Source organism: Corylus avellana, chromosome ca3 (genome assembly GCF_901000735.1).
Source record: "Corylus avellana chromosome ca3, CavTom2PMs-1.0".
Lineage (NCBI taxonomy): Eukaryota > Viridiplantae > Streptophyta > Magnoliopsida > Fagales > Betulaceae > Corylus > Corylus avellana.
In genome coordinates, this window is record NC_081543.1 from 20,782,594 (window position 1) to 20,854,682 (window position 72,089).

The following is a 72,089-nucleotide window of genomic DNA, read 5'->3' on the forward strand; positions in this document are numbered from 1 at the left end:
GTCCAGTTTTACGGCCACGATATCGCTCTCCGGCAGAATGTAGAAGTCCACTTGCACAAGTTAAAAAATAATATATATATATATACACACACACACACACACACACATATAGGGGGGTATATTTCATGCATTAGGGGCGTTTGACATAGTAAAATACACATCCTATCATATAACATCTAGTTTGAACATACTATCAAGGCATCCCATATTTCTTCCTTCGTACGCTGCAGTACTTTCGTCTAGTTGTCCCGTATTCTAACATAACTCCCGCTCCTTATAATCTTACTAGTCATCCGTCTAAATTTCAAACCAGCAAGTCCTACGGGCTGCGACGCATGATTTTACTCGCACACAACCTGTTTCCCGTCAGGGATCACCCACAACTTGTGCGAGTCTTTAATGGTCATTACTTCAAAACAGGTGCTTCCATCTGGATTGATACCTAACACATTAATAATTACTGATGTCAATAATTTGCAATTTGATACAATATATAAAACATGTATACGTATATATGTGTAATTTAGCGTATATACTTACTTATCGTCCAGACTTGGTCAAGGCCCAACACTTGTGGAGCAGGGTCCTCAGGCTGCGAGTCATGCGTGGCACCTATCCCACCAGGCAGGTCCTCTGAGGCCTGTGTCTCATTGTTGTCCATACCTGCGTTTTTGTGGGCGTAGAGCTGCTCCACATGGCCATGAGAATACAGCCCTAACTCACTCATTGCCAGAAGATGAGGTGGTATATGAAATGAAGCATCTATGTCATAATATTGATACCCCAGCTGGGTCAGGCCTGTCGGACCATATGGTTTAGGGACAGGGGTCTCCCTTTCCACATCATTTGGAAGTACTGGTCGACAACCTGGTTGCTGCCTCATAAGCATAGCAACGTCCTGTGTCTCACTGTCATCAGGCTCGTACGATGGACACCTATGCACTGTAGACTGTCGTACTGAAAATGTGGACCTCCATGCTCTTGTGTTCTCCCTAGTACTCATATCAACCTGCGAAAGACAGCACGCATCCAATTAATTGCTTATGGATGAAACATGCACCACCATATATAAATGACTCACATATTTAAAAATGAGCTATATACCATTTACCTAATGCACAAACTAATTAATTGTGTTGATGTAATAATTAGTGAATAATTATCAATCAATGTAGAAAGAAATAACAGGAAACTAGTCAATTAATGTGAACTATATATATTCAAATTTTATTGAATCTAAGTCAAGTCGGACGTATTCCAAGTTATCCTGCAGATTATGGTCATTATTACTGGTCAATAGGAGCGGCTCACACTCGTGGTAGTTGGCACATGCATCATGAAGCCCTTCACCCAGACCAACATCGTATACGTTTCTAGGTTTAGTCCTTACAGTGCAAGCCCAATCTGGATCCCTTTCATCTTCGACATAAAACACTTAGTCAACTTGTGAAGTTAGCACATACGGCTCATCAGTAATACGCTCTCCCCTACGGACAAGGTTTTTGAAGTTGACAAGCATTAGGCCATACTTGATGCGAACCTCAATCGACATGCTTTGAGACCCAACAACAATATTGGAATACTAACCCAAGAAAGCTAAAATTCAGATTTTTAGATAGAAAACCACGACCCAACGTTTATAAATTAAACGCGAACCAAAGGTATCAGGTAACAACCATCGACCCAACGCTTATAAATGAAACACGAACCGAAGGTATATAAATTTGAACGCCACAAGGAATAATCCTTGATAAGTTCACAAGTTCTTTGAAGAACCAATAGAAGACGCAAGCGTCACATTTTTTCTAATTTTCATTCATGATGTTCTCATTATAATGAGTGCATGCTATTTATAAAGCATGGCTGAAAATATGACTACCTGCTTGCTATGAAAATGAAATTAAATTGGTTCCAACATTGGAAAGTAAATAAGGTAAAAAAGGACTAACTAATAAAAGCCTAAAATTAAGCTTGATTTAAGTCAATCAACCAATTAATTGGCATGTAATTTGGCAAGTCAATCATCCAATTAATTGGTATGTAATTGGAAAGGCAATCAGCCATAATCAACCATTAATTCATGCCATTGCTAAGGAAATTATGCGCAATCAGCTCCATCAATAGCTTTGATCAAATTTATTACGCCTTCATCTCCCTTTGGGCCAAGCTTGGAATGCCCCATTTTAGAATCAGCCCAAATCTCTTGAATCAGCCCATTAAGTGCTTCTTTGACCTTCTTGGATCTTGCTCTAGTAATAGGCCCAACTGGAACATGCAATGGATCCTTTAATGGTGCTTGTTGCTTCTCATCACGTAGTCCCAGTACCAATCGCAGAACTACTCATAATGTTGGGTTTCCAACTGATCGTTCGCCCCCTATTGCATGATCACCTAAGCGTATCCATATGCATCTTACAATTCGAAATTAGTTTCATTACAATTCACAACTAAGGGTGCAGGATGATTCAAGATGCATATGCTAGTAACACGACTTACGTCAGCAGTTAAAGGAACTCACCCGAGTTAAACATAATATATCGGTGAATCTGTGTCAATATAATACGGTCGAGGATGACTCGTGTTCTCGCCCCCTTTGAACCATCCGGGTTTCTTTGGGTCTTATTGTGAAATGTTGGTGCATTATCTAAATACCTCGAGCAGAACGTCACCACCTCAGTTGCTATGTAGCCCTCCGCAATACAGCCCTCAGGAGTGCTTTATTGCACACATTAGATTTAAACGCCCCAAGGCTCCTACATATTAACATTAGTCAATCATTGTAGTTAGTCGTTATCTTTGAATGGATGAAAAATAAAATCATGAATAAACCTAAACAAATTTTACCTCTCTGCCAGATACATCCACCTATACTGTACCGGTCTACTGAGTCGGCATTCACGGACAAGATGCACGACCACGTGAACCATGCTGGTAAAAAAATTGGGGGGAAATACCTGCTCCATCTTGAACAAAGTGATACAGATGTCACCCTTTACTCAGTCCATATCCTCTTGTGTCAATGTTGCTAAACATAGGCCCTTGAAGAATGCAAACATCTCAACAAGAGGCCTAATCACGTTACCTAGAAGTGATCCACGCAATGCAATAGGGAGAAGCTGTTACATCAATACGTGACTATCATGACTGTTCAAACGTGACTATCATGACTGTTCAAACCCTATATCGTACGTTCCTTAAGTCGTACACATCATGAAATGTTCGAGGCATATCCGTTGGGCACTCTTACATTTCGAAACACTTTCAAAAATTGTGTTTTATCATTCTTAGACATCATGTGGGAAGCTGCAGGCATATAGGTTTTACCATCCTCGCCCGTGTACGGATGAAGTGTATGTCTCAAACCCATTTCTTCCAAGTCTATGCAGGCTTCGAGGTTGTCCTTCGTTTTTCCTTTGATGTCCAGTATTGTGCCAAGTATGTTGCCCATCACATTTTTCTCTATATGCATGACATCAAGGTGTGCCACAGTAAATTATCTTTCCAGTACAACAACCTAAAGAAAATACTTTTCTTCTTCCACACTACATTATCAATCGTTGGTTGTTGTTTCGTAGGAGTACTCTTCTTTTGCTTCTTTCCTTTTTTCTTACCACCGGGCTTTGCCTTACTAGCGTTCTAATCCCCAAATACCATCCCTTCTAATTGTCTCAGGATTTCATCTCCACTTGGCACATCCAGGACACATTCTAGATCTTGGCTCTGGTCAAATGTTCTTTCGTTCCACCTCCACGGATGATCCATGGCCAAGTATCGCCTTCGCTCCATAAAACACAATTTCTTGTCGTGTTTTAACCATCTAGACCTTGTCGAGTGCATACAGCAAGGACATACCTTCTCACCCCTGGTAGGCCATCCGGACAAAGCTGCGTATGCGGGAAAGTCAATAATTGTCCACATCAACTGCGCTCGCAGCACAAAATTATTTTTATTTAAGACATTAAATGTCCGTACCCCTACATTCCATAATTCCTGTAACTCCTCAATTAAGGGTTGAAGGTAGACATTTATATCCATTTCAGGTGAACATGGGCCCGAGATAATCAGGGATAGTATGAAAAACGTTTGTTTCATGCACATCCAAGGAGGCAAGTTGTACGGTACAAGCATTACAGGCCAAGTGCTATGGAATATGCTCATGTTCCCAAATGGATTAAATTCATCCGAGGTTAGTCCAAGCCTTCAGTTCTTACTGTCCACTGAAAATTCCGGATGTAAATTGTTAAATGACTTCCACGCTTCACTGTTGGTCGGATGCCTCAATACGCCATCCTCAGTGCGGCCATCTGCATGCCACCTCATATAGGGCACAATATGCTCTAACATAAACAACCTCTGTAGTCGTGGTATGAGTGGAAACTATCACAACACCTTCACTGGATGTTTCTTACTCGACGATAGGGGTTGACTATCCTCGTCTAAATGAATTGCATCCTTCCATTTAGATTCTTCATAGACGGTACATGAATCTAACTCCTTATTGCCCTTCCAAAATAGCATACAGTCACTACGACGCGCCAGAATCTTCTCAAACCCGACTCCCATGTCCCATAGAAACTTTTTCACCCCATATGTATTAACTGGCAAAGTTTCATCACTCGCTGGCAGCAACTGATTGATGAACTCAAGGAAAGACGAGAATATCGTGTTACTAAGTCCAGCAATGCACTTCAAGTTGTACAGATGTACAGTAGCACTCAGTTTGCTATGTTTGGTCCTATCATGAAGTGGCTTCTCTGCCTTTTTAAGCAAGACATAGCACTTTAGTACGTCACCTTCATCGGCTTCTTCATTCATAATTTCTTCACCCCCTTGCACCACGACCTGAGACTCACAATTGTCTTCCCTGACATCATGCATGCCGAATAAATCACACAACATGGAGTGCATGTCTCTACCCTGTTCTGTGCTTGTACCCGCAACCGCGGCCGGGCGATTCGAATTTGAGCTTGTAGTAGGACCCCGCACATGCCTCTCACCGTGATAGTGCCACTATTTGTATGTAGTCATTATTCCTTTACCCACTATCAAGTGGTCGAGTATGAAACCGGGTGGGTGGCGCTGGTTATTTTGACATAACTTATAGGGGCAATAGATGAATCCATCAATAGTTGAACAGTTACTAATTGTGAAGTCCACGAACAATCTACACCCGTCTCTGTATTCCCTTGTACCCCTAAACTTTTTCATCCAAGTCTTGTCCATTTTTCTCTACATACATTAGGAACAAATACATAATACTTTAAAATAATAAAAAAACCACATAATTTAGTCTAAATTCAAACCAATAAATATAGTCCAAATTGATCATATCCATTTGTTATATATGGGGACCCTAAATAAATGCTCACTACATATACGTTAGTTGTTTCAATAAATTTTTTTTTTCCTTTTTTTTGTTTACAACATTTACACAAATCTAAAGTTGCAAAACTTAAACCCTAATTAAAGTCCAAAATGGATATGCATTTGTTATATATGGGGACCCTAATCAAAATAAATATAGGTATGGTTCGTTCTTTGTTTTTTTTTTTTTTAACATTCGTTTTATTGTTTTTATAAGCTTTACATAATCTAGATTTTCAAAACCGTCACAAAATTAAGGTCTAACGTGGAAATGCCTCTTTGTTATATATAAGGACACTAAATTAAATAAATCTAGCTAGGTTAGTTATTGTTTTTTGGGTTCACCCTAAACAAATGCATATCCATGCATATCCATATATGGAGATGCATTTGTTATATATGGGGACCCTAAAAAAAAATACATTAACGTAGCTAGATTAATTGTAATTATAATTAAAATTAATCTAGTTAGGTTAGTTGTTTTTTTTTTCTATCGTTTCGTTGTTTTGATAACATTTGCATTAATCTACATTTGCAAAACCGTAACAAAATTAAGGTCCAAATTTTAGATGCATTTGTAATAAATGGGGACACTAAATTAAATAAATTTAGCTAGGTTAGTTGTTCTTTCCCTTTTTTTTTTCTTTTTTTCTTTTTTTTTTTTTTGTTTACATCTTTGCAATTAAAATAAATATAGCCAGGTTCGTTCTTTTCTTTCTTTTTTTTTTTCTTTTGTTTTATTGATTTGATAACATTTGCATTAATCTACATTTGCAAAACCGTAACAAAATTAAGGTCCAAATTTAAATGCTAAACAAAAAAAACCTTATTTTAATCGTATTACACAATTTTGCATGCATGTTCATATATAATAATCCAACCATACAAACAAATTCACAAATGCAAATCAAATATTTCAAACAAATAAATTTATTAGCTGAACATGTCAGATATATTTCCTAATAAATACACATATACATTGTAAATTTATATATACCTGATGAGGTACTGCCAGAGACGAAACTGGGGGAGAAATTAAGGTCAAAGTACCACCAGAGACGGAGAAGGCGACGGCGAACAGAGCTAGTGAGAGAGAGGAGAGCGAGTTGGTGAGAGAGAGAACGAGTGAGAGGGCAGGTGAGCGAGTAAGAGAGTGAGTGTAAGATCTGCAACGGCGACGACGATGGCTTCACCGGCCGGCGGTGAAAAAAACGGAGAGCAGGAGAGGGTTCTGTGCGCTAGACGAAGAAGAAAGAGAAGGAGGGAGGAAAGAAAAAAAGAAAAGAGAGGCCGCTGGGTCGCGCCTTCCCAAGGGGGTTTACTAACGTGTCTACTTGTGACATGTCAAGAATTTCTTGACGTGCCACATTTCACGCGTCAAGAATTTCTTGACGTGCCACATGTGACACATCAAGAAATTCTTGACATGTCATATGTGGCACGTCAAGAAATTATTGACGTGCCACATGTGACACGTCAATAAATAAATTTTTTTTGACGTTCTACATGTGACACGTCAAGACAAACAAATGTGAAAATCTCTTACGTAAGAGAAAAAAATGATATGTGCAAGAGCATGCAAGTGTTGTAATTGTTTGAACAACTAAGCTAAATTCCTATATGTACCCTACATGAAATTAGGTCTAATTAAATAAGTAGAATCTTGTTCAAGTGTTGTCTGTAGTTTTTTCAACGGTCTAAATTTGATTTTGATATATCACTCTTTTTTTCATAAGAAACTTGGTATTAAGTCTGAATCATTGGTATTGTAAAAAGTAAGGCACGTATTGTAATCTAAATAAATAAATAAATAAAATCATATTCATTTGTTGATAGTAAAAATTATCAATGCATGTCAAGTTTTCGTCAAGTAAAAATGCATGTCAAATTATCAATGCATGTCAAGTAAAAATTAAAGCACCTTATTATAATTATAAGCCTATACTTCAAACCCATTAAAATTTTATAAACGTCAATAATTATTGACGTGTTAAAATGCCATGTCAATAATTTTTTACGTGTCAAAATGCCACGTCGATAATTTTTGACGTGCCATTTTGACACGTCAATAATTATTGGCGTGTGATAATGTGCCACGTCACTAATGTATATAATTTAAATATATTTTTCAAAAATTAATTTGAATTTAAATTTAGCAACGTGGCAATCTTTGACACATTGCTATTTATTGACGTGTAGAATGTGCCACGTCAGTAATTAGTGACATGGCACATTCCATACATCAATAAAGTTTTTATCGACATGGCACTTTTTGCCACGTCACTAATTACTAACATGGCATACTATAGACACGGAAAAAAATCCCTCTTTTTTTTATTATTTTTTTTATATAGTGAAAGGAATAGCCTTTTGGACTTTACTTTTTTTTTTTTTTTTTTTTTTGGTTTTGCAAAATTAGTTTATGTAAATGTTAAAAAAAGAAAAGAAAAATATGAAAACAAAAGAGGAAAAAAAAAAAAACTAACTTAAATAGATTTCTTTTATTTAGGGTCCCTATATATAACAAATGCATATCTATTTGGACTTTAATATGTTTTTTGGTTTTGCAAGATTATATTATGTAAATGTTAATATATATATAAAAAAAAAAAAAAAAAACAAACAACTACCCTAGATAGATTTCTTTTATTTAGGGTCCCATATACAAATGCATATCCATTTGGACCTTAATTTAGATTATGTAGATGTTATAATAAAAAAAATAATAATAAAAAAAAATTAAAAAAAAAGAAAGAAAAGGAAACAACAAACCTAGTTTTCTTTTATTTAGGGTCCCCATACCAAATGTGTTAAAACTTGTAGTGATTTTAATTTGGTTTAGGTTTTGCAAATTTAGATTATGTAAATGTTAAAAAAAAAAAAAAAAAAAAAAAACCCTACAACTAATTAACCTAGATTCATTTTATTTACGGCCTCCATATATAACAAATGCATTTCAATTTATACTATATTTGTTGGTTTGTATTTACACTAAAGGTATGTATTTATTTTTTTTAAAAAAAAAGAAAAAAAAAACTACAACTAATTAACCTAGATTTATTTTATTTACGGTCCCATATATAACAAATGCATTTCAATTTGTACTATATTTATTAGTTTGTATTTACACTAAAGGTATGTATTTATTTGTTATTTTTAAGTATTATATATTTGTTCCAGAGAGTTGGATGACAACAATGGACAAAAGTTGGATGACAAAATCTAGGGGTACGAAGGAACACAGAGACGATTGTAGATCGTTTGTGGTCTTCGCAGTTAGGAACTGTACAACCCCTGATGGATTAATTTACTACCCGTGTAAGGCATGTCGCCTTAACCAGCGCCATCCACCGGGTATGGTACTCACCCACTTGACAGGGGGGAAATGAATAATTACTACATATAAAGATTGGATTTATCATGGTGAAAGGCCTGTACAGGGTCCTGTTGAAGACTCTAATTCGAATCGCTCGGCCCTAGATGCGGGTGCAAGCACAAGACAGAGTGGAAATATGCACGCCATGTTGCGTGATGTATTTGGCATGCATGATGTCAGGGAAGACAACTATGAGCCTTAGGTCGTGGTGCAGGGGGATGAAGAAGCGGATGAAGGTGATGTCCAAAATTACTACAACGTGCTTAAAAAGGTAGAGACGCCGCTTCATGATAGGACCAAACATAGCAAACTGAGTGCTACTATACATCTGTACAACTTGAAGTGTGTTGGTGGACTTAGTAACACGATATTCTCGTCTTTCCTTGAGTTCATCAATCAATTGTTGCTTGCAGACGATGGAGCTTTACCAGTTAATACATATGAGGCCAAAAAGTTTCTAAGGGACAAGGGACTCGAGTATGAGAGGATTTCGGCTTGTCGTAATGACTGTATGTTATTCTGGAAGGGCAATAAGGAGTTAGATTCAGGTACAGTTTGTGGAGAATCTAAGTATAAGGATGAAATTCATTTAGACGAGGATGGTCAACCCATATCGTCAAGTAAGAAACGTCTGGTGAAGGTGTTGCGGTGGATTTCACTCATACCACGACTACAGAGGCTGTTTATGTCGTAGCATACCGCACCTAATACGAGGTGGCATCTGACAGATGGTGAAGCATGGAAGTCATTTGATAATTTACATCCAGAATTTTCAGCGGACAGCAAGAACGTAAAACTTGGATTAACCTCAAATAGATTTAATTGTTTTGAGAACCTGAGCACATCCCACAACACTTGACCCATAATGCTTGTACCGTACAACTTGCCTCCTTAGATGTGCATAAAACAAATGTCTTTCATATTATTCCTGATTATCCTAAGCCCAAGTTCACCTGGAGTAGATATAGATGTCTAGCTTCAGCCCTTAATCAAGGAATTACAGGAACTATGGAATGTAGGGGTACGCACATTTGATGTCTCCACAAAAAAAATTTTATGTTGTGAGCGCAGTTGATGTGGACAATTGTTAAGTGCCAAAATATTCATATTTTAGCCCTTAACTTATATTTGTTAATTCCTTAGTTTTGTTAGTTTATGTTATTTTAGTTCTTTTATGTGTTTTATGTGTTTTTGTAGGCTTTTGGAAGAAAAGAAAGTATTTCTAGAAGTCTCGGACTTAAAAGACAAAACTGAAGAAAAGGTAGAAGATTTGAGTCAAGCAATAGGTTCTGATAGTGCGATCGATCGCAGGGTTACTGCGCTCGAGCGCACTACCAAAGAAGTCCAAGCCAAGACTAGCAAGGTGGCTCATGCGCACAAGAAGCAGCCTCGATCGCATTTGCGATCGAGCGCCGAACATAGGAGATCGATCGCTGTCCTGCGATCAATTGCACACGGGCTGCGATCGAGTGCATCCATGGGTGATGAGCAAGTCAGCAGTGCCCTATTCCAGAAAGTCCCCCTTTTCAACCCCTCAGAACCCTAGGCGAACTAGAATGCAAATGCTACGATTTTTTGGGTTTCTAGAGTGTTCCTAAGGCCTATAAATAGACCGTGAAGACTTTAGAATAGACACACAATTTCAAGGAGAAGAATTGGAGCTCTTCAAGTTCAAGTTTCGGGTTTATTCTTTTCCTTACTATTTTATTTTATGAAGATGTTTAACATCAAACTCATGGGTAACTAAACTACTTAGTAGGGCTAGATTGAAGCCCTAGTTATGTTTATTTAGTATTTCAATATTGACGCCTTTGTGATAATCATATTGTGATGCTTAACTTGATTAATTCCTGTTTTATTAAATTCCTCATATGTGTTTCTCTTATCAACATATGCATGTGGTATGGATTAGTTAATTAAATCAATTTGGATGACCGAGTCCTGGGTTTAATAAAAGTAACAAAAAAATTCCACACCGGGTTCTTGAGTTAATCAACATGGAAAACTGGGAGTATACACCTATGCCCTAGGTTCTATGTGTTTGTCGATTTTCATAGATTTATGCTTTCTTAAAGAACAACTTAGTATACACCCATGCTAAATCCTTTAAGAAAGAAAACAGTTAGAGTATACACCCATGCCTAACTCATTGCTAAGGAAAATCTATAACTTAAGGAGTATACATTCATGCCCTTAAGTTAGCAAACATTAGGTATTCATAATATGATTAAAGCATTGGCATATTGTTATATTATGTAAGCATGATTAGTGGTGGATATTGAAGCCCTACCTTTATCTTTATTAACTCAAAAATCAATCTTTGTTTTGTTTTACTTACGGAATTTATTTTAAGCAAAATTTAGCAATCCCCATATGAATGATCTCGTACTTGCGCCCTATACTACTATATTGATCTTGTGCACTTGCAAGTTAAACGTAAAATTATTTGCCTATTAATTTAGGTAGATATTTGCACAACAACAATTAATAACTTCCCGGGATACGCAGATTTGTCCGGATGGCCAACTAGTGATGTAAAGGCATGTCCTTTCTGTATGGATTCAACAAGGTCTAGATGGTTAAAACATGGCCGTAAATTTTGTTTTATGGGGCATAGGCGATACTTGCCCTTGGATCATCCTTGGAGGCGGAACAAAAGAACTTTTGACGGTAACTAGGAACTAGACTGTGCACCCGATGTGCCTAGTAGAGATGAAATCCTAAGACAATTAGAAGGGATGGTATTTGGGGATGAGAATGCCGGTAAGTCAAAGCCCGAAAGTAAGTCAAATTTGGCTGGTAAGAAAAAAGGAAAGAAGCGGAAGAAGAAGAGTATTTTCTTTAGGTTGCCATACTGGAAGGATAATTTATTGTGGCATAACCTTGATGTGATGCACATAGAGAAAAATGTGATGGACAACATACTTGGTGCAATACTTGACATTACAGCAAAAACAAAGGACAACCTCGAGGCCCATAAAGACTTGTGTGAGATGAGATTGAGACTTACACTTCATGCATTCACGGCCGAGAATGGGAAAATCTATATGCCCCCAGCCTGCCACACGATATCCAATGAGGATAAAACTAGTTTTTTTAAAGTGCTTCGAGATGTAAGAGTGCCCGAAGGATATGCCTCGAACATTTTGAGATGTGTAAGACTTAAGGAACGTATGATATCAGATTTGAAAAGTCATGATAGCAATGTACTACTGCAACAGCTTCTCCCTATTGCTTTACGTGGATCATTGCCAGGTAACGTGGTTAGACCTCTTGTTGAAATGTCTACATTCTTCCGGGGCATATGTTCAACTACATTAACACTAGATGATTTGAATCGACTTGAGGGTGACATCTATATCACTTTGTGCAAGATAGAACAGGTATTCCCCTTAGTTTTCTCACCAACATGGTTCACGTTGTTATGCATCTTATTCGTGAATGCCAACTGGGTGAACCAATATAGTATAGGTGGATGTATCCGGGGGAGAGGTAAAACTTTAGGTAAATCATTATTTTTTTCCCATCCATTGAAAGACAATGAATAACTGCAATGATTGACTAATTTTCATATGTAAGAGCCTAGGGTGGTTCAAATCTAATGTGCGCAATAAAGCGGCTCCTAAGGGATGCATTGCGAAGGGCTATATAGCAACTGAGTTGGCTACATTCTGCTTGATGTATTTAGATAACGAGCTGACATTTCACAATAGGCCCCAAAGAAACCCGGATGCGTCTAAGGGGGTGGGAACACGAGTCGTCCTCAATCGTATAACATTAGCATAGATTCATCGATATATTATGTTTAACTCGGATGAGTTCCTACAACTACGAGCGTGAGTCATGTTACTAGCATATGCATGTTCATTCATCGTACACCCTTTGTTGTGAATTATAATGAAACTAATTTCAAATTGTAGGATACACATCGATATGCTTAGGCAAGCATGCAATAGGGGGCGAACGACGGACAATCAGTTGAAAACCCGACATTTTGATCAATGTGTCGATTGGTACCGTGAGTTCGTAAGACTAATATCATTTTACCTATTAAAGTACGAGTATATCTACTTCTCATTCCTATTTCCTCACCAAAATAACTTTGCATCTTCCATTGTACATAATATTGTCGCAGGTCGATTGATTGGATGATCGACGCAGGAAGGTGACAAATTGGTAATGCATTGTAGAGGGCCTAGGGAGACAACAGTCAAGTATAACAGATATGTGGTTAACGGCAAGTTGTTTCGTACTCTTGCAATTGATGTCGAAAAGTGGACTCAAAACAGCGGCGTGTGCGTGCCGATTGTTGATGGCGAAACGTACTACGAGAAGTTAACCCAAATAATTGAGATAGAGTACTATGACAAGACTATGTTATGTTCAAGTGTGATTGGGCGGATAACACGAGGGACAGGGGATATAAGGTGAACACACGTATGATAACACTCGTCAATTTTAAAAACCTTATCTACATGGGAGAGCGGATTACGGATGAGCCGTATGTGCTAACTTCACAAGTTAACCAAGTATTTTACGTCAAAGATAAAATGAATCCCTATATATATATATATATATATTGACACTCACCCCTCCCCCTCCTTGGTATCAGAGCCGTGAGTGTTGTCGGTCTCTTTGCTGCCTTGATTATACATCTTCTCTCCTTCTCCCCCCCTGAGTGCATAGTCTTTGCCTCCTCCTTTTTATTTACCCCCTGTTAACCTTTCTCTGTGTCGAGATCCTAAGTGTTAGACGGTAGTCTGCCACCCCGTCACTTTTGTTGGAACGGTAGTCCACCACCCCGTCACCTCTGTTGTAAGGAACGGTAGTTCGCCACCCCGTCACTACAGTAGTCGAGGTATCTGTAAGTCCCGCTTGAGCCTGGAGTTGGCGTTAGGGCGTGAAGAAGAGCTGTGGGTTAGGCCAAGGGTATGTACGAATAGTTCTGGTTTCAGCTTAGGGCTAGGCCAATGGTATGTGTGGATAGTTTCACCAAAGGGCTAGGCCAAGGGTATGTGCAGATAGTCTAGTGTCTTTAGGAAGAAGCCTTTATTCAGAGACTGTTTACACAGTGAGTGAGTACCTAGGATGAGATCCTTTAAGACTTCACCCAGTGAGTGATTATGAGTTTAGTTTGTGTGTCATAATGTGGAGATCTACATCTTCTGTTAGCTCTAATTCCAGTTTGCCACAGGACGTGGTTAACTATGAAAATATTTTGGTTGATGGTGATAATGATTTCAAAAATTGGAACATTCCCAAGCTGGACGCTAGGGATGTCTACAATACTACTTGGTTTCAATCTTCTTTTAAGATTCAATATTCTGTCAAAACTGTTGAACAGACCTTTCCGGTCACTGGTAATAATCAGACTATTACCTTGTTCAGCAAGCGTTTTGTTAATGATGCTCTTGCAAAGAAATTCAGATTTTTGCATGTTGGTTCTGTCCAAGTTGCAGTCAAATCTTTGACTCGACTCGGTATTAATGCTTCTGTTTTGCTTTGTTTGCATGATGCTCGTTTTCTTGATTTTAAAACAAGCATTATTAGTTTAATTCAGTCTTCATTATTTGGTGGCCATGTCCACTTTGATGTTTTCCCAAACATGACTTTGAGTTTAACCGATGTTCATATTCTGAAAGCACTGACGCTGAATATTCTCACATCTGGTTATAATATGGAAGAAGGTAGCCATCCTGTTGCTATCATCTACCGTATTTATTACAAGTTGATGAAAACAAATCTTGATCCACGTGCTGTGATTAAGAAAACTGGCGAATCGACTCTGTTGATTCAGAGCTCTACTCAGAATGCTCATATTAAAACTCCAAAAATGATTCGGTGGGCTGAGATTGAACTCCCCAACGAGTGGCTTTTGGAAGGTGTTGCAAAACCTTCTCGAGTAGTTAACGATGCCTATAATCTTGATTACATCCAACAATACATGGATGGATCTGTTAAAATCAATTTTGCTGATTTGGGATATTCAAACAGAATTGAACGTCCCCTGTTGATTAACGAACGAAGGAATTCTTTTGCTGGTTCAACGACCTCAGAAGGACTCCGTCGTAGAGATAAAGATGTCGACGAATCCCTTAACGATTCTCCTCATCTTCATCCCACAGTTAATCCTGGTTTGAAACTCAAAAGAATTTCCACTGATTCCCAAGTTTCATCTGCTTTTTATTCTACGAAAAATCATCCATTGACGGATGACGATCGTGGATCTCTTTCTCCCTCTGCATCTGATTTTGTTGCTCCTATTCCTTCTGATTTTCCCCATCAGTGTAATGTTATCACTGCTCATATCAGAGATTTCTTCTCTGTCATTAATTGGTCTGCTTTGAACAAAGATTTTTCTTCAAAAGAAAATCGTGAGTTGCGGCATGCTTACCATGCCAAATATTCTTCAAAGGAACGAGATCGTATCAAGGTCCAATGGGCCGAAGCTATGATCGAGTCCCAGACTCACATTTTGTTTTTTGATTTTCTCCAAAAACATTTTCCGGACGAGAATGATTTAAACGTTGTCAAAAAGAAGTTTGTCAGAGAGGATAAATCTCTCATCAGATCTTCCCATCCTCCTACTAAAACCACTCTTCTTGATGTCAACAACATGATTGTCAAATGTTCCCCTTTCAAAACTCATGATAAGGACCCTATCACGAACGATAGGAGAATCATCGAACAATTTGAAAATCCTCTGATTTCTCTCCCAGATTTGTCAAAACTTTCTTATCAAAAGACTTCTCAAGAAAACCTTGAGAAAATTGACAAATTCCTTTCTGAGTTTTCTAATGCTAGTGCTAGTTCCTTTGAACAAAAGCTTGCCACCAAAAAGGTTTCTTTTCCCGATTTTAAAAAGACCCCTCAAGAACCAACTGATTCTAACATCAGAATTCTTGAGCAAAACTTTGGTAAGATTGAAATGGAATTTAACATCCAAAAGATCTTTAACGGATCTGTCAATCTTACGAAAGATTTTGGGTATGCTCTTCTTAATAAGATCAACTATAATTGTATTAGTACTTGTTCTGTTCTGACCAATCAAGAGAAACAAAGCAATACTAAAACATTTCCTGAGAAAACTTTGGAAAAATTTTTAAAACAAAAATCCAAAGCAGTTACAGTCTCAGACTTAAAATACGAGATTTGTAATATCAGGAATGAAATGGTTGATTTAAAAAAGAATAAGCAACTCCCCATCTCTGTTGCTGACAAAACCCATTTTGTCAATCTAATCAACAAAGTTGTTCCTCCCAAGTGGCATTCTAACGTGCATATCATTGTTTCTCCTGATTTTTCCCTTGATGTAGTTGCTTTGATTGATTCTGGTGCTGATTTAAATTGCATCCAAGAAGGTTTAATTCCCAGCAAATATTTTGAAAAATCCAAGGAACGGCTGCATTCAGCCAGTGGAGAAAAGTTAAACATCAAATATGAATTAAACAATGTTCATGTTTGTCAAAACAATGTTTGTTTTCATATCCCTGCTGTTTTGGTAAAAAACATGACTGATAAAGTCATTCTTGGTTTACCCTTTATTGCCATGCTTTACCCCATAACAATTGATGACAAAGGTGTCTCAACTGTTAAAATGGGATTTGAAGTTAAATTTCCTTTTGCTACTAAATCTGAAATTGATAACGGTTGTTTAAATTTAGTTTCTGCTAAGCATAAACAACTCAATTTCCTCAAACAAGAATTAAGGTATAAAAAGATTGCTGAACAGCTCTCGGACGAGCTTTTGCAAGCAAAAATCTCTGCTTTCAATACCTTGATTGTTGACTCTGTTTGTTCTGACCTTCCTAATGCTTTTTGGCATCGGAAGAAGCATATTGTTTCTTTACCTTATGTTAAAGATTTTTCTGAAAACAAAATTCCAACTAAAGCTAGGCCCATTCAAATGAATGCCGAAACTTTAGAATTTTGTCAAAAAGAAATTGCTGATTTGCTTGCTAAGGGCATTATTCGAAAGAGTAAGTCTCCTTGGTCCTGTGCTGCTTTCTATGTCATGAAAAATGCTGAATTAGAACGAGGTGCTCCAAGGTTAGTTATTAACTACAAGCCCCTCAATGATGTGTTAGAATGGATTAGATATCCTATCCCCAATAGGAAGGATTTAGTCAGTCGTCTGAACGACGCTGTTGTCTTCTCCAAGTTCGATTTAAAGTCAGGTTTTTGGCAAGTTCAGATTAAGGATAGTGACAGGTATAAGACGGCCTTTACTACCCCTTTTGGTCATTATGAGTGGAATGTTATGCCTTTTGGTTTGAAAAATGCCCCGAGTGAGTTCCAGAATATCATGAACGATATTTTCAACCCATTCAGCCATTTCACCATTGTTTACATTGATGATGTTCTTGTTTTCTCAAAGTCCATCGAAGAACACTGGAAACATTTGAAATCGTTTCTAGAGACTATTCGATATAACGGGCTTGTTGTTTCTGCCAAGAAGATCAAACTCTTCCAAGATAAAATCAGATTTCTTGGGTTTGATATTTCGAAAGGTCAGATTCGTCCTATTGACAGGGCGATTCAGTTTGCTGATAAATTCCCTGATGTCATCACTGAGAAATCACAGCTTCAAAGATTTCTTGGTTCTCTGAATTATATTGCTGATTTCTACAAGGATTTGCGAAAACATTGTAAACCTTTATTTGAAAGGTTGCAAGGCAATCCTCCCCCTTGGACTGATATCCATACTTCTCTTGTCAAAGAAATCAAACTTCATGTCAAGACTCTCCCTTGTCTTGGCATCCCTTCTGATAATTCTTTCAAGATTGTAGATACTGACGCCTCCGATATTGGCTTTGGAGGTATTCTGAAACAAGTTGTCTCATCAGAGTCTAACCCAGAAACTTCTGAACAAATTGTTCGATTCCATTCTGGATCTTGGAATTCTGCGCAGATTAATTATAGTACTATTAAGAAAGAAATACTTTCTGTTGTTTTGTGCATTACCAAATTTCAGTCTGATTTACTCAATCAAAAATTTCTTTTAAGGATTGATTGTAAGTCTGCTAAATATATTTTGAAAAAAGATGTTGAAAATATTGCATCAAAACAGATTTTTGCCAGATGGCAAGCTATTTTAAGTGTTTTTGATTTTGATATTGAATACATCAAAGGCTCAAACAATTCTATACCTGATTTTCTTACCCGTGAATTCTTGCAGTGCCACAATGGCCAGCAACAAGGGAAAGGAAAAGGTTAATTCTGTTTTAAGGCCTTGTCCATCCATCCCACTTGATCAGATTCCCCTTGACTTCATTGGCGAACCTGTAACCCATTCCTCAACAGTGGTTGGTAAATCCCCACTAATTGTTAAATCCGATTCTTCTGCTTTTTACAGCTATCTTCCTACTATTTCGGATTCCCAAACAGAATCCAATCCCCACTCTGGTTCTCGAACGGAACCGAATTCTAATCCTATTGTCTTGACTTTCCCCTGGGTCACCCTCCCTTTTTCCCAATATCTGTTTTCCTCTCAGGATCTTTCCAGAACTCCTGAACAGTTGGCCCATAGTTATTTTCCTGATAAATTTCATTGGATACCTGAACATCCTCTGAAAGATTTGTCATTTTTTATTGATATCTTGGTCAAAACCAAGTCTGTCAAATTTAGGTCAATTCCCAAAAAAGACAATCCTTTAACGAATGTCGGGACTATTGCCTATATTGTCAAATTCATCCCTGTGGAAGAATGGGGTTCCCACCCATCTCAGCTTCTCCCCTCTTCCAATTCTCCTATCTCCTTTTCATATTATGATTATGTTAATGCCTGGTTTCGCTTCATGCTATACCAGAACCCTGATTCCAAACATTGGTGGTTCATTACTTTCATTGAAGATTTCAATAGCCTACTTCCCCCTTGGTTCAAACATTGGTGGGATTATTTTGGCCTAACTATTGATGTTCTTCCTGATCCCCTTGTTTATGCTTTCCACCTTTTCTCCTCACATGTTGGCTGTAAAGGCTTTATTGCCCATTACAATCCCATTTTTTCTCCCATGCTTTATTTTGCCAGAGAATTCAGAATCCCTTGGTTTCTCAAATGGAAATATGCCAGAAATCAAGAGCAAATTGTAAGACTCTGGTCCCAATGCAAAACCTGGTCAATGTCACCAAAAATTGGTCCCATTGTTAAAAAGGTTGAACACATGACTCGCAGATATGATGCCCTAACGCCATATTCCGCACCTACTCCTCCTCCTGTTCCCAAATATTGTTCTAAAAAGAAGCAATGGATTCAGACTTATCTTGACTCTATTGGTCCTCTTGATAATGAAGAATAATTTGGGTTTCTCGAGACTGGCTCCATGACGGCCAGCATAGTTCAGTTCGACAGAATTCAGCCCCTGACGGCTGGTTTCAGATTATTGGGTTTTCCTTGATCTTAGACGGATCACTGTTCATTTATACTTGGAGTTACTGTGCAAAATCACTGTTCACTTTTACTGTTCATGTCCGGACGACACGCGCAGGATTACTGTTCAGATGCACTGTTCACTCACTGTTCAAGATTTGTCTGCCGACACTACAGTGCCGACAATCTACTGTTCCAGATTGATGCTTTCACTATTCAGACTGGCGCCAAACGTGCCTTTACTGTTTTCTTTTACTGTTTGCTTTTGACCGCATGGACGCGGCTCATGATTGTAATTTACTGTATTTACTTTTCTTAAGCCTATATAACGGGCTCCCCTCCCCCATTGTAAGGCAGAGGCATTTTGAGAGGTTCTTTGAAACACTCTATCCTCCAGCCATTTCCCCTTCAGATTCTTCTTCTTCTATCCTTACTTCAGTAAGTCCGAACGCTTACTCTAGCCAAGGTTTCTATCTGTATAATCTATAACGATTATCTGTTTTCTGATTTCATCTTATTCTGATTTCATCTTATCAACTGTTTTAATTTCAGTTGTTTATTTTGATTATCAATTGTCATACCGCCATATTGGACGGTTCTTATTTTCCTTCTGGGGGTTAATCTTATCAGAGATGACCTTGAAGAAAACAGAACCTGTTTGTTTCAGGATAGCAGAATAATAAGCCAAATTTTTCGAAGGATGCTCAGGGATCCAATGAAAGTTTGGAGGAAAATAGGAGACGGCAATATCTCCGGGGGTGAGAGAAGGGGAAACCCGATTTAACTCAACAAAAAATAGATTTTGGGAGTAGGGGAGGGTCATGTATTTTGACGACGTCCGGTCGTACTTGACAGAGGGTTTCTGGGAAGGATCCGCAAAGGGATCATAGGGAGTAGCAAGAGTGCTGGAGTAGGAAACCTGGGAACCAGGACAAAAAGGGGTGAATCTGTTGGTTAGGGCAACAGATGAAAATGGCAATGGGGAAGCAGTAGGAACAATGGAAGACTCTGACTTGATGGTCAGAGCCTTGGAAGTAACTTTCTCTTTATCTTTTTTGCTTGCCATGGTGGCACTGCAAAATTTCAAAAGGAAAGAAATCAGGAATAAAGATGCAGAAATCTTTAAAATATCGCAAAATAATTTAAAAATGATTTTGATGCAGAGTAAAACAGTTATAATAATATGCGCCATGTGCTGGGTGCAGGTATGAACAGTAGGTAAAACACGACCGTCAGGGGGAGTGTTTAGACAAGATAAACTCTTAATGGGAGTAGGGTACTCATTAGACTCAAATCCTGAAAACCTATTAATCAACCTATTAATATCAATCTCAAATTTGGAAACAAATTGGAACTGAATATTAGACCCAAACTTAACAGTTGAAACACCAATTTCGTCAACAGAAAGTGGATAAAGCAAAGAAAGAAACAGTTGCATTCAAGAATTACTTTTTCTTTCATGTTTTTAACAAGAACAGCAGAAGTATGAAAGCGAACATTATTTTGACAAATATGAATGTTACTGAGCTCATACTTGATATGCAACTTGTTTCCACTAGCAGAGTTTAATCTTTGAGTGGAAGGTTCAAAATATTTTTTGGGAACAAAATCTTCTTGAATGCAATTCAAGTCAGAACCAGAATCAATTAAAGCAATAGCATCAAAAACATATTCATCAGAAATACGGATATGAACTTTTGAATACCATTTGGGTGGAACAACTTTACTCAACATACTGACCACCTTAACCTCATCAGAGAGAGATTTATGGGTGGATTCAGCCTCATCATCATGCTCAGAAATTTTAGTGCCTTCGTTACTGGAAGCACTTTCAGGAAAACATTTGTTAAGATTTAACAGCAGAAGCTGTTGTTGTAAATCTTTGTTTTCAGTTTTCACAGCTTGCAGGTCAGTCTGCAATTTCACAATATCTTTCTTGATGTTACTGATCTCAAGCTGCAAATCTGAGACAGTAGGCACTTTGTTTTTCGGGTTTGAAAAACGTTTCAAAGTGTCTTCAAGAGAGATTTTGGAAGAAGCTGGTTTTTCAAAGTCTTTTAACATGAGTTTCTTAAGTTTTTTAAGATACTCTTCTTTTTACTCAGGATTATCAATTTTTGAAATCAAAGTTAAAAGCAAATCTTCTTGTTCTTCTGATTTGGACATCATTGAACAAGTTTTTGTGTTGCAGCAAGAACCGGCACAATTCTCAAATTTATAACAATTTTCATAAACAGAAGAATCAGAATCAGAATCCGAAGAGGATGGAAGATCATCATTAGAAGAATAATCAGAAAAACCATTGTTTTGGAAAATTCTGAATATCTTTTGCTTTTCATCGTCCTTGATGTTTAAAGCATTAATCTCTTGTTTAATCTTTTTGGGAGGTTTAGGGCACTTGTCAGCATAGTGTCCTGCTTCTCCACAGTTAAAACATTTATCTTTTGAAAAGTATTTTTCAAATTTAGAGCTTTTACTCCGTTTGGGAGGTTTAGAAAATTTAGGTTTGTTAAATTTTCTTGTCTTAGCTCTGTTGTAATATGGAGGGGAAGATTTCGCAAAATCTTTTCTGGTTTTCTTCTTATGCTTCTTTGAAGGAGCAATAGGAGGCAAACCAAATTGTTCGCAGAAATTTCCCATTTCATATTTAGCTTTCTTGGCGTTCTTAAGCTGCTGTCGGATCATTTTTTGATCGATGCACATCTTAATGCCAAGTTTTTTCACTGTGGAGAATAAATCTCCATAGGTTAATCTTTCAAAATCAATGATACCAGTGTCAGTACTGATCAATTCATCTTTAACCTTATGAGCAAATAACGAGGGCAATCCATCAATAAACTTTTCTTTCCAATAAGGCTTTTGGCTATCAGACCTCATCATAACACGGGAAAGAAAAACATCTTGATACCATCTATAATCAGACATAGTAGGGCATCGAAGATTGTTCAAATAATCAGAAATACGAGAAGTGATGTTGGAAGGGGTTCCAACAAAATTCTTGATAATTGTATAAATCAAGGTGTTAACACCATCAGGTTCACCCATGCCAACGTCTTCATTGAAAATGGGTATACCTTCTTCATCGCATTTTACTGCTTTCTTGATCTGGTTTCTTCTATCTTCAGTGAGATAATTATCCCACCAATTCCAAAGGGTACCAGAAAAACCAGTAGCAAGTAAATCCACAATATCAGTTTGACTTTTACTGTGGTTTGAGATGTAGGCATTAGCAACCATGGCCATATGATTCATCTTGTTGAGCAGTTCTTGCTCAGACAAGCCATCAATGTTCCATTCATACAACTTATCAGCAGAAACAGAAAACTGAGTTTGCAAAAACCTTTCCTCAAATTGTAAATCAGGAGGGGTAGGTTTTGGATAAAAGTTCTTTGTCTGATTGAAAGTTCTAGATCCGTCAAAGATCCTTTGGAGTTTAGGCTCCATTTCAATCTTGCCAAAGTTTTGTTCAAGAACTTTGATGTCAGAATCTGTGGAATCAGCAGAGGATTCAGAATCAGATGAAAAAGCTTTTTCCATGGCAAAATTCTGACCAGAGGTACTGGCACGAGTCGTCTTTAACTCGGTCAGTTCAGCAAGCAATTTGTTCACTTTCTCAGTGTTCTTCTGAGAAGTGGTTTTTAAACCAGGAGATTTCTTTAAATCAGGGAGAGAAATCAATGGTTTTTCAATCTTTGGGGGAACAGAGGAAGACTTTAAATCAGAGGAAGAAGAGGGAAGTTTTTCTTCAATCCGATCTAACTGTTGACCTATGATGTGAATGGATTCGGAAATAAAATTGTTTTGCTTGATGATTCTCCTATCGTTCGTGATAGGGTCCTTATCATGAGTTTTGAAAGGGGAACATTTGACAATCATGTTGTTGACATCAAGAAGAGTGGTTTTAGTAGGAGGATGGGAAGATCTGATGACAGATTTATCCTCTCTGACAAACTTCTTTTTGACAACGTTTAAATCATTCTCGTCCGGAAAATGTTTTTGGAGAAAATCAAAAAACAAAATGTGAGTCTGGGACTCGATCATAGCTTCGGCCCATTGGACCTTGATACGATCTCGTTCCTTTGAAGAATATTTGGCACGGTAAGCATGCCGCAACTCACGATTTTCTTTTGAAGAAAAATCCTTGTTCAAGGCTGACCAATCAATGACAGAGAAGAAATCTCTGATATGAGCAGTGATAACATTACACTGATGGGGAAAATCAGAAGGAATAGGAGCAACAAAATCAAAAGCAGAGGGAGAAAGAGATCCACGATCGTCATCCGTCAGTGGATGATTTTTCGTAGAATAAAAAGCAGATGAAACTTGGGAATCAGTGGAAATTCCTTTGAGTTTCAAACCGGGATTAACTGTGGGATGAAGATGAGGAGAATCGTTAAGTGATTCGTCGACATCTTTATCTCTACGACGGAGTCCTTCTGAGGTCGTTGAACCCGCAAAAGAATTCCTTCGTTCGTTAATCAACAGGGGACGTTCAATTCTGTTTGAATATCCCAAATCAGCAAAATTGATTTTAACAGATCCATCCATGTATTGTTGGATGTAATCAAGATTAGAGGCATCGTTAACTACTCGAGAAGGTTTTGCAACACCTTCCAAAAGCCACTCGTTGGGGAGTTCAATCTCAGCCCACCGAATCATTTTTGGAGTTTTAATATGAGCATTCTGAGTAGAGCTCTGAATCAACAGAGTCGATTCGCCAGTATTCTTAATCACAGCACGTGGATCAAGATTTGTTTTCATCAACTTGTAATAAATACGGTAGATGATAGCAACAGGATGGCTACCTTCTTCCATATTATAACCAGATGTGAGAATATTCAGCGTCAGTGCTTTCAGAATATGAACATCGGTTAAACTCAAAGTCATGTTTGGGAAAACATCAAAGTGGACAGGGCCACCAAATAATGAAGACTGAATTAAACTAATAATGCTTGTTTTAAAATCAAGAAAACGAGCATCACGCAAACAAAGCAAAACAGAAGCATTAATACCGAGTCGAGTCAAGGATTTGACTGCAACTTGGACAGAACCAACATGCAAAAATCTGAATTTCTTTGCAAGAGCATCATTAACAAAACGCTTGCTGAACAAGGTAATAGTCTGATTATTACCAGTGACCGGAAAGGTCTGTTCAACAGTTTTGACAGAATATTGAATCTTAAAAGAAGATTGAAACCAAGTAGTATTGTAGACATCCCTAGCGTCCAGCTTGGGAATGTTCCAATTTTTGAAATCATTATCACCATCAACCAAAATATTTTCATAGTTAACCACGTCCTGTGGCAAACTGGAATTAGAGCTAACAGAAGAAGTAGATCTCCACATTATGACGCACAAACTAAACTCATAATCACTCACTGGGTGAAGTCTTAAAGGATCTCATCCTAGGTACTCACTCACTGTGTAAACAGTCTCTGAATAAAGGCTTCTTCCTAAAGACACTAGACTATCTGCACATACCCTTGGCCTAGCCCTTTGGTGAAACTATCCACACATACCCTTGGCCTAGCCCTAAGCTGAAACCAGAACTATTCGCACATACCCTTGGCCTAACCCACAGCTCTTCTTCACGCCCTGACGCCAACGCCAGGCTTAAGCGGGACTTACAGATACCTCAACACTGTAGTGACGGGGTGGCGAACTACCGTTCCTTACAACAGAGGTGACGGGGTGGTGGACTACCGTTCCAACAAAAGTGACGGGGTGGCAGACTACCGTCTAACACTTAGGATCTCGACACAGAGAAAGGTTAACAGGGGGTAAATAAAAAGGAGGAGGCAAAGACTATGCACTCAGGGGGGGAGAAGGAGAGAAGATGTATAATCAAGGCAGCAAAGAGACCGACAACACTCACGGCTCTGATACATATATATATATATTGGTAATTGTTGTTTATTATAAACATGAAATTTATTTGTACATTGAGTAACTGGTATATGTTTAAAATTTTAAACATGTGATTCGTTTATGTATGTTTGTAAATATTTTGTTATTGTAAATATTAATTCTGTGAGTGATGTATTTCGTAGGTTGATATGAGTTACAGGGGGAAGCCAAGAGGATGGAGGCAACCCACTATGCAATTGAAATAGGGAGCATAGGCGTCGGGATCGTCCCACCCTGATGATCGTGAGACGCAGGACATTGAGGCATTACAGAGAAAGCAAGAAGAGTATCGACCAGTACTTCAACCTCCTGTGGAAGGGCAGATCTGTACAGGTCAGGACTTCGTATTCAATATTGAAGAAGTTCATGGGTATGTGGGTGAGCTTCATGGAGATTCTCAGCATACTCCGCAGGACGCAAGTGCATCCATTCCTTTTACGGTTGACTTCACGACGTTGAGCCAGCTAGGGATTGTTTCACACGGCCATTTTGATCGACACCACTACAGCAATCCGGCTATAGATGATAGTGAGACACAGCCCCTCGAGGACAATTTGAATGATGGGATTGGTGCCACACAGGACACGCAGCCCAATGACCCTGCTCGACAAGTGTTGGGCCTTGACCAGATCCGAACGATAAGTAAGTATATATGGTAAAAATACCAATATATACGTATATATGTTATGTAGTTAGTATTCAATTCTAACTAACATGTTTGAATCATTAATGTGTTAGGTATAAATGAAGATGGAACCACCTGTTTTCATGTGTTGACTCGCACAAGTTATGGGGGATCCCCGACGGGCAAAGGGTAGTGTCCGAGTATAACCCCGCGTCGTAGCCCGTAGGACAAAGTACATTGAAATTCAGACAGATGACCGAAAAGTTTGTTAGGAGCGGCAATTATGTTAGGATACACGACGAGTGCACGAACGTACCGTAGCGTACGAAGGAGGATATATGGGATGCCTTGATGGTATGTTTGAATTGCATGTTGTTCTATTTATGATAGTATGTGTATTTTATTTTGTCAAATATACGCCTTATTGTTAATATATATATATATATATATATATTATCTTTTGCAGAAGCACTTCTACATCCTGCCTAATTGCGATATCGTGGCCGTAAAACGCGACATGTTCAAAGATATGGGCACCAAGCTGAAGAGTTTGAGACACCAATTAAAACTTGAGCCTAACATTCAGCCAGGCGATACTCCTACGACCATGAGGGCGAGGGTCGGGGAACAAAAGCTCTCAAAGTACGACCCCATGGACTTGGAAATATTGTTGGAGAGACGGTGTGATGAAGAGAATCAAGTAGGTCACGAGTTATATTTATTTTTGTGTAGTTTTATTAATTGTAATTGTGTTAGGGCTCACATATGAAGAATGTTAATTGTGTAAGAGTATGCTGTGCATATGAAGCGATTACGATCATTAAACAAAACGCCTCACTGTACCGAGTCGAAAAGGTTTGCCAGGGTGACACATGAAGAAGTATGTGTGTCATTTACCCTATATATGTAGATGTAAACATTTTAATATATATCTAAACGTATGTTTTTTTATTTATTTTTTGTTTATGTAGACCTTTACTACGGGCACTCCTCCTACATGAGCACAATCTTATCAAGACACACAAAAAGAAGGATGATCAATATCCAAATGACGTATTCAAGGAGAGATGTGTATGCTACTAATTACTGATATATCTTGATTACTATGTGCTCGAGGGACTTATGTATTTATGATTAAGACTTATATCATTTTTGCAAATTTAATGTAACCTACAGGAGAGGATGACGGAGCTAATACCCACTGACCCTACTGCATTGTCGAGCATGACCGAGGTGACCGTAAGGTGGGCACCTAACGACGTGTACGCCTAGGTGCACGGCAATAAGCCTAAGTACGTTGGCAAGGTTTGTGAAGTTGGTCCAAATATTCTACCTGTGTGAGGCAGCATACAATCCTATTATAAACCATCCCAAGCACAGTCAAAGAATCCTGGGAACTCGACAGTCTCATATATGATAGAAGCTGCACTTCATACTGAAAAGGAGCAGCACATGGCACAGATGGATGCGCTATTGGCTGTGCAACGAGAGCAAATAGCTGCGCAGGTGGGAGAGTAGATTGCAGAGAAAGATGCTCAGATGGCAGCAAAGGATGCCATGTATGAGGCCCGTTTTTGCCAGCTTGAGGCCATGATGCAGTCGAGGTCCGCGTCTGAGTTGACTCAACATAAGGATGTGCTAGACACAGAGTCCCCATCCCGTTTGATGGTGAGATCATCGATAGGGAGTGGATCAGGTAATGCTATATTTTTGTTATTTTTGTTTTTCTTTTGTATTGATTATCATTGGAATTTGGAATGATATTGCAACTCTTGTTAAAATTGGTTATATCTTGGTTGGTTTGGTTGTGGCTGCGGGTTGGAGCTTTGCATATTTAATCTTTACAAAATTAATCTTAAAGCATCTCAAACAGCATAGCTAAAAGGGAGATATTAGCTACATTTAGCTGTTTTTGCCCTTTTCTTTTGCTCCAACAGAATAGCTTCATATTAACTAGTCTACCTTAACTGCTACAGTGAATAGCAATTTGTTGCTATTCACTGTAGCATACTAGATTGAATAAAATATCATTTTCAACTATTGCTTTTCATTGTTTAGTGTTTTGGGTATTCTCCTCCTTTTCACTCAAATCCATTTTATTTACTATTTTGTAGGAGCTGGATTATTGTTCACTGCACTAGCAATAATAGTTTCTATTTGTTTAAAGTAATGAATTATTGTTCTATCTTCTAGTAATAGATTATTACGTGAGTGGATGAAAAAATTGAATGTAGAAAAAATTGAATGCAATAGGAGCTGGAAACATCTATTTTTTATTAGCAGACTAGATGGCGTACTACATCTTTTTTCTGTATTGGCGTATTGCATCATTTTTCTTGAATGTAGCATGACTGGATGGAAAAATTGAACGCAGAAAAAATTTATTGATGTTAGATGAAAAAATTGAATGCATGGAAACATATAGATTAAAACAAATCAATTAATGTTTGCATCTATTTATTTTTGTTATTAATTTTAAGGATTAGTACATGAATGTGAGATGAATGTGCCTCATATGTGTTTATTTATTATTATTATTTTTTTTTTATGAATCATTTCTAAATATGTGTTTTTTTTTTCCCTTTCATTAAGTGTTGACAATAATATAATAAAAAAAGAATGAGAAATAATATTTTAAAGCAAGTAGAGAATGAATAGAGAATCTGTTGGAGTGTGTAGTTAAGAAGCAATAGGTAAAGTAAAGAGTTGTACTTTTACCATGTTTTTTGATGCTAGTTGGGTTGGAAATCATTTCGTTTATATATATATATATGTTGAAGTTGTTTAGGCGCTGTTTTTGGTGTTTGGCTTAGGATCTTGATAAGATTTTATCATATTGTACAATATGATAAGATGCAAACATGTTTGCTGATTGTTTATTTTACCATTTGCAGCTAGTGCAGAGAAGAGAAGTCGTTCAGTTAGGATGCTATTGATTTGGATTGAGCAAATGGTTGGCCCTTCGTAGTTGGTGAACTTATATATTTTGTTCTTGTTTTGTTGATGTATATAGTTAGATGTAATTATGTCTTTATTTGTGATAATAAAGATAGTTTGATTGTTTGTTGAAACTAGTTTTGTTGTCTTCGATATAGTAGATGGAACTTGTATATTTGTGATAGTTGATGGAACATTGTATGTTTGTGATTGATGTGGTAGTTCTTTTGATGGATATATATATAGTAGCTCTTTTGATGGATCGATGGATAGTTCTTTTGGTTTTGCTTTTTCGTCAACGTGGCTTGCGTGTTAGGGCCCCGGTCTCCGAGCCAGGGCTAGGTGAGCACGTTTCAGAAATCAAAATCCGTCATTTTGATCCCCAAGTACCTCATTATCATCCATGCTCCGTCAGAAAAAAAAAAAAAGTGTTTTTATAGAGTATTTCGTGCACGAATCTCACTAATTCTTAATCACTATGTTATATTAACTCAAACGCCAAACGAACTCCAGTGGACTATCATTTTGGCTGGGCCGGTGGGGCACGGGTACAAGTGCGAGCGCTGTATTCCATCACTATTAGGGTGATTTCACCTAGACGCGTGAGGCTTAATGTTTTTTGCGTAAGGATGCTAATGGGTGCAATCATACCAGCATTAATGCTTCGGATCCCATTAGAACTCCGCGACTAAGCATGCTTGGGCAAGAGTAGTACTAGGACCTGGGATGTCATCGTGTTGCACCCCCCATTTTGCTTTTTGGTTCATGCGGCTTGCTACTTAGGGCCCCGGTGACCTAGCCCACATCATGCTCCGTCAGAAAAAAGTGTTTTTATAGAGTATTTCGTGCACGAATCTCACTAATTCTTAATCACTATGTTATATTAACTCAAACGCCAAACGAACTCCAGTGGACTATCATTTTGGCTGGGCCGGTGGGGCACGGGTACAAGTGCAAGCGCTGTATTCCATCACTATTAGGGTGATTTCACCTAGACGCGTGAGGCTTAATGTTTTTTGCGTAAGGATGCTAATGGGTGCAATCATACCAGCATTAATGCTTCGGATCCCATTAGAACTCCGCGACTAAGCATGCTTGGGCAAGAGTAGTACTAGGATGGGTGACCTCCTGGGATGTCATCGTGTTGCACCCCCCATTTTGCTTTTTGGTTCATGCGGCTTGCGACTTAGGGCCCCGGTGACCTAGCCCCTAAGTACCTCATTTTCATTCGTGCTTCGTCGAAAAAAGTGTTTTTATGGAGTATTTCATGCACGAATCTCACTAATTCTTAGTCACTATGTTAGATTAACTCAAACGCCAAACGGACGCCGGTGGATTATCGTTTTGGTGAGGCCGGTGTGGGACGGGGATAAGTGGGAGCGCTGGATCCCATCACTATTAGGGTGAGTTTACCAAGACGCATGAAGCTTATATGTTTTTTGTGTAAGGATGCTAATGGGTGCGATCATACCAACACTAATGCTCCAGATCCTATTGTAACTACGCAGCTAAGCGTGCTTGGGTAGGAGTAATACTAGGATGGGTGACCTCCTGGAAAGTCCTCGTGTTTCACCCCCGCTTTGCTTTTTGGTCCGTGCAGCTAACGTGTTAGGGCGCTAGTCTCCGAGCCAGGGCTAGGTGTGCATATTCCGGAGTAGAAAATACATCATTTTGACCCCTAAGTACTTCATTTTCATCTGTGCTCCATCGGAAAATTTGTTTTAATGGAGTATTTCGTGCATGAATCTCACAACTTCTTAATCACTATGTCATATTAACTCAAATGCCAAACATACGCTAGTGGATTATCGTTTTGGCGGGGCCGATGCGGTAAGGGGACAAGTGCGAGCACCGGATCCCATCACTATTAGGGTGAGTTCACCTAGACACGTGAGGCTTAATGTTTTTTGCGTAAGGATGCTAATAGGTGTGATCATACCAACACTAATGCTTCGGATCCCATCAGAACTCCGCGGCTAAGCGGGCTTGGGTGAGAGTAGTACTAGGATCTGTGAGTTCCTGGGACGTCATCGTGTTTCACACCCTGTTTTGCTTTTTGGTTCGCGCGGCTTGCGAGTTAGGGCGCCGGTCACCTAGCCAGGGCTGCGTGAGCACATTTCGGAGCTCAAAATCCATCATTTTGACCCCCCAAGTACCTCATTTTCAGTCGTGCTCCGCCGGAAAAGTGTTTTTATGGAGTATTTCGTGCATGAATCTCACTAATTCTTAGTCACTATGTTAGATTAACTCAAACGCCAAACGGACGCTGGTGTATTATCATTTTGGCGGGGCCGATGCGGAACAGAGACAAGTGGGAACGCTGGATCCCATCACTACTAGGGTGAGTTTACCTAGACGCATGAAGCTTATATGTTTTTTGCATGAGGATAGTAATGGGTACGATTAATGGGTGCGATATACCAACACTAATGCTTCAGATCCCATCATAACTTTGCAGCTAAGCGTACTTGAGCGAGAGTAATACTAGGATGGGTAACCTCCTAGGAAGTCCTCGTGTTGCACCCCCCCATTTTGCCTTTTGGTCCGCGCGGCTAATGTGTTAGGGCCCTAGTCTCCGAGCCAGGGCTGGGTGTGCACATTTCAGAGCCGAAAATACATCATTTTGACCCCTAAGTACTTCAATTTCATCCTTGTTCAGTCGGAAAATTGTTTTTACAGAGTATTTCGAGCACGAATCTCCCTAATTCTTAATCACTACGTCATATTAACTCAAACGCCAAATGGACGCCAGTAGATTATCGATTTAGCGAGGCCGATGTGGTACGGGGGCAATTGCGAGCTCTAGATCCCATCACTATTTGGGTGAGTTCAGCTAGACACGTGAGGCTTAATGTTTTTTGCGTAAAGATGCTAATGGGTGCGATCATACCAACACTAATGCTTCGGATCCCATTAGAACTCCACAGCTAAGTGTGCTTGGGCGAGAGTAGTACTAGGATGGGTGAGCTCCTAGGACGTCATCGTGTTGCACACCCCGTTTTGCTTATTGGTTCGCGCGGCTTGCTAGTTAGGGCACTGGTCATCTAGCTAGGACTGCATGAGCACATTTCGAAGCTCAAAATCAATCATTTCGACCCCCAAGTACCTCATTTTTAGTCGTGCACTAATGCAAGAGGAATTTTAGAAAATTGTTATTTTAATTATGCATGTATGTTTTAGTTTTCCTTTTTCAATAAGGCTTGGGTTTTTTCTTTCCTATTAGGATTTGTTTCCCTTTTCCTATAAGGATTTGTTTTCCTTTTCCAATTAGGTTTGCTTTTCCTTTTCCTTGTTAATTTAGGAGGTGCCTAGCCTATATAAAGGCATCTAGTCTTTGTTATTTTTTAATTCAGTTTATACTATCAATTAAATTAAAGCCTTTTAGAGTTATTTCTTTGTTTGCTTATCTGGGGCACTTAGGGATTTTCTCTTCCCTATTTGTTATTTTCTCTTTTCCTGAATTCCCTTTCCTATCTTCAATTCTTAGTTTCTATTGCTATTATACACTGTCAGAACAATCCTAGCTTTGCCCGGCGTCAATTGGTATCAAAGCTTAGCGTCTTCTTGGGATGAATTTTTTCATTAGTTTTTCATGACTAGTGGTCGTGGTCGACGTGGACAGGTTCCGAATGAGGAAGTCCCTTGTTGTGCAAAAATCTACCTAAATTAATAGGTAAATAATTGTACGTTTTACCTGCAAGTGCACAAGGTCAACATACAAGGTGCAAGTACAGGATCATTCCCACGAGGATTGCTGAATTTATGTTTAAAAAATAAATTCCTTAAGCAAAAGCAAAATAAAGATTGATTGTTGATGTGATGATAACAAAGGGTAGGGCTTTGATATCCACCACTAATTATATTAAACTAGTATTTTAATATGCCAATGCTTTGATCAAGTTATGCATATTTAATGTTTGCCAACCTAAGGGTTAAACTCTAACTCTTTAAGCTATTGATTTCCCTAAGCAATGAGTTAGGCATGAGTACATACTCTAACTCTTTTCTTTCCTAAAGGATTTAGCATGGTATATACTAAGTTGTTCTTTAGAAAAACATGTGTTCTATGGAAATCGACAAACACATAGGGCCTAGGGCATGGGTATATACTCCTAGTTCCCTATGTTGATTAACCCAAGAATCACGGTGTGGATTCTTTTGTTACTTAAGTTAAACTCAGGACTCGGCCATCCAAATTGATCTAACTAACAAGTACATACCACATGCACATGTTGATCAGGCATACAGATATGAGGAATTCATCCAAGCAGGTATTAATCAAGTTAAATAGCACAACATGATCATCACAAGGCGCCAATATTGAAATATTAATTTAACATAACTAAGGCTTCAATCTAGCCCTACTAAGTAAATTAGCTACATATAGAGTTGATGTTAAACATCTTTATAAAATAAAATAAAAGAAAGGAAAGAATAAACCCGAGACTTGACTTGAGAGCTCCTATTCTTCTCCCTTCTCCAAGCCTACCTATTCTAAAGGCTTAGGAGTTTATTTATAGGCTTTAGAAGTCCTTGGAAAAGTAGTAAACCCTAGGGTTTTCGCAGGGTTTCAGTCCTATTACAATTTGGAGTTTGAAAAACCCTAATATGGAAATAGGGACATTGTAGCCGCCACTTGGAATACCTCCTGCGCACGGGTACGCTCGTTCGCAGCCCGTGTGAGCTCGATCGCATGTCTGCGATCGATCCTTCTTTTGTCTGTGCTCGATTGCTCCTGGCCTGGCTCGTGCAGCATCTTCTCTGGTATTGCGCTCGATCGTAGGTACCCTGCGATTGATCGCAGTACCAGGGAGCTCCAATTTTCCCATATTCTCTTTTTGAGCCTAAATCACCCAATTTTACTTTACTTTCTTTCAAAAGCCTGTAAAAACATCAAAAACACAAAAAATAAGTAAAATTGCCTAACTAACCAAAACCAAAGGATTAAAACATGTAAGATAAGGGCTGAAAATATGAATATTTTAGCGCTTATCATCCCTTACCATGAGCGTAGTATACAAGACGTGATGATTGAAGATTTGAAAAGGCAGGTTGCAGAGTTAACCCAGCATCTAGCGGCTCAAAACTTGGAGATGTATTGCGATATTGACGGTAGCAATTCAAAATCCAATTTCAAGAACCTGTATCACAAGCCTGTTCTGTTTTGGGAACAACGTGTTCGGGATGAATGACATGGAGACTTAGACTTCGGAGTTAAGTTTGTTGATGAAGAGTTTCAATATGAAGAAGATGTTGAAGATCCTTCTTAATGTTTCGCGGATTGGAATTCTCCACCAACTTATGACACATATGTCAATGATGAAGATCTTATAGAGGTGGAGGAAAATTTTATTTTCAATGAGGAAGAAATAGTTGATCCTTTTTGGGAGATTTATATGTCGCACAGATGAGAGAAGATAAATGAATACCGTGTGAAGATTAAAGTATCTCAATATGATATGAAGAGTTTTCAAACTCTTATTCCCAGTCATGTTGTGATGGGTTGTAAATTGTTTCTCTTCCGGTATCAAGTTGCATTGATGTTGAAAAGTACTAGATGGAAGGGATTAATTGGACATCCAAAAGATCGAGGAAAAGATAATTTGAACTCGAGAGCGAGTTCTTTCCAACCTAGAGAGACTGATGCAGGAGAAATTTTAGAAAATTGTTATTTTAATTATGCATGTATGTTTTAGTTTTCATTTTTCAATAAGGATTTGGTTTTTTCTTTCATATTAGGATTTGTTTTCCTTTTCCTATAAGGATTTCTTGTCCTTTTCCAATTAGGTTTGCTTTTCATTTTCCTTGTTAATTTAGGAGGTGCCTAGCCTATATAAAGACATCTAGTCTTTGTTGTTTTTCAATTCAGTTTATACTATCAATTAAATTTAAGTCTTTCAGAGTTATTTCTTTGTTTGCTTATTTAGGGCACTTAGGGATTTTCTCTTCCCTATTTGTTATTTTCTCTTTTCCTGAGTTCCCTTTTCTATCTTCAATTTTTAGTTTATGTTGCTATTATACGCTGTCAGAACAATCCTAGTTCTGCCCGGCCTCAGAGTTGAGTGGCAAGTGCCCTATCTAATCTTAGTTGATTATGCCACTCATCCCATCTACCTAGTCATTATTAAAAAGGAAAATTAAAACACACATGCATAATTAAAATAACAGTTTTGTGAATTTTCTCCCCCATCAGTACTGACGCGGGGCAGAACTAGAATTGTTCTAATAGCGTATAATAGCAGCAGAAAGTAAGAATTGAAGATATAAAAGAGAACTCAGGAAGAGAGAAAATGACAAATAGGGAAGAGAAAATCCCTAAGTGCCCCAAATAAGCAAAAAGATAAATAACTTTGAAAGATTTAAATTTAATTGATAATATAAATTGAATTGAAAAACAACAAAGACTAGATGCCTTTATATAGGCTAAGCACCTCCTAAATTAACAAGGAAAAGGAAAAGCAAACCTAATTGGAAAAGGAAAACAAATCCTTATAGAAAAAGGAAAACAAATCCTAATAGGAAAGAAAAAACCCAATTCTTATTGAAAAAGGAAAACTAAAGCACACATTCATAATTAAAATAATAATTTTCTAAAATTTCATGCTCCCTCGAAAAAAGTGTTTTTATGGAGTATTTCGTGCACAAATCTCACTAATTCTTAGTCACTATGTTAGATTAAACTTAAACGCCAAACGGACGCTGGTGTATTATCATTTGGCCCAAAAATTTACGAGTTTGTGCAGAACTTCGAGACAATCATGTCGTCGGGTGCCACAAAGATATTTAAGTTCATTTGCTCCCTGATATTGATGACTGAACGACAAATTTTTTTTGAAGGTCGGTAGCTTCAATCTCCCAACAAATGAACTCAAATCACTTCATGTTACTAGTCGACATAATCGCCTCGAAGTTTTACACATGCTTGGAAAGTTTAGAACTAATTGGATGAAGTGAAATTTTCACAACTACGAGAAAAACCCGTGGGCCAACTCAAATGCTCTGATAGCGATATGCATAACCCATAATCATTTGGCATGAAAATTTATGAGTTTGTATAGAACTTCGAGATAATTATGTTGACGTGTGCCATAAAATGATTTGAGTACGTTTGCCTCCAAATTTATTAACTGAACGACAGTATTTTTTGAAAGTTGGGTAGCTCCGATCCCTTAGCAATCGAACTCAAATCACAAGAGTGAGCAACCAGAATTGAGTAGGTGGGCCTTCGTTCCGACTGTAATAGCACATGCCAAAATGCCATCTTTTCCTGAATTAAGGAAATTTTCCGAGACACTGTACAGAGTATTATCATCAAAGAACAACAAGTGGCAGGACGTGTTCGCATCTCAACCAATCCTTGATTGCAAAATAAGTGGCCAAAAGGAAAGGACCCCCTCACGTCCACGTGCTACTTAATCCTAAACCTTTTGTCACCTCTTTTTTGCATCTTTTTCAAAATATAAGAAATTTGGCAATGGCACTCTTCTGCATCTCCCCATTATCCGTAAAAACCCTTAACATTTCTTCATCAATTTCAAAGGTTTCAAACCCCCACCAGTTTCTCTCAAAGCCTTTTGCCATAATTTGTCAGATTGACCCAAAGCAAAAATCTTTTCCCGGTGAGTACATTTATTCTCGGCTCTAGCATATAATTAACAACAATCAACAGATAGTCCATAGCTTACTGAATTTTGCTTGAAAAGGAAGATTATTCTAGGCACTCGTCAGAATCAAAGAAATGGAGGAAACTGGTTTCGACAGCGATGGCAGCTGCCATTATTACTTTCAGCTCCAACATGTCTGCTCTTGCTGATCTCAACAAGTTTGAGGCTGCTACTCGAGGTGAATTTGGGATTGGTTCAGCAGCCCAATTTGGTTCTGCAGACCTCAGGTACATTTCCCTGTTTGTTGTTAAAACTCTGTGTTTGTTCTTCTTAAAACTCTCTGTTTGTTGTTATGCAGAAAAGCAGTACATGTGAATGAAAATTTCAGGTGATTTTACATGTTTCTATATATTTTTTTAGATTATGATTTTAGAGCAAGTGAGAATTTAAGCAGAAGTTTTAAGTTGAAACTCTAAATCTAATTAACGTTTATCTTTATTTTAGACTTTTAGTTAAACAATACATTTGAATGACTTATCCAGAAGAGCCAATTTCACGGCCGCGGATATGAGGGAATCTGATTTTAGCGGTTCAACATTCAATGGTGCATACCTCGAGAAAGCAGTTGCATACAAGGCAAATTTTTCAGGTAATCTCGTTGTCATCTTAACAATTTGTGTTATCGATAGGGAAAAAGAAACTCTTGGACAAAATAAATACATTTAAGGAAATTAAGAGCCTGCAAGTTCCAACATCACAAATACTTGTTGTACATGAAAACTTTCGTTTGTTTCCTCTTACCTCTAGGCTCTAGTGTCCAAATTGTCAGCTTAAGAGCATCAATGGATTTCAACCAATTTTCTTTACTAATTAATTCTTGGACCTTTTGTTCTTCTCCATGCTGTGTATGGATTCAAACGATCTTCTTTTATGAATTATTAGAGCTTTTGTTCCCCAAAATGGGGGAACGCTTCGAGTTGGCGGATATGTATACAATTGACAAAGGGTCTTTCCCTCATCTTTCTTTAACAATTTAGTAGTTTGATGCGATTGGCAACCCAACTCGCATACGTTCCATTCCACATGTAGGGAAAACTCCAAAAAAGCCTACTGAAATAGATTACTTTAGTATTCCCTAAACCAAGGGTTAAGGGAACCAAAAATCCTACCTTAGATATAAGATATCACTTTTGCTTTCGTTATCATTTTTTTTATTAAAAAAGTGGCTTTCTCTTTCCGCTCTTTCTTGAATATTTAAATAGTATAGAAACAAGATAATGGAAGTTATTGTGGATTTTGTTTGAATAAGAAAGCAAAAACTGTCTTGATTCCCTAAATTTAAGAAAAATCTGAAGAAAGTTGGTGCTATGAGAATGATGCAGCGTGACTTAGTAGGCTGCAGTGAATAACAACATTAAGCAGCGGATATGTATTTATAGATCTAGATTCTTTCAATGATCTAAGGAAATCTTCTCTAAAACGCTAGATACTTTTTAGGCTTTTTTTTTAAAAAAAAAAGAAACTCAACTCTTAGTTATTCTTATTAAACAAACTCAATAATAATCAACAACTACGTTTCTAGAGCCTATAAGCATGTATTTATAGGCTCCGAGACCCTAAACCTAATTAAAATACGAAATAAACTCGGAATTGGACTTCTACGGAGCTTGTCCGAACGGCACTTAAGTCCGTCCGGACGGCCATGGACAAAAACCATGAAAACGAACTTCTACGGAGGGCTCGTCTGTCTCGTCCGGACGAGGTTGCAGACAAGCCGCTCTGGTTGCTCCTCGGCTGCAATCTCATCTGGACAAGATTGCACACGAACATTTCTGCCCAGCTTTCTAGTATTCTCTTTACAACCCGTTTTGACCTAGTAAACATCTGAATTAGCCAAATCTCGTGAAACATGACTTTATATATCTTTGAGTTATCTTTTCAATGCCGAAAAGCTTGCTCCAATTAGAGGTCAGAAATTCTAGATATGACCTTTTTAGCAAAAGTTGTCAGGTGCAAATTTAGTAAAACACGAAAATAACATAGGCGTCTGGATGTGTGTTAGACGAGGCTCTCGGGCTGATGACCGTATAGATGGGCTGTGGACGAGTTTGCAGACGATGCTCGTTACATCATTCTCTCCAGGTTGGAAAGAATTCGCCCTCAAATTCGGCCTGTCCTTGCCATGGTGAAAAATGCTTAACAGGTGTGTATCACACAACATGCAGAATTAATTGAAGGAATCTATAAACAGTCAATCACCAAAATAATCAAAATAGTAAATTAATCAGACACAATGATTTTGGTGACGAAGATGAAACTTTTTAGAAAACGATCTAAAAGTAAAACGTTTCCGGGGCAGCCAAACCTAGGAAATCTCTATTAAAAGATGTTCAGAGATTACAGATACTAGGGACACTTACAACTCGATGCAAGACCTTGATTCTGTAAGATCGACAAGCCTCGAACTCGTCTCTTCGCTCACAATCTTATTCAACGTGATTCTCCTTTACCGGATCCTTCCAATAGACTTCTCAATTGAAGTAAACAATCAAACTAACAAGATCTTCTAAGAGGAACAACTAGGCTCACAACAATTCTTCTCTCTAAGCAAAGCCTCTCATGAACTCTTTAGGGTGAAAATTTGTACCCCTCCCTTTCTATAGAGATGTATTTGAAATAGCCCCTTAATTCCTAGACCTAGGACGCAGTTTACATTCAATTCAAACTGTAACATGTACGCGACGTCCGGACGGGGACATGGGCCGTCCGGACGGGGACATGGGCCGTCCGGACGGAGCAAGTTGACACGGCCAAATGTGTATGTTTTAGTCATGGCTGTCCGGACGGGGAGAAGTCTCGTCCGGATGGAGCTAGGGCATATCTCGAGGAAACATCGCAAGATGGAACTTTTGGAGCGGCGCTTCCGGACGGGGTTCAGACGAGATTGCAGACGAAGCTCTCGGGTTTTCTTGTTTTTCTATCTCGTCTGGAAGGCTTGCAAATGAAGGTGCAGACGAGGCTCTCTAAAAAATTACTTTCTTCGAGCATCTGGACAGCCTTGCTTCCCATCCAGACGGCCTTGCATGGAGATGAAACTTTGTAGTCGAAGCATCCGTTTTGGTCAGCAATATTTGCCAACCAAGAAACCAACAAACTCTTCCTTTGGCAATTCGGTGACAAAACCAATAGGCTGAGACATCCCTTCATCTTCTCCTATTTACTCGCCCTTTTTGTCACAGATTGACAAAATTTCTCTTGTTTCCAAAAACGCTCAACAAAAACATTAAAACATATGTGGAACAAGAAAAACATAAACACAACTCATGATCATAGATAGGAAAATGTATGAAGTATAATTCAAGATCTTGAAGTCACAATATCAAAAACTCCCCTCAATGTATGGCTCATTTATCAACAAGAAACTGGAAAAGAAAAACCATGTTTCTTCCCTCAAAAGTCAAATGAGCACACATGATACACACATCAACGGCTCATGTATTTTAGCAATGAATATTCTACACATGCTCCAAATATGCAAAATATACGTAAGACTAAAAATAACAAGAAACTCATTGCTCAACCCAAGTAAAGAAAAATGTTTCATTCTGTAACATCTCGATCCCATATTGGGAAGTTGAGAAGAAGCCAATATAGAGTGGGTGGTTTATAAAGATAGTCATGGATGCTAAATTCCATATTGCATAGTTACTAGGTGAAACTATGCTTTATAATAAATTTTAGGGAAACTCCAAGTTTACTAGTTATTTTGGGGTGATAGCGCAAATGTGGCTAGCGCTTTTCTCTGAGTTGTTATAAGTAGTATTAAAACCACCTAGTAACGACAGGTCATGTGGTATTGGAGCACAACATGATGTGATCCTGACGAGAATGTTAGGAATTTAAGACAGGAAGTTTGTAACACCCCGGTCCAATTAATGGTTTGACCACCCTATAACTAATTAATGGGGTGGTTGGCCACCCCATAACAAGGTTAGATGTGGTGGTGGACAAGCAGCCAGAGCCACCCTTAAACCAAATTTTTTCTTTTTTCTTTTTTAACTAATTTTTTATTTATTTTAGAGTAATATTATAATTTCATAGGGGCTCTATAAAAAAAATCAAAATTTGTAAAGAGAAATCAGTTTGTTACAAAAACATAGCTGAAGGGTTTATAATTTCATTTTGAAAACACGTAAATTTACTTTTCTCAAGGTCAAACTACGGGAATCAAGTTGATAATTTTCCCTAAAAACAATTGGTATAATCTCAAACCCAATTGGATATACCCAAACGCCTTGAATCTCACGAAGGATATGAGCTAAAGGAATTAGGATGTCTCTCATTATATTTATTTTCAGTTTTGGAGTATAACCCAATACAAATATAAAACAATGAAAAAAAAAAAGGAAAGTGGTAATTCCTATCAAAGTCTCAAAGGCATAAATTCCTATCAGTGCAAAAGAAAATCCATAAGGCCAAAGCCAAAAAGTTACAATTGAGTAAAGAGTAGTATCAGCAAAATAAGCCACCGTTTTTCAATTAATAATGACATAAAAAAAAAAAAAAAAAAAAGAAATCGTACTGACCTGGTCGATTAGCCTGGATTCTGTTTTCTGGTTAGACTGGAAATTGTCTATTTTTATTTGTTTTTTCTAGGGTTTGAGTTGATCTGGAGTTAGGATTTAGGGTCCAAAAATGATATATTTATTTGGGAAATGCTAAACACGCCTACATTTTCAAATGCACGCTCCCTGACAAGTCATTAACAATTATTGTTAGGTTTAAAATATAATGATAATTTTCATTGCTACGACGAAAGTGTGAAAGTGAATGTGTAGCATTTTCTATTAGTTTATAGCTTTGGCATTCCAATTTTTAGGTCTAAGCTAGGGATGTCTATGGGCCACGACGGTCCAACATCATGGATTTTTTTGTTTAATAAATTGGTTTCTGGAGTAATTTTTTGTTTTCTTCTCGCATTTGGCTTAGGTGCGGATTTGAGCGACACGTTGATGGACCGCATGGTAAAGCATGAAAAATACCTGTCTTTTGCAAATTGAACTTAATGAGGGAGCAGGATCCTCTCGATTTCCTCTATTTCATATGATAGAATGGTCCCAAAAAATTTGAAATAACCATTCAACCTTTATGAATTAAGGGACCGGCTCCTCTCTCTATTGTTGATTAAAAATTATGAAGAATTATATGATACGCTGGCTTTTATCATTAGGTCTTGAATGAAGCCAATCTCACAAATGCCGTGCTCGCTAGAACAGTTCTCACTCGTAGTGACCTCGGGGGTGCCCTCATTGAAGGTGCTGACTTCAGTGATGCTGTTCTGGACCTTCCGCAGAAACAGGTATATAATTGTTGTATGATGCCATATCTTGGTGTGAGAATGCTTGCTTTCCCTCCTTCAACAGTACTGATCGGTCTCGTTTGGTAATTGTTTTTAAAATGCTTTTCTATTTCCAAAATAAAAAATACCTTTCAATCATGGATTACACTCAAAAAATACTTTTTACCTCTATATTATATCAAAACACTTTTTCAAATCAAAACTAAAAAAATACTTTTCAAAATCTAATCTCGTGATTAATTAGTATGGAATATTAATGCTCATGATTTCAAATTCATGGTACACAACCTTCTGCAAGTGCCTTAAGGGCTCTTCACTTGGAGCATTTTTTAGCTAAGTGAAGGGCAACTTGGACAACAATCAATAAGCCCCATAGATTTCGTTGTTAGAAAATAATTTTATAATTTCAAAGAAATAGAAAAGAGCAAAATAAAAATAAATCAATTACACAGAACACTAAGATTTATGTAGTTTAACATAACAAGCTTACATACACGTACAGGTAGAGATGACGTTGAGAAAATTCACTATCAAAAAATAAAGTACAAGGAATAGTAAAGGGAAAACTACTCAAAACTCAATGTTACAATGCACCAAAATCTCATTGTCACACAAAAAAGAAAAACTTGAAAAGAAAACACTCTTTTTTCTTGAAGTGTCGTTCGACACCACAAACATGAAAAACATTGGAACTAAACTTTACTCCTTTTATAAGCAGCAAGATTGGTAAAAATTGGACTCCATATTCGTCCAAAATAAGGATTCAAATTCAGTCTGAAAATGAACTCCAATTTCAAGTTGTAAAAAGGCATACCTTGTCGCAAAGGAAAACAAATCTAAAAATTACTCCTAGTAAATAACATTTTACAACCCTTACTTCAGCCTATCAAACCATTACTAAACTTTTATTGATCGAACATGTTAATTTACCCGTTCTTTGAAATGACATCAAACTAACTCATTACCATCATTGGGATATGGAATAAAAACATAAGATCAATATGGTCACAAACAATCAAATCTCAAAATGTGAGTCCTAATAACCAAAATTGACATAAGTAGAATAATCTATTCAATATTGGTAAATTACCAATTGTCCCAAAAGCTTAAGCTAATAGGAAGAGGTAAATTTAATTACTTATCCATTATTTTCAAACACACACACACATATATATATATATTGAAAAAAAAAAAAAAAAAAAAAAAAGGTCAGTACAACCAAAATATCAAATGTATACGGGTACATCCTAACATAAAGAAAACAAAGACAAAGGAGATGCCATCATGAATACATAGAGTTAAAACTATAAAACTGCAGTAGTGATAACTCCCCCTCAAATGAAGCACAACTCCCTAGCTAGCAAAGTCCCAAACTGTTGTTAACATTCTCCCCATTTTTGTCACAATGGACAAAGGGAAGAACTCAAACAATAGGTTCATGAGAAAAGCGAAAAATGCTAGAAAAGGAGCAGAGATTTGCCGAAATACCTTGATTTTAGCTTGCAAAGAGGTTGAACCCCGTGATTTGATCCAAAAATGCTCCAACAGAAACCAACAGGTGGAACTGTCATCACGCAGTTAAGACCTGTGCTGACGTCTACACAGACAAAACCCTTCAAAAGCTGAAAATCAGCACAAGAGAGAACTCTCTCAAAGGAGACCCATCACATGTGACAATCATACAATAGGAAAAACCCAAAATATCACAATGTGTACCATAATGTACAAAATTTATACAAATATGATGGTTTTTCACACACAAAGCACTTAAAAAAATTGGTTTTCTTAAAACCATGTCAAGTGTAGTGTGATAAAGCTCACAAGCGAGAGGTTAAAGACCATACATATGTGAGCAATTCAAGCTAGCTCACATGAGAACTAGGTTACCCTTGGGATCAAAAGTCCATCCCTATAGCTACCAGCGCTAAAACACACATATGCACTCATTCCTCTTTAATCAAAGCAATAATTAGAAGCACTTAAGTCCATCTGACATTTCACCTTTCTCTGCAATGAAAGAACACCAGCTTTTTCTATAATTATGGATTTCATGGGCATATTTATAAATGTTGTGTTCGCTTTTACTTTTGACATTTTTTTTTTTGTTTTAAACGCGTGATCTTTAATCACATTTTGCTTTATTATTGAAAGATGTGATATAATTGGTATTTCATCTCTAGTTTGATTGGCGTGTCGTCAATTTAGTCATAGTAATTACCAGTTCTACACACAAGGTTGCCTACCAAACCTCACACATGCTGCCAGACCTCAACCTTGTAAACAAAGTGTGCATGAAAATAATTCAGCATGGCTTAACCAAACCATTTAACAAGTGCACACATATAAAAGTCACCATCCATCATTTAAATCAATTTTCAAGCAAAAATGGTACATAGCATGACATAATGAGAAACATGTGGAAATTGAGATACTTAAGTAAAGTGCATATGACTAAGGTCTCTTTTCAACATTTTTTTTTTTGTAATCTTTTTTTTTGAAAGTGCAATGCGAACAACTAAGCAAAAAGGAAAAAGAAACAACAAAACAAATGAAGTGCACCATAATCCTATGAGTGTCCTAGGACACATGAAGAAATGCATGCACCATAATCCTAGCCATACTACAACCTACCTACACTAAGTAAGTCCCTTACCAACTTCAAGCTTATCCAATATAAGGACAGCGTTCTTCGTTGTGGGATGGTTGCTTTCCTAGAGGGGTGGTCACTTTTATATTGTTCCTAGACCTAAGAAGACGACACTGAGGTTGTATGTAACCAACTTTGCCACAGAGGTGGCAACTAGGGACATGGCTTGAAGAAGGTTGTATCCGACGAGGATTAAAACCCTTAACCTTGTACCTATTGTCCACCAACACTCGCTTCCCCTTATCAGCTACTTCCGAAACAATATCATCCATACAAGTGTTATTTTTTTCTTAGTGACAGGTGATTTTTGAAGAGGAAGTGTTTGGGCCAAAACCAAGTCTATACTTGTGACCATAAGACTTCTTAGAACTCAAAATATGGGTCAAGTGTAGTAGTGGAAGAGTCCATAAGATAATCAAACTTAGACGCTTCGTTGAAATTTACTCAAAAGTAAAGAGTTGTCAACTTTCAAGGAATCCAAAACAGCATTAACATCAAACAATTGAACACACAAGGATTCGTTCTCAGCCTCAACCTTATTAAATTTTTTAAGGAGTTTTTGTTCAATCTTTTCTATTTCACACATTCCTTAAAAAGTTTTTATAGGCCCCTTGATGACTGAGACCATTATCAGAGTCATCTTATGAGTCTTCACCACAAGAATCAGCAGTAAGGATCACCATACGTGGTGCCATCAATACTTTCTAAAGTGGTTGGAAAGGCCATGAAACGAAGATTCTTCTCCTTGGAGTCCTTGGAATCATCAAACTCAAACTCACTACTCATAGAGGCATTTATGGCTCGCCTCTTTGAATTCTTCAAACTATGACACTCGATCCTAATCATATATCATATATACATATATAAAAGCCGAATCACCTCCCAGAAAAGCCTTAAAATTGCGACATGTGGCATAAACTTTTTTTCTTTTAAATGTCAAAACCAGATTTTTAATACATTATTTTAAAAATAGAACCGGTTTAAAATTGAACCGGTTTAGTTTGACGCCGTCTCTTCCTTTTCTCTAACCACAATTATGTTTTCCTCACTTTCTTCTTTCTTCTCTGATTTCCTCTTCTTCCTCTAAGGCATGCTCTCTCTCTTTTTCTCCCGCTCTCTTTCCGTTTTTGTATTAAAGTATTGATTAAGTAATTAAATTTACCTCTTCCTATCAGCTTAAGCTTTTAAGACAACTGGTGATTTAACATGGTATCAAAGCCAAAGATCCTGGGATCGAACCTTGACTCCGTCGATTCACCCCATTTAAATTAAATATTTCACGTGGTTGGCCTCGTCTCGCCAATTAAAAGAAAGTTTGAGCCCACACGTGAGGGGGAGTATTAAAGTATTGATTAAGTGATTAAAAATTACCTCTTCCTATTAGCTTAAGCTTTTGAGACAACTGATAATTTAACATTTTGATCTCTAAGGCACTTTCTCTCTCGCTCTCTATCTCTCACTGATTTTCGATTTTCTATTTATTTGTTTCTTGAAATAAAAACAAATGCACGTTCTCTCTCTCTCTCGCTCTCTATCTCTCTTTGATTTTGGGTTTTTTATTTCTTTGTTTCTTGAAATAGAAACAAATAACGGAATTGGGTATCTCAGCAAAATTATGTTCTCCAAGTATGGGCTGCTTTTCGATGTATTTGCTGATCTTTGAATATTAAATTTGTGCACCAAAGAAGAAAAGAGCTTCAATGAAACGGTTCTCAAAAGCCATTAATTAAAAGCTGAAACTAAAGACATACTTATCTGATTGCCTAAATTCACAGCCAATATTCTTAAATCATGTGTTCTCTGTTTTTCTAATGATTAATGGGAATTGGGATGAGTATTAAATATGCTTGATTCTATATATGGGTTATGTAATTTTAGTTTATTTGGAAGCAACCATATATTCTTGATAGTGCTCAATAGGATCCTACTCATCGAGATATGTCGTCAAGGAAAAAATTACTTCACCGTTAGTCGTTGCCGTTGCTCTCTCTACCGTCCCAAGTGAACCCATTGTTTTCACATTCAACTTTTATTTCTATATTTCTTGACGGCAGCTATTGATTGGAGAGTTGCATGCATGATTGAAATCTGTTATTGTTTCTGATAGTATATTCTTTGGCTCATAATATAGAACTCAGATGAGAGAACTAAAAATTCCTTCTTTTTTGTGTTTTTGTTTGGTAAGTAGAAGTAAAAATATTAGTGATATTTAAGATCAGTAAGTTGTGGTCAATTCTACAAATTACCACATTTGTTGGTGTGTGTTGACTGTCAATAACATCAGATTGATTGAGGATGGATGTTCTTTGAGACGTTAGAACTGGGAATTGGGAATAAAAATGATATCTTATGGTTGCTATGTGCTTTTCATTTTTTAAACATGGGAATTTTTGTAGTGAAGTACATGCACTACTTCTATCATAGTTTGGTGTCCTAATTCAGAATATAGTTGCTATGTTCAAACCATTGTTCTTCTGTATTGGTAACTTTGGTTTTTGAATTTCTAATTGTAGAATGTGACACTTTCCATTGAGAATCATTTAAGTTAAAGAAAGCAATATCCATATTTGTGTGTTTTCCATATTAGGTTTGATTTATTTTCCATATTAAAATATGTGCATTTGGGGTTTGAGTTTTATTCACAATGACATGCTAATGTTTGCTAGCATAGAGAGTTTTGTCACCTGGACCGTCACCTTAACATGCTGACGATTGCTATCACAAAAAGTTCCATCACCTGGCCCTTTACATAGCCGTGTTGACACTGTTGGGTTTGTCAACAAAGTGAGCATTGAAATCCTAATGATTGTACTAATGGATTTGGATCATCCGTATGCCTCAAGAAAAACTGAGTAATGCTAGGGACCATCTTTTTATCCTCATTTTATCCTCCTAAAGCTGATGTGGCTTTTAAAATTACCATTAAATTTTATATGAATCATTCTTGAATTTTGATCCGATGGTGATTTTGAAAGCCACATCAACTTTAGGAGGATAAAAAGATGATAAAAAGATGTCCCTAACATTACTAAGAAAAATTGCTAGTAAAAATCCATTCTTTTTACACATTGATGGTGCCTTTTCCCTCTCCTATAAATAGAATAGGGTGTCTTCTTTGCGAGACGTGAAGCATAGACTATTTTTGAGTCTTAAAACCTCTTGTGAGGATTTGTTTAACATCACCATTGTTATCCCAAGAGAATTTTGTGTTAATCCTATATAGCTTTCCCTCTCTTGGAGTTGAGTTTATTCAAGCCATACCTTACACTTCCTTCAACCGTTTTGAAGTCTACTAACGGGTCGGTAAGGAGTTCACCTATAAGAAGATTGGCTAGCAAGGAACTGGAGCAAACGTAAGCGGGGAGCTGCTTGTTCATACAAAATCTTAACCTTACAAGAGTTGTAAGGGTTTGTGTCTATACTTTAACTTTTTAAAGTGAAGCGTTCTCTTGGGTTTGGTTGCTTTGAAGTGGTTTACTTTTGAGATGTCGAAGGGTTTTCACTTCATAACCAGAACCGGGTATCCCGATTATTGACTTTGGGAAACCGGAACCGGAAACTAGTTCCCTACCCCAATTAACCAGGGTACTCCGGTTTGTACCCGGTTATCCGGACCGGGTAACCGGGTTTTAAAAAAAAAAAAAATAGTCTTATTCAAGGTATTGGGCCCATTATTTTTGCACGTTTATTAGCCATTTAGCCTTTTTGTACAATTTGTTTTTTATTTCTTATTCATCTCTCTCTCTCTCTCTCTCCTTCGCCTCTCTCCATACCTGCAAAATTTCACAGCAACATATCAAAGATCTCTCTCTCAAAAACAAAGCCCCACAAATCAAAGATCTCTCTCTCACAGCAACAGATCAAAGATTTAACAGCAACATATCAGTATATCACCCAAGATCTCTCTCGTCTCTCTCCAACATCCCCTTCTCTCCAACAAAACAAAGCCCCATAAATAGAAAACAAAATGTCAAAAACAAATAGATCAGAACAGATCCAAACCAAAAAAATAGTAAACAAAAACACCCAACAAAAACGACCCATCAAATCAGACAGCCAACATCACCTTTACGCACTGAAAGCTCACGAAGGGACTACTTCCTTTCGATTTGAGGAGATATCAAAACAGGAAGTTGCTATTCCTATTTGAACTTGAAGCAATTGACCTCCTGGTCTCTATCCTTAAGGAAGTCATGCTTTTGCCCTTTTGAATGAGTCCTTTGGAGTGAGAGAGAGCGAGAGAGAGGCGGAAGTGATGAAGGGTGAAAACTGAAATGAGGTGGAAGGGTAAGTGTAAGTGTGTGAAGCTAAACCTAAAGTATATATATATATAATATTAAAAAAATATTATTATATATATATATGGACCTAGTTCCGGTTTTCCTGTTATAACCGGGTGCCAAGAACCGCGACCGGAACAGGGGTCCCCAGTTTTTGGTTTTTTCCAACGGATCCGGAACCGGTTTTCCAGTTTCCCTCTTTTCCGGTTCCGGTTTTGGTTTCCCGATATTTTTTGACACCCTTAGTTGTATCCGATCCTTTTACGTATCAAAACAGTTTTACTCATATTTAGACTCACATCCTGAGCATTTTTTATGATCTTGTTGTCATGGAACAAGCCTTTTCCTTGAACGTCCCTCCCTTCATGGAGGGGAGTAACTACGCCTATTGAAAAGTTCGTATAAGAGCTTTCCTTAAGTCACTAAATGAGAATTTTGGTTAATTATTCGACGGGTTGAAAACGTTTCGAGGAGGCGTATGAAGATTGGTCAGAGGAGGATCGTGTCACTTGTAATTGGAATAACAAGGGGCTTAACACTTCGGAAGACAACTATTTTCTTTAGCCGTAACACTTCGGAAGGAGTAAAGGAGCAAATTTTAGAAGTGGCAAGGATTTCGAGTTCCCAACGGTACGATACCTACTTGGGCCTTCCAGCTTTGGTGGGTAAGTCACGGACTAAAGAGTTCAAGGGGATCATAGATCGAGTGTAGAAGCGGCTTCAAGATTGGAAGCTCAAATTCCTTTCCCAAGCGGGGAAGGAAATTTTGCTAAAGGCAGTCATACAAGCAATCCCGACTTATTGTATGAGTGTCTTTAGGCTTCCAAAGGTTTTATGCTCAAATATCAACTCTCTTATGCAAAGGTTTTGGTGGGGAGTGTCTCATATTCCTTGGATGAGCTGGAGTAAATTGGGGGAGTCAAAGGAGAAAGGTGGTATGGGTTTCCGCGACTTAATGAGCTTTAATTCGGCTCTGTTGGCAAAGCAAGGGTGGCGCCTTTGGAGTACACCGGATAGTCTTGTCTCGAAAATTATGAAGGCGAAATATTTCCCCAATAATTCCTTTTTGGATGCTCCTTTGGGGCATAAGCCCTCATTCGAACGGCGAAGTATTTCGGGGGCACGGGAGTTGCTTGAGGAGGGGCTGTTTTGGCGGATTGGGAATGGGAAAACGACGCAGATTTGGGGTGATAAATGGGTGCCTTTACCTTCCACTTATGCTATACAATCCTATCCAAGGGTCTTGGCCTCGGATGCAAAAGTAAGTGATAGATAGCGATACAAAAGGGTGGAATAAGGCACTTATCGAAAAGATTTTTGGGCCCAATGAAGCATCAGCGATTTTATCTATTCCCCTTAGTTGCACAAATTGGGATGACCGGTTGACATGGAGGACCAATTCTAAAGGAACATTCACTGTTAGAAGTGCATATCATATTGCTAAGGAGAGACAAGCAAGACAGCACCCGGAGAGTTCGACTAGAGGGGAATTGGGGGAGATATGGCGGGCTTTGTGGAAACTGAGTGTGCCTAATGCTGAAAAAAATTTCCTGTAGAAAGCATGCCACGAAATTCTGCCTACTAGAACCAACTTATACAAACGTAAGATCATTACTGATCCTCTATGCCCTTTTTGTGGTTTAGTAGAGGAGACATGTTTCCACATTTTGTGGGAATGCCCCTCGGCCAAGTATGTGTGGGGTGGCTGTGGTAAAAAACTGCAGAAAAGTTCCTATGATGGTCCCATGTTTTGTCATCTAGTGAAGGCAATCATCGACTGTTGTGCAGAAGAGGGGATCAATCTGTTCGTGACTCTGGCAAGAAGGATTTGGTTTCGACCTAATTTTGTGCTTCATGGAGGTCTGTTTGATCACCCAAATGCTCTAGTTCTTCAAGCTGCCGTTGTGGTGGATGCTTATGCGTTAGCTCGTGAACGTCTAGTGGGTGGGGGGAACAAGTAATGGGGTTCAAGTTAGCTGGCAAGCCCCACCTTTTGGCTGGAATAAAATAAACTGGGATGCCGCGATCTGCAATCAGCAGGGCAAAACAGGAATGGGAGCTGTTATTCGAGATTCAGAAGGGAGGGTGATAGCTGTACGTTGCTTGGCGATGCATGGCTGTCTCAATCCTTTATCGGTGGAGGCATGGGCTGGCACTCAAGCTATCAGATTCTGTGCTGAACTGGGACACTCTAATCTCTATTTGGAGGGGGATGCGATGGGAGTGATAGAAGCTGTTAAAGCAGAAGGCACAAATTGGAGTAAGATCGGTCATTTAGTGGAGGACATGAAATTATTGCTCCAAGATTTATCACTATGGCAGATGCATGGAGTGTTTAGGTTGGCAAACTGTGCTGCTCATACTCTGGCTCATTGTGCTGTTAGGAGGGTCTTGCTATGACTTGGATGGGAGATTATCCAGAATGTATTCGGGATGTTATCCTACGGGAGCGTTGCTTTTCCTTGTAGTCTGATTGAGTGAATAATATATGCAGCAGTTTTTCTCAAAAAAAAAAAAAAAAAGGGGGCTTAACGCTATCTTTATGGTCGTTTCCCATGAAGTCCAATCGTTAGCATGTCTAGGTGACGCCATAGGTGACAGAACTGTCTGATTAATCTTCAAAGTTTTTATCACGATATCCGTAACCATGGCCTGATGACAAGCAAGTGACAGAATATTAAAAACAATGAGAGACTTAACTTTTTACCCCAAAAGACTTAGGTGTTGAAAACATTTTAGAACCCAAGTTTTGAGTAAGACTAATTTCTAAGACCTAATATATATAACCAATATGGGACTTCCAATCTTTGATAACCTTTGTTATGACTCATGGAAGCGCTAGTCACATTTGTGTTATACTTCAAAAGATTAGTCGAAATTATAATTCGAACTCCCCAGAGTTACTTATATAGCACAATCTTACCTGGTATATAACTAATGTTTAGCTACCTAGATATTCTTCCAAACAAGAGCTTCAACATGATTAGCAGTTTCAGTAACTCATTGTGGGTACCTTCTTTACCAAAGACGCTAGCAAAGCATATAGCCAAATTGTAGAATCTCTAACTACATTGATCATCATTTTCTGTGACAACGCTTCTTATTAGGCCCCCCCCCCCAAACGAATTTGCAATACTGAAAGTTACTTAAAAAATTAGCTATAGTCAAAGAATTCGGTTTGAAAGTATTCCTCTAAGCAGCCATTATGAATCTATATCCTGGATTGAATTTGTGTACAGGACCCTAAAACTTATTCGAGTTTTAGAGTATAATGATGGCTGAACGAATGAATCCAAAGTGTCTGTGTAGGAGTCTTTCAATTGACAAGCAATAATCATTAAACAGCTCATGGATTTTGGACTGCTATGGTTATGGTAGCGCGCGGTTCACCGAATGCAAAAAGATTCAACTTTTGAAACCCGGATATTGAAGCACTTTATCATCTTATTAAAAAGGTAAGAAAAGTAAAAGACTATAAAATCTCAGAAAAAGTGAGTCACATTCTTTTCTAGACGATTCTATTGCTATGTGAATTTGTGTACAAAATTTGAGGAACTTGATTACCCTTGCAAAATGTTTGTTTGCATCCCACTAATATCCAAGATATTGTATATTTGGCCCCTTCTGTTAATATTTTCCGTGCAATAACAGATATTTGTTTCCTTATTTGATTGACTCTATAATACACGCAATGATTACTCATTTCATTTAGCATTTCTAATGAATCTTTAGGTTTTTTTTATTTTTTTATTTTTTATTTATTTTTTATTTTTCTCGTGTAGGCTCTTTGCAAGTATGCAAGTGGTACCAATCCTACTACAGGTGTTAGCACCAGAGCAAGCTTAGGTTGTGGAAACAGTCGACGCAATGCCTATGGCACTCCATCTTCTCCATTGTTAAGCGCTCCACCACAGAAACTGCTTGATAGGGATGGTTTCTGTGACGAAGGCACTGGTCTTTGTGAGGCAAAATAGTATCAAGACTAGGTAATTACAGAAATGACATTCGTTTAGATGTATAAGCTTGCGGGATAAAAAAATCGGTGCAAAATGAAATTTCTGGTTTCTTTAACTATGGAGAACGTACGTTTGGTGAATTTATTTGTAAAATTTTTTGAACAAATAGGCATAATTCTGTATAACTTAACTTCTCTATAATCACCACAGTTTGTATGTGTCAATGCCATCTCTGTTCTGAAAGGTGAAGTAAAGAGAAACAATGTGGCAAATTGTAATGGACACTCCCCTTTGATAAATACCATAATTAGGTTTTACATGGCGCTACCACTATTACCTTTAATATTTTAGCACAAAATATGCTGTAAATGAATTTTTCTTTTCTTTTCTTTTCTTTTTTTTTTTTTTTAAAAAAAAAAAAATTAATAATTCACCAGATCATTAAGCACACATCACATCAGTTTTACTCTAATGCCAATTATCTATTCTAAAATATCTTCAAAGTACTCTGGTGTCTCTACCAATTTCTACAAGACTGTTGTTAGGATCATTTAAAACCTCATAGAATGCGAGTACTTAATCGTCTTGAGATAAATTGTGATGAGGGCATATGAGAAGTAGTTCATTAAAGTGCTCCCATGGCTCGAAGAAAGGGTATCCCTTTTTTTGTTGGAAAGTCAGAATTTTCCTTCTCAATTGCCTTGTCTTTTGGGCTGGGAAAAACTTCTTTAAGAGCTCTGTGACTATCTCATCCCAAGTATGAACAGAACCTGTGGCCAAAGAATTGTACCATATCTTAGCATTATCTTTTAAAGAAAAAGGAAGGATTAACCTGATTTCTTCAGGAGTTAAACCTGAACATTCTGAGTTCTGCAGAGATTAAAGAATTATCGAATATGCCAATATGGTGTAGGTGTGCCTTTATAGTGTGCACCCATATTGAGCAGCTGCGGAGATAAATTGTAGTTGCTCTGCACAATGGGCTGAAAATTAATGCATGATGGCTAGTTGAGGAATGGGGACTGAATGAACTTTTTATAGGTCTTCGCACCAGAGGTGTATTGTCTCTCAACATGACTAAAACAAAAAGAAAGTTAAATAACTAAAGAAAAATAAAAAATAAAATAAAATAAAAGAAATAAATCATATCTGTAATTAACACAATTTCAATGCTGCTGTCCGGATGTGCAATCGATCGCACCATGAAGCGCGCTCGATCGCACTGGTGCACTCGATTGCACTGGATTGGGTGCTAGAGCGCACCTCCGAAGAACAGAACAAAAATTGTAAAACTAGAGATTAAAACAAAAATAAAATTAACTAAACAAATTAATTCTAAACAAAATTAAACAATCCTCGGCAACGGCGCCAAAAACTTGTTGTGCCAAATACTACTTAAATTAATAGATAATAATGGGTATGTTTTACTTGCAAGTGCATGAGATCAAAACGATAGTATAGGGTGCAAGTACGAGATCATTCCCACGAGGATTGTTGATTTTGTTTAGAATAGTTTTTAAAATATCATAATTCTCACTAAATTGATATTATGAAAATAAATAAAGATAAATGAAAAGGTAGAGCTTTGATGTCTACCACTAATCATGCTTAATAATATAACAATATGCCAATGTTCCAATCATATTATGAATACTTAAAGTTTGCCAACCTAAGCATGGGTGTATACTCCTTAAGCTATGGATTTTCTTAAGTAACGAATTAGGCATGAGTGTATACTCTAACTCTTTTCTTTCTTAAAGGATTTACCATGGGTGTATACTAAGTTGTTCTTTAAGAAAGCATAAATCTATGGAAATCGGCAAACACATGGAGCCTAGGGCATGGGTGTATACTCTCGGTTTTCTATGTTGATTAACCCAAGAACCCGTGAGGAGATTCTTTTGTCACTCTATTAAGCCCAGGACTCGATCATCCAAATTGACTTAAATAACTAATCCATACAACATGCATATAATGACCAATCACACACATATGAGGAATTCGATAAAATAGGAATTAATCAAGTTAAGCATCACAATATGATTATCACAAAGGTTTCAATATTGAAATATTAAAGAAACATAATTAGGGCTTTAATCTAGCCCTACTAATGTAATTAGTTACACATAATTAAAATAAAGGGAAAAGAAAGAACCGAAAACCGCTCCTAGAAGTAGCCTCCAAATTCCGCTCTCCAAAGTTGTGTGGAATTGTGTCTCCTCAATTGTGTATTGTATTGTGAGGTTTAGAGGTTTATTTATAGGGCTTAGGAGAGTCCTAGAAGCCCTAGTAATCCTATAAAATTTGGAGGTTTATCTCCTAATCCAATTAGGATAGATAACCTAAGTCCAAATCGGAATAGGATTCGTCCAAATTTGCGTTCTTACCTTGCAGGACGATTTTGGCATAGCACACATCCGAATTAGGAAAATGATATTTGACAATAACTTCTATAATTTTGAGTTAGCTTTTCAATGCTACTAGAATCACCTCAGTCGGATATTTGAGCTAAAAGTTATGGTCCAAATACCGAGACGTATGTAGAATCTAAATTTGAATCCAATCCGATTTTGATTCTAATTTGAGAAATTCTGATTTAATCATTTCATTTATTTGATTAAACTTAACCACATCATATGGGTTATTTATTATGATTAGTTAAGCTTAACCATACCTTTTAGGTCTTCCCAATTTTTCCTTTAAGCTTGAAACTTTTCCGGAAACGCTTTCTTTTCTTCCATGACCTACAAAAACACAAAAAAACACAAAAATGAAATAAAATAGCACAACATAACCAGATTAAGAAATTAACAAGTGTAAATTAAGACCTAAAATATGAATATTTTGTCTCTTATCACTGGGTAAGATCTTTCCATGTTATACACACATTGGGGACAATGTGTAATTTAAGTTTGGGGGGAGGCACTTTACACACACTTTGTCCCATTTTTTTAAAAAAATTGCATGTTCATGTTTGTCTTAAAATTTTGGTTGATTTGAAAAAAATTGTGATTTGATTTTCATTAGTGAGCTTAAAATTTTGAACACATGATCCGATGATAGAGTTTTTTAGTTTGGTTACTTGCTTTAGGCATTTAAGAATTCACATGTTTGATCTGATCTGACACAACCACATTAGCACAAAATTTTTGGGTTATGACATGAAAGGCTGATGTGTGTGTTTCTATGTCTTGGGTGAAACTGGATGATTTATTAGATAGATATTTTGACATATAAATAAATAAATAAAAATGATCATTGATAAGCTTTTCACTAAGTAATTGGACCTCTTGCCTCATTAAGCATTGAGTGTTCACGTCAAAAGGTGAAAAATTTTGATTCGGTTAATGTCATAGTTAGTTTGGTTTCGTAGCCTTTTTGACTCGAGTTAGTAAGTCCTTAGAGGTGTCTTTACACCTAATGCCCTAAAATCACCTAGTTTATGAGTCATTGACTTAACACTCGTTACATGGGTCAATTAGAAAGCTTAACGGAACCAAACATTGCACAACCTGACCAAGAAGAAAAAGAAAAAAAGAAGAGAAAGAAAAAGAAAGTTATGCCATAATTATTCATTCTTATGGGAATTTCAATGAACTTTGAGATATTGAGACATTACATATTGAAAATAATTGGAAGCTTCATATTTATGTGCTAGTTCACTTTACACTATTTCGAACTTGTGATGCCTTAAGCTGCCTTTTGCAAGTGATTAGACTTTAAAATCCAATTCATTATGAAGATAGAGTTTATCTTTTTAAGCTTGCCAATGAATGAAAACCTTGGTTTTGAGTGATACTTGAGTTTTGGATAACATGAACTTGTGCATAATGTTTGTGGGTAATATTCCTGAAAAATCCTCATGAGACTTCATGCGACCTCTAGGGAATTCCTAGGTTTAAAAGGCTTGTTGCATATGTTAAATGCAATCGTACATCCCATGAAAGGAGGATTTATCGTTTTGTTTTTAGTTTCGTATTGCTAAGGAACTAGCAATATGTAAGTTTGGAGGTGTGTTAAGTGCCAAAATATTCATATTTTAGCCCTTAACTTATATTTGCTAATTCCTTAGTTTTGTTAGTTTGTGCCATTTTATTCCTTTTATGTGTTTTCTATGTTTTTGTAGGCTTTTGGAAGAAAAGCAAGCACTTCTGGAAAGTTCGAGCATTAAAGAGCAAATTTGGAAAGCTAGAGGTTCCGATAGTGCAATCGATCGTAGGGGATCTACGCTCGAGCGCACTACCAGAGAATGTCAAGAAGCGAACGCAGGCTTGCACTCATGTGCACAAGAAGAGACTCGATTGCAGACGTGTGATCAAGCACACATGGGCTGTGATCCAGCACACCCGTGCACTAGAGAAAAGACAGTTGCGGCCAGAATTCCCTTTCCTTCCATATTAGGGTTTTTCAAGTCCCACTTGTAATAGGACTAAACCCTACGAATTTTTTAGGTTTACTAGGGGTTCTAGGATTTCTGTAGGCCTATATATAGACCTTTAAGCCTCACAATACAATAGACAATTGAGGAGACACAATTCCATACAACTTTGGAAAGGGGAATTTGGAGACTACTTCTAGGAGCGGTTTTCAGTTCTTTCTTTTCCCTTTATTTTAATTACATGTAACTAATTACTTTAGTAGGGCTAGATTGAAGCCCTAATTATGTTTCTTTAATATTTCAATATTGGCAACTGTATGATAATCATATTGTGATGCTTAACTTAGTTAATTCCTGTTTTATCGAAATCCTCATATGTGTGTGATTGACCATTATATGCATGTGGTATGGATTAGTTCTTTAAGTCAAATAGGATGAACGAGTCCTGGGCCTAATAGAGTGACAAAAGAATTTTCTCACGGGTTCTTGAGTTAATCAACATGGGGAACCGGGAGTAGACACCCATGCCCTAGGCCTCATGTGTTTGTCAATTTCCCTAGCTTTATGCTTTCTTAAAGAACAACTTAATAGACAATCATGCGAAATCCTTTAAGAAATAAAAGAATTAGAGTAGATACCCATGCGCCTAATTCGTTGCTTAGGGAGATCAATACCTTAAGGAGTAGACACTCATACCGTTAGGTTGGCAAACTTTAGGTATTCATAATATGATTGGAACATTGGCATATTGTTATATTATTGAGCATAATTAGTGGTGGATATCAAAGCCCTTCCTTTTTTTTTTTTTTCTTTTCAATATATCAATATCAATTTAGTGACAACTTTTATATTTTAATCAATTCTAAACAAAATTAACAATCCTCGTGGGAACGATCTTGTACTTGATGTACAAGATCGAGCGATGATTTGCACCTGACGAGTCCCACTAAAAAGGCCATATCTAGAGTTGTAGAACTTGGATTGAAGTGATCTTGGTGTCATTGGAAAGCTAACTCAAAGATCTACAAAGTCATGTTTTACAAGAGTAAGCTAATTCTGTAGGTAGATCTCACTTGTGCCCATCAAAAGTAGAAAGTGCATGCTCGAGTGTGATCGAGTGTACCTAGCGTGCGATCGAGCACACTCGGCCGACCTGACAGCGTTGAAACCCTAAAATTAGCTTATAAATATCATTCTTTTCTATTATAAATGGACGAAGACGCGCTGGGGGCACTGTACTTGGTCAAAATTCGTGTTTTCTATGCTTTTGGAGCTTAGAACTCCAATTCTATTGTAAGTTTTACGTTTTTTCATGATGTCAATTCATTTTGTTATAATTTTTGTTATCATGAGAGGCTAAAACCTTCAACAAAGGTTGAAGATGGAGCCTCGTCATTGATAAACATTCATATTCTTGTCATTTTATGTATACAATGTGATTTTTAATTAAATTGTTGTTCAAAGTCAATTCAATTGTTTGATTAATTTCATTTGATTGAATGTTGTTCTTTTATTCATGCTAAATTTTTCATTCATTGTGTTTCGTCCGGGGGTACATCAAATGAATCATGAGCTGTTTATCTTAAGAATAAATTGAAGCTTCATGAATGTATGCTAATTTTGACTTTGCACCTATCTGAGCATTTGTTCTCTTAACTGTCCATTTATGAGTTCTTTGATTCTGGATTCCCTAATGATTATGATGATAGTGTTTGTCTTGTTAAGCTTGCTTATGAATGAGATCCATGGTTTGTGTGAAACTTTATTCTTTTGAATGACATAGCATTGACAATGTTTGTGGGTATCATTTCTGTTAAACCCTCACGAGACTCCACTCATCCACTAAGGAAGCCTAGGGATTTAAAAGGCTGGTTGCATATGCTAAATGCAATCGTCTCTCCCATGACAGCGACTTATGTTTCTTGCTTTCATTTGTTTTTCATTTTGTTTTGCTAAGGGATCAGCAAAATGTAAGTTTAGGGATATTTGTTGAGTACCAAATATTGCATATTTAGACCCCTTAATCTGCATTTGCTAAGCCTTTAGTTTTATTATTTTCTAATGTTTTGGTTAGTTTTGGTGTTTCAGTGTTTTGTAGGTTGCTAAGGGAAAACTGCACATTTAAATGGAAAATCCATTAATTTTGGGGCTTAAGACACTTCAAGGAACATTGGCAGCAAATTTAGATCAAGCAATGATTCGCACCCGATGAGTCCCACTAAAAAGGTCATATCTAGAGTTGTAGAGCTTGGATTGAAGTGGTCTTAGTGTCATTGGAAAGCTAACTCAAAGATCTACAAAGTTATGTTGCACAAGAGTTGGCTAAATCCACAGGTAGTGCACTCAAGCACACATATAGTGCGATTGATCGCACTTGTGCCCATCGAAAGTGGAAAGTGCATGCTCGAGTGCGATCGAGCTCACCTAGAGTACGATCGAGCGCAATCGGTCAACTTGGCAGCGCTGAAATCCTTAAAATTAGCTTATAAATATCATTCTTTTCTATTGTAGATGGACGGAGACGCACTGGGGGCGCCGTACTTTGTCAAAATTCGTGTTTTCTGGGTTTTTGGAGCTTTGAACTCCAATTCTATTGTAAGTTTTACATTTTTTTCATGATGTCAATTCATTTTGTTATCATGAGAGGCTAAAACCTTCAGATAAGGTTGAAGATGAAGCCTCGTCATTGATAAACATTCATGTTCTTGTCGTTTTATGTATACAATGTGATTTTTAATTAAATTGTTGCTCAAAGCCAATTCAATTGTTTGATTAATTTCATTTGATTGAATGTTGTTCTTTTATTCATGCCAAATTTTATATTCGTTGTGTCTCGTCCGGGGTTACATCGAACGATCAGATTGAGACTAATATCTATTGTGATATACGGATACAGTTGATGATTTGATCTCAATTAAATATTCGTTGTGATTCTTTTAACGGATGGATTCATCGAATGATTTAATTTGCGTGTTCAGGACTTTTGAACAATGTATAAACTTTTCCATTAATTGTTTTCAAATCATTTAGTTTAGTTTATGTTTTTGCACAACAAAAGTTTGAAATTTGGAACTAGATTAAGATAAAATTGGTTTAAATTAGAAAATTAATTTTTGTAAACACGACTCTCTGTGGATTCGACCTTGCACTTGCGCACACACTTTATTGCACACGACTCGTGCGCTTACGTGTACAATTAAATTTGTACATCACTGATTACTTCTCTATTTTAATCCAGGAGGGATTGAGTTGAAAGCTATCGTTGCCTTGACCAGGGGTGGACGCATGTTAGGAGGTGGGGGGTCCATCAATCCATGGCAACCCCTAACATTTGGAAGACCCTTTAAAAAAAAAAATTACAATTACATGTAATTGCCCTAGCAAAATTTGAAAATTAACCCATACAAGTTTTTTCTTTTCTCTATTATACTAGAAGTCTAGAAAGGACTGCTATGTCAAAAAAAAATTAATTATTTACAACAAAAAAATAATAATAATAAAACTAATAATAATAAACCCCTTAAAAAGTACAAGTCACAACTATGTACCTAAAAAAAAATAAATAAATAAAAACTGATGAAAAAAAATATATATTTCTTTATTTTCCTCTCCACGCATTCAGCAATACCATCCTGTCAATCAAAATTTACACACACACTGGACAAGGGGAAAGGGGGCAAATTTTTTGTTTTAAACATATCTCAAATTTTACTCTATCTCACATTATCACCCAACCCCAGGAAAGAGAGAATTTTTTGTGGTTGAAGAAATAACTCACATTCTCACCCTTCTGACCATCGATCTGTTGTACATCCACTGTCGGCCATCCACGCACCACCAGCGGCAGCAATAGTGCATCATGAGTTTCCTCTTCTTAGTAGAATTTAATCTGATTTATGCTTTAAGATTTGGGGCTTTTTTGACACACCATTTTTTTTTTGGAAGAATTTTTTTTTTTGACATGTCCACACAAGAGGGGGAAGGGGAATTCGAACTAGTGACCTCCGCTTCATAAGGCGTGGTCCGCAACCGATTAAGCTATCCCTTAGGGACTTTTTAAAAGAAATTTGAACATGTGAGAAGAGAAACACTGTGAAATGGTGAGAGTTTTTTTTTTTTTTTTTTTTCCCTTGAGGCGTGAAAGGTGAAAGAAGACTAATTTGAAAGAAGATACTTGAGGCTTAAAAGATAAGGTCAAGACTCAAAGTTCAAGAGTAAAAAAAATTTTAAAAAAAAAATTTAAAAAAAAGAAGAAAAACATATTTGTGGTTGTGGCCTGTGGTCCTGTGGGGGTGTTAGCCGTGTGGATGAAGTGAGAAAAAAAAAAAAGAAAAAAAAAAAAGAAAAAGAATGGGTGATTCGTTGTGGGTGAAGTGTGTTGATGATAAAGCAATTTTGTCTTTTTCTTTAATTAAATAAAAGAATTCTTTTATTCTAGAAGGTTGATTGGGGGGGTGGGGCAATTGTCTTTTAGCTTGAGATGAAGAGTTTGAGGAATGGAGAAATAGTCTTTAATTGATAGTAGAACTCTCAAGAAGATTGCTTTTTTTTTAAAAAAAAAAAAAAAAAAAAAGACGCACAAATTTAATTCTAAACAATCTAATACTTTTTCAAATAATTTTCAAGATAATCTTATGTGTTTAAATTTTAATATTCATAAAATAATTCAAACAAATCAAACAAAAATAAATTGCAATGATAGGATGTTTTTAATTGGCATAAATTATGTTTGGATTAAAATAGTAGTACTAAAATTAATTAGTGTGGGAAAGAAGGTAAGAGGTAGGAGTGAAATTTATATTGTTGTATTTAAAGTAGTGTAGTGTGAGAATTAGGCATGTCTTTTTCAGTTGAAGTACTAAGTAAAATACAACTCCTTGATTTTAGATGGATAAAACTTCTCCAAATTAGATTGAATTTTTTTAATTTATTATATTAAAGTAATAAATGTCTTTAAAATAAGTAATCAATTTGGAAGATAACTTCTTCTTTTTATTGTGTTCCATTCTTTCTTCTTCTAATTAATTATTTGGTTTTATTGGTTCGCAGCATTCAGCTAACTCCTTATTGTGGTTGGTTTATTTTCAAAAAATACCTCAAGATAACTAATTCACTGAAAGGTACTCGTTTTTCTTAAACACTATTAATTGTACTTAGTTTACTTCATAACTAGTTTGAATTATTATATGTTTGTGATGTCCTTAGATGAAGATTTTTAATAGTTACTTTAACTTTTGTTTTTGTTTTTGTTTTTTTTTTTTTTGGTGATTTGATTAATTTATTTGTTACTCTTTCAGTTGTTGATGCTAATAAGAACTATTTTGAGTTAAAAATTCCAACAAATATTTTATATTTCTAATTCTATGTATTTTTCAAGTTAATTATTGATCCATAAATTTTTCTTACAACTTAGAAAAATATGGGCAAACCAAAAACAATCAATTCATTCTTTAAGAAAAATGATGTGAGTGATTCAGAGGTTAATACAAAGTTAGATAGACCATTAGCAACAGATCTTAATGCTTCCGTGACTGATGAGCAGCTTTCTAAATATAGAAGAGTACAACCTGAAAAAATGAATGCTACCTCTTTGGAATATGATTCAGGATTACGTCTTAAATAAGAGAATTTCTTGTTAACTTACAAGATGAAATGCATCGTGCTTATCTTAAAGCTGGACCATATCAACCCAAATGTGCAAAATATCCAGCTTCAAGACCGGATAATCATCATTGTCGATTTCGAGCTTCTTGGTTCAAGACATACTCAACTTGGTTAGAGTATTCACCTTTAAAGAATGCCATATTTTGTCATCCATGCTATATTTTTGCTAAGCAATCGACAGGCCGTCCAGGATCAAATACATTTACAGTGAAAGGTTTTAACAATTGGAAAAAGGTAAACAATGGAGTGAATTGTCCTTTAATGAAACATATGGGTAAAGATCAAAACTCACCATATAAAATTCCCCTGAGATGTTGTGATGATGTCAAGAATGTTGTGCAAAATATCTACCTAAATTAATAGGTAAATAATTGTACGTTTTGCCTGCAAGTGCACAAGGTCAACATAGTAGTATATGGTGCAAGTACAGGATCATTCCCACGAGGATTGCTGAATTTTTTATTTAAAAATAAATTCCTTAAGTAAAACAAAAGATTGATTGTCTAAGTGATGATAATAAAAGGTAGGGCTTTGATATCCACCACTAATTATATTTAGCAAATATAACAATATGCCAATTATTTGATCATGTTATACATTCAAGCCCATTAATTTACGTATGTTAATTCCTTAGCATTGTTATTTGTTTGATTTTGTTTTGTTTTGTGTTTCAGGTCTTATTTGACAAACCATTGAAAATTGGGCTTAAAAGGACAACAAGCTGAGCATTCTGGATTTAGGATCGATCGCAGCACTCCTAAGATCAAGTGCAGGTACGCTCGAGCATTTGCGGCCAGGGATTGAGCGCATTCTTGCGCTCGTGCGCATAACAGCTAGCTTCGAGCACAGTGCACTCAAGCGCACAAAAACCTCGGATCGAGCGCACTCGGGCGTGCAATGCACGGCAGCAATCCTTTTCCAGCGAGGACTTGGCTTTCAGTCTCCCAATTGGACTGGGAGACTGACCTCCGGTTTTCTAAGGATTTCTAGGGTTTTCCTAATCCATATAAATAGGGCTCTAAACACTGTAAACAGACACACCGCTTTCTAGAGTTAAATTTCAATAAATTGTCTGTGAAGCTTAGAAGATCATGAGCGGCTAAACCCAATTGTGGGGTATTGATGTAACCCTTTCCAAGCACAATGGTTTGATTGTATTTAATTTCTAGTTTTCAATTTATGCATGTTGATTGTATAACTCTAAGGATTGCTATAATTGATTTATGTTCTTCATATTAAATGCAATTGTTCTTTAATTCCAATTCAATATTAGTAAAATCTTTATCTTTTCTTAGAAATTATTTTACTATTATTAAACTCAAATCATTCTTATTTTCTGTGATTATAAGAATGATGGTTATACAATGGTTCTTAATTAGCATGCAATCAATAGGGATAGATAGACCATACCTAGGAAAGACGGATCGTACTACACCCTAGTTTAGTGTAATTTAGGTAGACGATCCGTGCCAACCGAAGATGGGTTATGCTATTCCGTTGATTGTATGAAATTATCTTCATATGTTTTCTTGTTTAAATTATAACGTGCATAGAATGAATTGCTAGAATTAAATATGGTTAACCATTAATGTGCGGATAGTGGTGAAATCAATACCCTACTCTCTCTCTCTCTCTCTCTCATTTATTTACTCTTTTTATTTTCATGCACTTTAGTTTTTAAGCAAATCAAATCAAATCTCCTTTTAATTAAGTTAACTTTAATCTTTTAAATTTTGATAATTAAACCCCTGCAGTCCTTGAGGTTCGACACCCTCAATATAGCCGTATCCTACAAAGATTTGTCCTATTGCGAGTGGTTATTTTTAATTGATATTTTTTGTCACAAAAATACCACATCAATTTTTGGCGCTGTTGCCGGGGACTGCTTAAAGGTTTCATTATCTAAATTTAAGGATCAATTTTAGCTTAATAATTTATTTTTCTGTTTTTAGTTACTAATTTTAATTCTGTTGGTTTTTTTTTTTTTTTTAGAATTTGCAAACAGGTCCGTATGCTGCCTTCTTTGTGACTGCGATTGAGCGCAGGTCGTGTACGATCGAGCGCACAGATGCATTCCTGCAGGAACCTTGCAGCAGCGCTCGAGCCCTCTTCTCCTGCACTCACACCCATCTGCGGCAGTACGCTCGAGTGCAGCTTGCCGTGCGATCGAGCGCACTTGCGGCAACCTGCATCCAGAACCCTAAGTGCATCTAAGGGCCATTTGTGAGCTTTACTTTTCTGTTTTAGCTTAGTTTTTCTTTTCTTTCTGTTTTGTTTATGCTCGGTCGCCATTCTTTGTCTTTTCCATTAATTTCTTGCGACCTTGAAATTGAACGCACTCTTAGACAAATTAGATCCCAAAGGAACCCTAATTTGCTAGAAGAGCGTTCCACTGAGACCATGGGAGACGGTAACCATATAGCTTTGCAAGATCATTATCTTCCCACCACTTACACTGCTCCCACATGTCTCAGGCTGTCAGAAATTATGGCAACCCACTATGAAATTAAGCCCAGCACTATACGAAGTTTACCTTCTTTCCTAGGGCTTAACACTAAAAATCCTTATGACTTCCTCAGTGATTTCGAAGCAATTTGTGATACCACTAAAATGAACGGATTCACTGAGGATGCCCTAAGGATGCGTCTTTTTCCCTTCTCCCTCAAGGAAAAAGCCAAACATTGGTTCCAGTCCTTAACACCCAACTCTATCACTTCATGGGCTCAATTGCAACAAGAATTTCTTACGAAGTATTATCCTATAGGAATGACCAATGACACTAGGAGGGCTATCACCACCTTCTCCCAATATGAGGGAGAAGATTTCCATGAGACTTGGGATAGGCTACAGAGCTTGCTTAGATCATGTCCACACCACGCTGTCCCAAAATGGCAGCTAGTCCAGTGTTTTTATGATGGCCTAACCGAGTCCAATAGAAAGATGGACTAAAGCATGGGCTATGTTTGAAAATTTGAGTAACAATTCTCTTCAACAGGTCTTCACCAGATGAAGGGCACCAGCACCTAAAGTAATCAAGACAGAGAGTTTGTATGAAGCAGGCCATCCCCCAAATATGGCTAACCAAGTAGTTGAGGCTATCACCAAGAAGCTAGACCAATAGATGATTGCTGGTTTTGTTCCTAATGCTGCTCACACGCACACACTACTTGAACCATGTTCATTTTGCTTCAGTCCTATGCATCATGTAAATAATTGCCCTGTTACTGGAAATTATACTGATATTGCGAATGAGCAGGTTAATGCAGCTTTCTCCAGGCCAGGTAATGATCCGTACTCCAATTCCTACAATCCCAAGTGGAGGAATCATCCAAATTTCTCATGGAAGAATCCCAATTCGGGCAACTCAGCCCCATGGCCACACACTCAAGCTCAATCCAACAGGCAGCCCTATCAACCTCATTCCACTTACTGGCCTCCACAACAACAATACCAGGCTGCAGAGTCTAATTTTGAGGATCGGGTGCTCAAAATGATGAGGGAGCTGGCGGGCGAGATAAAGCAGACAGTCAAATCTCAAGAGGAAATAGTAAACCCACACTCCCAATCCATTGCCAAGCTAGAAGCTCAAGTTGGACAACTTGCCAACACTCTCAATAGAAGGGACAAAGGAAAGCTCCCGAGTCAGCTGGTGGTAAATCCTAAACGGTATTACATGGTAGATGAGGGCACTTCATACCATCAGCAAGTTCAAGCTATCACCACCTTGAGAAGTGGAAGGATAGTTGACAATCATGTAAAGGAGAAGAAGGATGAGCACACGGAGGTTTCACAGAATCTGCAGAAGGATAAATGCAAGCAAATAAGCAATGAGGCTTCGTCATCAGTAGCTCCCACTCCAGAGATTCCATATGAGCCACGGGCCCCCTTCCCAGAAAGTCTCAAGGCACTGACCCACTTTGGGAAACAAGGAGAGAAAATACAAGGAATGATGGAGATGTTCAAACAGGTAAAAATCAACCTTCCTCTTCTTGATGCCATCGCACAAGTGGCTGCCTGTGCCAAGCTCCTTAAAGACTTGTGTACTCAAAAGAGGCAGCCCATAAATAACATCCCCAAGAAAGTCCTTCTAACTGAGCAAGTGAGTTCCCTGATTAGGCACAACACTCCTTCGAAGTTCAAGGACCCCGGGGCTCCTACAATTTCATGCATCATCGGAAAAAGGGAGATTGATAAGGCACTCTTAGATCTGGGAGCTGGTGTGAATTTACTTCCATATTCAGTATATCAGCAGCTCGGCCTAGGGGAGCTGAAGCCCACCATAGTGATTTTGCAACTAGCTGATCATTCGATTAAGAAGCCTAGAGGGATTGTGGAAGATGTCATTATCCAAGTGGATAAATTTTTCTTCCCAGTTGACTTTATAGTGCTTGACACCGAGCCTATGCCCAATCCTGAGAAGCTGGTTCCTGTCATCCTTGGGCGTCCTTTCTTAGCCACAGCGAATGCCTGTATCAATTGTCGAACTAGAGTCATGGAGATCTCATTTGGCAATATGAAAGTTCGGTTGAATATCTTTACTGCATTTCAGCATGCTCCTGATCAGAATGAGTGTTTCTTTTTGGACAGCATGGAAGAATATGTAGAAGATTAACTATCTAGTCTCCTAAACAAGGATCCAGTGGAAGCCTGCCTGAATTACTTCGACTTTGAAGAATTCAACACCGACCAGTACATCAAAGAGGTCCATGATTTGCTAGAAACAACCGCAAGTGCAGATTTTCATCCATGGAGAGTAGTAAAGGAGCCCCTACCTGTGATATCGAGCACTCCTCCTGTTCCTTCTCTACTGTCTCCATCGAAGCTTGAGTTGAAGCCGCTGCCAGCAAAGCTCAAGTATGCATTTCTTGGAACTAACAACACTCTGCCGGTTATCATTGCTTTTGACCTACAAAAGGACCAAGATGATAGTTTGCTCGTAGTGTTAAAGAACTATAAAGAGGCCATTGGGTGGATCATGGCAGATTTGAAAGGCATCGACCCCTTTATTTGTATGCACCGGATCCATTTGGAAGAAGATGCTCGACCTTCCCGTGAGGCACAGCGCCGGCTTGAATCCCAACATGAAAGAGGTAGTATACTAAGGGATTTAGCATGATGTATACTAAGTTGTTCCTTAGGAAAGCATATGTTGTATGAAAATCGACAAACACATGAGGCCTAGGGCATGGCATATACTCCAGGTTTCCCATGTTGATTAACCCAAGAATAGCGGTGTGGATTTTTTTGTTACTTATGTTAAACCCAGGAATCAGCCATCCAAATTGATTTAACTAACTAGTCCATACCACATGCATATGTTGATCAGGCACACACAGATGAGGAATTCATGTAAGTAGGCATTAATCAAGTTACATAGCACAACAAGATTATCACAAGAGCGCCAATTTTGATATATTAACTAAACATAACTAGGGCTTCAATATAGCCCTACTAATTAAATTAGCTACACATAAAATTGATGTTAAACATCTTCATAAAGAAAAGAAAAGAAAGGAAAAGAATAAACGTGAGACTTAAACTTGAAGAGCTCCTCTTCTTCTCCTTACAAAGCATATCTATTCTAGAGGCTTAAGGGTCTATTTATAGGCTTTAGAAGTCCTTGACAAAATAGTAAACCTAGGAATTTCGTAGGGTTTCAAAACCTATTACAATTGGGAGTTTGAAATCCCTAATATGGAAAGAATGACAATCTGGCCGCCACTTGATATGTCTCCTGCGCACGGGTGCGATCGATCGCAACCCGTGTGCGCTCTATCATAGGTCTGCGATCGATCCTCTTCTGGCATGCGCTTGATTGCTCCTGGCCTGAATTGTGCTTTGTCTTCTCGGGTACTGCGCTCGATCGCAAGTACCCTGTGATCGATCGCAGTGTCAGAGAGCTCCCAATTTTCCATCTTCTCTCTTTTGAACCCAAATCATCTAGATTTACTTCAATTTCTTCCAAAAGCCTACAAAAGTATGAAAAACACAAAAAGGAATTAAAATGACCTAATTAACCAAAACCAAAGGATTAAAACATGCAAGTTAAGGGCTGAAAATATGAGTAGCACTTATCAAAGAACAATTCACGTCATATTGGTAAGTTAATTGTAAAACAATCATTACAATAAATGGAGAATAGTCGATTGTAGCTCAAAACCTTGATAGATAGTGCTCGATGGCTTGCATATTTTCCATGTTAAAGATACTATTGCATTAACTTCAAAACACGAGATATGTAATGTCCTTTCTAGTTACAACCTCCCAATTGAGAATATTTGAGGTTAGGGATATGATGGAGCTAGTAATATGCGTGGTGAATGGAATGGGCTACAAGCTTTATTTCTAAGAGAATGTCCCTATGTATATTATTGCAATGCTTTGCTCATAAGCTACAATTAGCTTTAGTTGCAGCATCTAGAGAAACAAAATCTACTCATCAGTTCTTTGTCCATTTGACTTCTATTATCAATATTGTTGTTGGTTCTTCAAAATGCCATCAAGAATTTCAATCTTTTCAAGTTGTTGAGATTGAAAGTATGACTGCTGCTAATGAAATCGAGACAGGAAGGGGGACAAACCAAATTGGTACTTTTCAACGACCTGGAGATAGTAGATGGTCTTGTCATTTTCAATCAGTATGTAGCTTGATAAGATTGTTTCATCCAACTTGCTTAGTTCTTGAGAGAATCTCAAATGAGGGAATCAACTATGCTCAACGTGGTGATGCTGAGGCGGCTTATATGGTAGTAACCTCATTTGAATTTGTTTTGATCTTGCATTTGATGAAACAGATTATGGGATTTACTAATTCTCTTTGCCAATCTTTGCAACAAAATTCTCAAGACATTTTAAATGCTATGAGTGTAGTTTCAACAACAAAATTACTTCTTCAGAGGTTGAGAAATGAAGAATGGGAGCCTTTTCTTGATATTGTTAAATCATTTTGTGAAAAAAAAAAAAAGAAATCGATGTCTCTGATATGAATGCTCATTACACTAAAGCTCGAGGCAGATCCCGTCGCCAAGATGAAGAATCTTTGATGACAATGGAGCATCATTTTAGAATTGATATATTTACTGCTGCAATACATTTTCAATTGCAAGAACTGAATAATAGATTCAATGAGCATGCAGTGAAACTTCTTATTCTTAGCGATGCTTTAAGCCCTAAAGATGCATACAAATCATCTAAGATTGATGATATATGCAACTTAACTGAGAAGTTTTATCCTCAAGATTTCATTGAGTAAGAAAAAATCTATTTGAAAATTCAATTGCATCATTATCAGCTTGATGTGCCGAACCATTGAGATTTTCATAATATGTCTACTTTATCTGAGTTATGCAGAGGATTGGCAATTTTGGGAAAGTCAAAAATCTATAATTTGATTGAAAGGTTGATTCATTGCTTGAAAATATGAGCTTTTCATGTATGCATCATGTGTGTTTTCTTGACTTTTGAGGGGGAGAAACCTTTTTCGTCAAAGTTTCTTGTTGGTATTGATTCATACATTGAGGGGAAGTTTTTGTGTTCTTCATGATCTTGCATTATACTTCATGCATTTTCTTATCTGTAATCATGAGTTGTGTTTATGTTTTTCCTGTTCCACATATATTTTATGTATTTTGTGAGTTTTTCAGGAAACATGAGACCTTTTGTCAATTTGTAACAAAAAAGGGGGAGTTAATTTTGGGGAAGTGATGGGTTGTCTCGGCTATTGATTTTGTCAAAGAATTGCCAAAGGGGGAGTTTGTTGGTTTTAATTGTTGGCTAAATATTCGGTGACCAAAATGGTGTTCAAAGTGCCAAATCCACATGGGCGTCCAGATCGGATTCATGGCCGTCCGGACGGACATCAGTGCCGCAAAATAATTTTTCAACCCAAGAGCTTCGTCTGCAAGCCCATCTGCATGGCGTCCAGACGATGTAGATGAACAAGAAAAACCTGAGAGCTTCATCTGCAACCTCGTCTGCAAGTCGTTTGGACGCGCCACCCCAAAAAAACGGATGAAAGCGATGTTGCCCTAAGCCCCATTTGAATGGACATACTCCCCATCCAGATGGCCTTCAATGAGAACTTAGTTTCCCGAGTTTTACAAGCCTCGTCCAGACGAGCCCACTTACCGTCCGGATGGCCTGTAGCTTCTAGATATATTTTATAATGTAATTGAGTTCTAACTAGACTATGGGTCTTTAAGCTTTATATATAGATCTCTACAGATCTGTATAGGTATGAATTTTGACTAGAGAGTTTGTGAGAGATTGTGCTAAGAGAGAGTTTGTTGTAAGATAAATCATCCCTCTTAGATTAGTTGCTAGTTTGATTGTGAGCTTCAATTGAGAAGTCTATTGGAAGGATCCTGTAAAGGAGGATCATGTGTGAAGAAGATTGTGAGCAAGGAGACGATTTGGAGGCTTGTCGATCTTCCAGAGCCAAGGACTTGCAAAGGGTTGTAAGTGTTCCCCGTGTCTGTAATCTCGGAATATTTTCTTATAATGATTTCCTGGGTTTGGCTGCCTCGGAGAGATTTTACTTTTAGAACGATTTCTAAAAGGTTTCCTCTTCATTACAAAAATCATTGTGTCTAATTGATTTACTGTTTTGATGATTTTGGTGATTGATTGATTATAGATTGCTATCTGTTAATTTTGCATATTGTATGATATACACTTGCATAGCATTTTTCTCTTTGGAATGCTCAAGGAGATTGGTTGGATTCTTTATGATGCTATCGCGCAATATCCTGGTGGATGAGGCAACTGCTAATATGAAACATGAAGGATACATTAACGGCCCCCTATCAATCCTTGAGAGGAATAAAAAAGATCTATTCATAAATTTTTCTAACACTATACTCAATTACTCTAAATTCAATAATAATATCAAGGAGAAGGTAAAAATTAGTATGTAAAGTGGTAATGATGGAACACCATGATGATAATTACACCACACAAAAAATGAGGAATTAAATTTAGACAGAATTAAATTTCTGATTCAAAGTGTGCGCGGGCTAAGATGACTAGTGTAGAAAAAACCATTCCTTTACCATCATTTACCAAAATGACTGAACGGTCTGATAAGCGTTGAATGTTGCACATTCAAGACCCTTAACTCGCATATGTTAATTCCTTAGTATTGATATTTGTTTGATTTTGCGTTATTTTAATGTTTTCAGGTTTTTAATAAAGATACAAGAAATACCATTGATTTTGGGCTTAAAACACACTTTGAGAAGACCTAGAATATGTGGTTAAACTTAACCAAACATAATATAGGACCTATATGATGTGGTTAAGTTTAATCAAAACAAGGAAATGATTAAATCAGAATTTCTCTTGAAAAACACTGAACAGATAAATATCACAATTTTATGCGGAATTAACAGATATTTAAATCTAAGCAAACAATCACCGAAAACAAGTAAAATCAAACACAAAGATTTTGGTGACGAAGAGGAAACATTTTAGAAAACGTTCTAAAAGTAAACCCTCTCCAGGGCAGCCAAACCCAGGAAATGATTATCAAAAGATTATTCAGAGATTACAGACACTAGGAACACTTACAATCCTTTGCAAGACCTTGACTCTATAAGATCGAGAAGCCTCGAACTTGTCTCCTC

General features: G+C 37.4%; 1 protein-coding gene, 1 non-coding gene and 3 pseudogenes across 3 annotated transcripts; all 5 read left to right on the plus strand.

Moving 5' to 3' along the window:
* Nucleotides 1-29,612: 29,612 nt before the first annotated feature.
* Nucleotides 29,613-29,731, plus strand: LOC132176741 (5S ribosomal RNA; annotated as a pseudogene).
* A 1,255-nt stretch (nucleotides 29,732-30,986) lies between these two features.
* Nucleotides 30,987-31,104, plus strand: LOC132176819 (5S ribosomal RNA; annotated as a pseudogene).
* A 350-nt stretch (nucleotides 31,105-31,454) lies between these two features.
* On the plus strand, nucleotides 31,455-31,573 carry LOC132176818 (5S ribosomal RNA; annotated as a pseudogene).
* Nucleotides 31,574-36,020: 4,447 nt separating this feature from the next.
* Nucleotides 36,021-52,641, plus strand: LOC132173281 (thylakoid lumenal protein TL20.3, chloroplastic). 2 transcript variants are annotated; one of them, XM_059584734.1, is made up of 7 exons: nucleotides 36,021-36,197; nucleotides 36,286-36,469; nucleotides 36,541-36,570; nucleotides 36,725-36,831; nucleotides 41,172-41,206; nucleotides 41,413-41,541; nucleotides 52,251-52,641. In XM_059584734.1, exons 1-7 carry the CDS (start codon nucleotides 36,053-36,055, stop codon nucleotides 52,440-52,442), a joined length of 822 nt encoding a protein of 273 aa, XP_059440717.1. In that variant the 5' UTR covers nucleotides 36,021-36,052; the 3' UTR covers nucleotides 52,443-52,641. The 2 variants fall into 2 exon arrangements, with proteins under 2 accessions (XP_059440717.1, XP_059440718.1); XM_059584735.1 differs by having other exon boundaries at nucleotides 36,112-36,197; nucleotides 36,282-36,469.
* A 375-nt stretch (nucleotides 52,642-53,016) lies between these two features.
* Nucleotides 53,017-53,124, plus strand: LOC132176761 (small nucleolar RNA R71). Its single transcript, XR_009439615.1, has one exon. It is a non-coding gene; the product is annotated as a small nucleolar RNA R71 (small nucleolar RNA).
* The last annotated feature ends 18,965 nt before the right edge of the window (nucleotides 53,125-72,089 follow it).

Coding starts and splice junctions, on each gene's coding strand:
- LOC132173281 (XM_059584734.1), top strand. CDS start 36,053: ATGGCACTCTTCTGCATCTCCCCATTATCCGTAAAAACCCTTAACATT. Junction 36,198..36,285: donor AAAGCAAAAATCTTTTCCCG/GTGAGTACATTT, acceptor TTGAAAAGGAAG/ATTATTCTAGGCACTCGTCA. Junction 36,832..41,171: donor ATACAAGGCAAATTTTTCAG/GTAATCTCGTTG, acceptor CATTTGGCTTAG/GTGCGGATTTGAGCGACACG.